Source organism: Tinamus guttatus, unplaced genomic scaffold, assembly GCF_059628265.1.
Source record: "Tinamus guttatus ecotype Peru unplaced genomic scaffold, ASM5962826v1 Tinamus_guttatus_pri_ptg000455l, whole genome shotgun sequence".
Lineage (NCBI taxonomy): Eukaryota > Metazoa > Chordata > Aves > Tinamiformes > Tinamidae > Tinamus > Tinamus guttatus.
The window spans coordinates 1-71,657 of record NW_028288989.1 but is presented as its reverse complement, the minus strand read 5'-3'; the positions used below and the strand labels follow the sequence as shown (position 1 = coordinate 71,657).

Here is a 71,657-nt window from a genome sequence, read left to right as displayed (position 1 = left end):
GAATAGCGAAACTTTGTTTTTTTCTAGGGACTGAGAGATTAATATTAGCCACAGTGTGGGAATCAAGACTGTAAGGGGAATTACCCAGATTCACAACAGTATCCAGATGACTCTCAGAGAAGTAAGTGACACAACTGAGGAGTTCGCAGAAAACTGAAGGCTTGTAGGGACTTCTCCCATGTAGGCCTTTCTGCCAGACCCTATTTAATATTGTGCAGTTATGGACCTGGATGAGCCATTATATTTGGTATCTTTCTTCCCCATCATGGTCTTCCTCCTTCAGCAGTTTGTACTGAAATTTGCTTTATGAGCAAACAAAAATCCCTATAAAGCAAGGCGTGAGCTGTATTTTATCAGCAGCTACCCATGTAGTAACTATGGCATGAGGTAATCTATTAGTAACACAGGACAAGCAAACCTTCCCCTGAAAAAGTCCCTAGGGATATATGGCTAAAAACTAAGCTGCTAAATTGTGTTTCTGTGGCTCCAGGCTGGTAATCCATGCAGGCTCCGGAGAAATGAAACGGGTGGCTTTGAAGCCCTCTCAGACTCTGGAAAGAATTAGTCAATGGCAGGTTCTTGGCAAGTTGTCCAACCACTAAGCTATTATGCAAAAGCTGCATGGCCCAAGAGATGACTGTGGTCATGGTGGAGCTTGGTCCTGCCAGACATGATCAGCCAGCTTTCCAAGGCACTGCTGGTTGAACTGAGAGATGGGAGAACGTGCTGCTCAGGCCAGGCCAGCTCCACCAGTGTCCACGACATGAGGTAGCCAGAGAACTTCCACAGCCCGAGACGCAGAGAGCAGGAAGCGCAGCAGGTGCTGCAGGGGATCCAGTGCAGACACAGTTCTGCCCACGTCCTGCTGATGTTGCCCATCTATTTTACTGGCTCGTACCCTTAGGTGTTGCTTCTAATAATATATCCATTTATGTATTTCTATCTACACTATTAGAATTTTGAAAGCATAATCTATTTAAAAGAGGTTTCTGCAGCAGGATAACTGGTACAAGACTGACATCTACTGATTTATATTTCAGTAGTTGCCAGATCAGTGGACAAGACTGCAGAGTACCCCATACCCTGCTAAAGGACATACTCCAAACGTGTAGCCCGTACCCTGCCAACTGCTGCTACAAGGTGTGCTTCCTGGGTGGTTTCTTAAGCACAGGGTCATGTATTTAACTTTCACAAAAACAATCTGTTATTAAAATGAATTTTATTCTTAAGCTGGTAGTTCAAAAGTTATAGTTATCCCTGATGAACACTTCCATTCTCTTGCAGTTGCAGAAAGGGTCATTTCATCTAGCTGCACCTGTCATTGATCCAAGAAATTTTAATTCATGCTTTTTGAAAAAATGATTTTCCAAAAACAGGTATTTTACTTAGAAAGATCTCTGCAAAAATAGCGAGAGGTCCAATATGTCAGAACTGGTTCAGCACAAACACCTCTACAGTTAAACAAAAAAAAAAAAAAAAAAAAAAAAAAAAAAAAAAAAAAAACTAGAATCTTCTTTATGCCAGGTGGTGGTATTAAAATTCTTCTTCAGCTTGTTTGCAACGAGAGCGTTTCAGTTCCAGCAGCCTCTGCACTGTCTCAGTAATTGTACGCTCGCCATGCACCTTGTTATCTCTAGTGCGAATATTTACTGTTCCACTGGCCTTCTCCTTTTCACCAACAACTAAAAACAACCAAGATGCAAAGACATTAACTTAACATTTCTCAAGCATTTTTTCATTACCATAAAACAAAGATATTAAACAGAACTTCTAAAAAGCTTAACCACCAGCACAAATCCTTCTTTGTCCTCCTCCTCCCTCCCCAAGCTTAGATCTGTAGTAGCCAGCAGTCTTCTTATTTAATCCCATTTATTAATCAAATTAAATCACATTCCTTTAAAAGGTTTTAGTATATTACAAAAGCAACTTAGCCAAATATAAGGGGAAAAGTTAACTGAATAAACTCAGCTTGGCTTATTTCCTCCTACAGCCAGCCACAAAGCCAAAGTAAGTCTAGGAGTACTCTATGGGCAGAGGTTAGAAAGACAGTTTGATTGTAAAGAACCTAGTTTCTTTTTTTTATTATTATTTTATAAAGACAGCAAGGTCACTTACTGGAAAAGTTCAGAGTTATTTGTTTAAATATTGATACACACCCCAAGATAATACCTGTTTGTTTCACTACTAATATAAATTTTACAGGATAGAGTTGGAGGTAGCTACAGAAGAAGCCTGTATAACTAAGACAGTACTTCAAATCATATACTTAAAGGTAATTGTCCTGCATCACCCAGTCTTGCAAGAGTCTGCTCTTAAGATGTGCGTGCTTAGTTCCAAGATGCACCACAGCTGAATGCAATGAAAATATGGCACTTCTTTTGCCACACCTCAGATAAGAGAGCAAAATACTGAAAAAAAAGAAAATCACTTAATCTACTTGACAAATGAAAGGAGATTCCACATGTGCTTCCATACTAATGAGCGGAGGAGAGCAAAAATACTTTTCTCTGAAGCAGCAATCAAGTTTTGGGCCACTCTCTCTGCAAAGACCTTCACTAAGAGCAGTGCAAGCAAGGAATGCCATCATGCAGACAGTGGAGGCTGAGATGGAGAGCTTTAGGGAGCAAAGTGGTCTAAAACACTGACTACCGGCCTCTCTCTTGCTCAAAGAGGAAAAAGCTACATCAGATCCTAGTCCTGTTCAAGACAGTCAGCCAACACGAAATAGCATATGCCCTATACATTACCTAGAATGAAGTTATACTGTGCAAGCTGAGCGTTCCTGATCTTCTTGTTCAGTGTGCACCCAGGATCTACATCAACATCTGCCATTAATCCAGCATCGTGGAATTGCTGTCTGACCTAGAAGAAGCATTTAAACTGACATTGAAAAAGGATATATTTTTTCTGTGATGATGAACTATTTATGAATTGTAGGTTTAACAAGCCAGTCAAACTTGTCTAACTCCTAAACCAAAAACACCACTGGGTCATGCCCTGGAGATGAGGCTAGTTCAAGAATGTAAAAACACGTCAGCTAGCAGGAGTTCATACACACTAAATCACTAAGCATGCTGTGGGACCTGACACACTGGGCTGATTAGGGACTTGAATTTGGCACGGAGAAAGACAGCTCTCTGATGAAGATTTTATTTTGAAGACTTCTAAAAATATATATAATGTGCTTGAAAACTATAGAGAAGAATATCAGCTGGATGCTGAAAATGCCAAGATTCAGCTTCATTTTTCTTATTACTCTGCAAGAAACACAGGGCCAGGGGAAACTGGAACTTGAAGTGTAGGAGCTTTTCCTCTGGCTGAAAAGCTAAACTTTCCAATAAAAGCATCAACAGGATCAGCAGTTGTTGCTGAGATACCCAGTATTTGTTTCAGGTCCTTTCTACGATCCATCTACAATTTCAGCAGCTTAATTTGTTGTCATTTGTACTATACAAATGCTACAACATAATATGCAAAAATTTGTCATTAATAACTGAGTAGCTCATCTAAATACAGTATTTCTGGAACAGATACACACAAAAAAAACTACGCAACTTCACCTTTTGAGCATATTCATCACATGTTGGTCCCACTGGTACCACCATAACCTGCTGTGGGGAGAGCCAGAGCGGCCTTTGAAAACAAAAGAACACAAGTTTTACAGCTTTTAGTATTTTTCAATGTAACATAGCTTATCAATACTCCAATTTAAAATAGCCAGCAATAAATGAGACTAAAATGTACCCTACAGACTCATTAAGCCACTTTCCCAGGTTGTTTTCAGAGGTAATGGCAGCCCTGAACTCAAGTCACAGCTAATCTCCCCAAAACCTAAGTGTCTAAAGAAAAATTTTGATGTGGGCACAGGTACTTATTCACCTGAAGTTTCAAGTTGTGTTCTACAACAGAAAAGCTGAGGTGTTAGGCTTATTACTACTAATCATGAAAAAAAAGTTAACTTTTGAGCCTCTGTAGTATTCAGAGATCATCCCTACTAGATACAATACTGCAGCAGGCTAAGGATGTTACCTACATAGAGGACTCTAAGGCAGCCCAGCTGCATGGACAAGATGAGATGCATGGGTTGTAGAGCTCAGCTGCATGCTGCACCTGCAGGAGTGATATCATGTAGTGGCTACCATGTCTGGGATTACTCAACGCCTTGGGAATGCAGTTTAGGAAGAATCCTGTCATACAGCACAACTCTGAAGCAAGCGAGTAACTAATCCTTTTTACTCTTCCATACTTTGGGCCAATTTATCTCCTACTATATAAAATCTTTGCTCAAACTGGAATAATAAAGCTACTTTTCAACATTACCATTTGCCACCGTAGTTTTCCGTGAGAATGGCAATCATTCTTTCCACAGATCCCAAGATGGCCCGGTGAATGATAACTGGTCTGGTCTTGTCATTACCATCGTGGCTGTGAAGAAAGATTTTTGTTTTTAAGGTTAGGCTGATTCTCTTTTAAAACATATGCCTGTAGTTTCCAGGCAAACTAGATTATACAGCAACTAAAAATACCAATTACTTTACTCACCTGACAAAGGTAAGGTTAAATCTGACTGGCAGCTGGAAATCTAGCTGGATTGTAGCACACTGGTGGTAGCGACCAATGGCATCTTTGATCTGAATGTCAATCTTAGAAACAAAAGACAAACTTTTACTGGAGTTTAATATACATTTTCCTGTGAAGGCAAACGCATTAAGACAGAAACTTTAACTCAGAGTAGTACAGAAGAACTATATACGGCTTTAGACAACGTACTTTTACTTTGTCCTGCTTTGATAATTAAATGATTTGAAAACTCTGATGCATATACCCGTCAAAAAGAAAAATGAGGCAAGCAAGTGACTTTACTTCAGAGGGAATCACATTTAATACATCATGCTCAAGAGTTTCAATCTGCTTTGCCTGAGATTTTCACGGGCTTTTTTACTGAAGAAAATTCAGCAGCACATCAAGGAACAAGTACATTTGTATTGGATCAGAACTGAACATTTCTCATTGAAAATATGACTTCAATCTGAAACTGGGAAACTTACGTTAGTTTACTATACAATACTGGAAAATGTGGTAGCTTGTATGGTATATTCAGGGCATAGTCACAAGGATGAGAATCCTTGTGTTAAATAATCTCCTTTTTCATAAGGACTGCATTAATTAGTGACTGTCTATGTGTCTGTCTACACTCAAGCCTGTTGTTTCTGCTTCATCGTAACAACTTTAATTCTGACCACACCTGTAACAAAGTGGCACAAGCAGACAGCCAGCCAACAGCAGATTTACACTATCTGGACCTTACTTACTTGGCATATTACTTTCTTAGTCATCATTTTACCAGTATGGCTGTATGTAGGAGTTGTGCTCTTTATTTTGGCTTATAAATTAGATATATTTACAACCTTCTCTGAATTTCAAATCACCCAGTTACAGAGTATATATAAATAATAAAAAAAGACTTAATTACTTTAAAGGGACCCTAGATGTAGAGCTTCACTTAAGATATAACTTCAACCAATTCCCACTAAAACCAGTGCAACAAGCTACATGTGTGCTCACTTCACTTAAACTGGAGTGTGCTAGAACTAAATACAAGGTTAACTAAGGTAAGTGTTCCTGCAGATATTTGCCTCTTTTCAAATCTACTGAGGAAATTATTAAATCCTGTTTGCATTTCATATTGTGAAAGATTAGCTCCTGTAACACATTCTGCATACAACCTATAAAATGAAATTGATTCAATTAACCTACAAAGAAATCAGAATGAGTTTACTAAATGAATTAATGTAGACATAAATGTAGGTTATGTTTATTAGAGAAAGATCTACAAGTAATTTTGTAATGCTCTGTGTCCTTATGTTCAGAGACACAAGTGGATTTCTAGAGTCCTGCTTAACCTGTGCAGACTCAGACATATTTCAAAAATACAAAATCAATGCCAAGGTTTGTTTTCAAATACCAAAACCCAGTAGCAACAAAATTTACCCCCCCCCAAAAAAAAAACCCTCTGCCCGTAAAAGGAACTCTTCAGAAATGTATTTATTTAATCAATAAATCTGCTCATTTTTTTTCTCATTTCTTGTTTTACATATAAATCAAGACTTATTTATATACGTTATGATTCAGTGATTGCCAAAAAAAAATATTTCTGCTGTAGCTATTCCTCTGGTAGGTCAGATCTGAGACTGCCACCTTCTGTTCATTTCTCTCACTAAATTATTTGGCTGCTACTTGAGCAGAGCTGATTAGTTTGCAAAGTAGAATATTTACTAGATGAAGCCTTTATCTTGCTCAGGTATCTATTTGAAAATGCCTAACAAAATATCTGCACAGGCAGCTGCCTAACACTTTCTTTCCAGGGAATTCATACATTACAAACATTTTACAGAGAACCAAACAGAATTAAAAGCCAAACCCACCGAGTGGGTGATTGTAACATACTAACCTTAGGTCCATAGAAAGCTCCATCACCAGGGTTTAATTCCCACTTCTCACCAAATTCATTGAGGCTGTTTTCAAGTTGCTAGGGATAAAGGACACACACACACTCAGCCTTTCTCCCCATCATTTTCATTTACAGTGTTTCAGTGCTACAGCATCAGGTCAGCCTGCTGCTAGAGGCACCTAAAAACTACCAAATTACCTATGCTTTTCAGTTACTGCTGCAACTATTTAAAAAACAAGTAAACAAACAAACAAATTATATATTTTGGAAGAGGCCAGTCAAGCAATGTTGGCTTATATACTTATAAGCCAACATATAAGTAACAATCACCAACAATAGTAACAATAAGTAACAATAGCCAACACAAGCCAACAATGTAAGTAGTTTTTATGCTAGATTCAAATCCAAAATCCATTCCTGCTGCATCTTCTCCCTCCCAGTGCAGCTGAAAGGGCTAACCCTGTCCTTTGGATCATCAAAGCAAGCTGGCTCTAAGACTTATTACAGTGGATGGCACTATCAGTTTTCTTTCTCCTCCTCTCAAAGTATTTTTGGCCAAAAAGAGTAAAAGAGAGACAGATGTGTTTGTTTCTTCAAACAATTGTTTGTTTCTGATATGTAAATTGCACTGAGAATATAATCTCCATGCAGAAGGACAACATAAAACAAAAGCCATTTCTCGCAGGCAGACAGAATTAAAGAAATATGGAGTTATATTTCTTATGCCCAGCTGTTACTCTTCTTCCCAGAAGAGGATCTGTTCTTTCAGGTGTGCCAACTGCAGACTAGTTTTCATTTAAAAAAAAATATCATTTAAGTTACTGTTTACCTTCTCAGCTTGATTCCATACTTCAATATCTCCAAGATACTTTTCAGGACGAGTGGAAAGATTCAGTTTGAAGGAAAATCCAAAAACATCATAAACAGTACGCAAGAACTGCAGACAGCTCTTTATCTCCTCTTCAATCTTTATGAGAACGGAAATGAAGTGTCAGCTATGGGAAACTGAGTTATTTGGATTTTAATACACAATTCCATTTAACTGCAGCCCATACCTGCTCAATGGCACAGAATATGTGAGCATCATCCTGCTGGAAGCGGCGTACTCGAGTGAGGCCAGTAAGAGCTCCTGACAGTTCGTTACGATGCAGGACACCAAAATCTGCCAATCGCAACGGCAGCTCACGCCACGATCTCGGACGATGATCAAACATCAGGCTGAAAAAATATTTTGTAATTTGATACTCATCCAGAATCAAAGTTTAGCAAAGAACAGACAGTATATAAGCTGATGTCCCTAACTCCAACCATGAGATCTGAACGCAGTGAACATTCATATCTATTTTTTTAAAGGAAAACAAATTCAGATACTGCTAACAGCTAACAGACTTCCCTCCAAACATGCACAGAGGGTGAAATAGCTCCTAAAACTGAACACGAAGACCTGGACAGCCAAATAGCCATAAAAAGGATAATGCTCAGGGATCCATTTTGGATATTTGAGACTTGTGGTACTTGGATAAGTTAGTTCTGAAAATGTAGCCATTTTAACAAAGGAATAATGGCATTCCTCAGTGTTTCAATATACAGAGAACTCAAACACTCATAATTACATTGCTCCTGACAGCATACCAAATCAAGGTGCTTCCTTACAATTAAGCACAGAAAACAAACTGAGCATTTTTTAAAGCAGCAGCATTTTTGATGAACTGGGTTTATTATGCATTTACCAGTGTCCTGGGCAGTTCATAGGCTTCAGAGCAAAGACTTCTTTCTCCACTTCAAAGGAAAACATGTTGTCACTGTAATGCTGCCAGTGCCCTGATGTCATCCATAATTTGCTGTTGAAAATATTTGGAGTGACAACCTCCTGGAATCCACGTTTTCGATATTCACTCTAGAACAACAGACCAGAACGTAAAATTATTTATAAAACAAAAAATACATGCACAGCCATAGAATATGCAAATGTTGCCTTCCAAAAGTCCATGACTCAATAAAAATATAAAGAAAAGAAGAAAAATCTGACCTTTCTATTCCTTTTTATCTGTGAGGCAGTAGTGATTCAAGCTGGACAAGCCAGGTTACCTCCATTACACAAGCACCACCCTCCCCCAATCTTTTCATGTGTGCTAATAAGCAAGAAGAACAAGTTTATTCCTTGTAAGCATAGGAGGAGTCTCTAATTATACAATGACACTTGATAGTACCCTGCAACCCAAGTATATGACAATAAGACAGAAAGATTTTAAATATTACAGCAAGAAGGTCAGGATATTTTTCCTAAACAACATCTTATAATAGACAGTTCCACAATGCCAGATAAAGCAAATCACCACAGCTGTTCTACCACAGCGTATTTTAAGCTCAACTGTTCTACTGGATGTCAAAGAATCCATAACATCCATTAAACAGCTTTAAATGGAGGTAAAGTTCTGATAATAAAACCTTAATTTAGCAAAAATCACCACTTCAAAGAAACCAGGTTACTTTTGCTCATTGCTTGCAGAATTAGTACATTTTTAACATAGCACTTAAGTCTATATGGTTACATATTCTTCTAAAATTAAGAATTTCTGTAAGAAATTACTTACTCGAATGAATTCAATTAATGTGTTATAAATATAAGCTCCTTTTGGCAAGAAAAAACAGCTACCAGGGCTGAGCTCATGGAAGAAAAACAGTTCTTGGTCCTGCAGAAAAACAGTATTTGAAAAAAAAAATACATATATATATATGTGTGTGTGTGTGTGTATATATATATATATATATATGAACACCAGTACTTTCACTGACATTCACAGACAACTTACTACTGACAGAGCATCACTACTCAAAGGTAAAAAAAAAAAAAAAAAGCAAAAAAGTAAATAACAATAGGCAGGTGCATTTCCATTGGTATATATATATATATGTCTGTTAGTGTTGACTGTTGAAGTACATTGTTCAGTTTTCTATTTCAATACTGACGCTCCAAATTCTGTGTTATTCCTGTGTTTATGTGCAATTACTGTGCCTCCAAAGTTCATTTGTTCCATTGGCAAGTACCAACTAGTTCTGCTGCTGCAGCTCACTAGTAGTTTGCACTTGTATTAGAAGTGTGAACTGTATTAATCTAATTTTCGGGCAAACAGGATATGCTTCAGGACAGCACATAGTGAAATTCTGCTCTGTTTTACTGATGCCTAAGCAATAGACGTTGCACAGTGTGTCCAGGACTATCAATTAGCTGACGGAGGTTCCCATCAAAAACAAACAAACAAACCCCACAAGAACAACAAAATAAGCAGAAAGTATTCAAAGAGAAAAAGCTAGCAAGAGCATGGTCAGCAAAATGTATAATGCATGTCAGGACTAAGCAAGAAGGAAAATGCAGAAATGCACTATTGACTATAACATCACACGGAAAAAAAGAACTGTGAGTGAACAGGCTGCAGCAGCTTGTATAGGAATAAACTCTTCCTGCAGATTGATGTGTTCCTGTTTTGTTATGTTTAATCTGTGGAATAAGGATACTGTAGTGTTTTAAACAGCAAAATCTTTAAATAGTAGTTTCATTTGCTTTAGAATTTTTGATGCTCAGTTGCTACAGAAAATTGCCTGGCTTTGCAAAATTACTGAAAATGCAAACACATCTATATTGGTTGTTCCAGAAATACACGCCGTCTTTGAGATGCTTGTAGTTATGAGGGTACATTCACATGGTGTTTGTGAAATACATTACCAGCAAAGCTGTCTCACCCGCCCAATCTTTCTGTGATCTCTGTTCTTAGCCTCCTCCTGCAATTTCTCCCACTCCTTCAGCATTTTTGCATCTGGGAATGAAATTCCATAGATCCGCTGAAGGGATTCCATATCAGCCTTGCCTTCCCAATAGGTAGAAGAATTCTGCATGCAAAAATTAAATAATACAATAAGCACAAGAAGATACTCCATATTTTACTATCACCTGTAAGAACACATGAAATCAGCAGTATCTGTATTTAATGTAGAACATCATGGCACAAGGAGAGCTCTAATTTCAAAGTTGAAACACTGATGAAAACTAAATATATGTCAAAATTTTAACAGGGATCAATTTTCTGTAGAGACAAATCCACAAAGAATAGATGAACAGGTTTCAATAAGGGTTTTGAACTCTCCTTTCTCTTTTTTTAAATATCACTTACTCCCTCTGTAGCCATCTTCTTCCAACTGTTCTTGTTTTCACTCAGCTATAACCCTTAGATGATAAAATATATAAGCTCCAACTGATACAGATTGGCCATGTCCTTTTCTTAGGCCCTGCTCACTTTCCTATCCACTGCTGGCAGTGCAGGCTCTGGCCACCTAATTGGGCTTCATGCCACGTAAGATAATTTTCACAGCCCACAGTCCTCTCTCAATAGGTTAAACAGAGTTTAGGGCCAGGTTATCACAATTCGAATTTTACTCTTGGATTTCCCACAAACGTATTGTCTCAATACAGCAACACTTTTCTAGTGAACACATTTGTTTCATTCAGTTTCAGCACTTACCTTATGAATTTTTATGGTTTTTATCTTGCCAGTATGTCTGACATGAGGGCCCCTGCACAAATCTATCAAAGGGCCACACCTAAGAAAAGGAAACATTAATTCAGTGTATTGCATCCTAGAAAGTTTTGTCCAGTAGTATTATTTGTAGTGGCATTATTTGTAGTAGTATTATTTTGTCCAGTAATGCATTATTACCTGTACACTGTTGTAGTTGCAGTATTGACCTTCTCATTCAGAATCCGACATTTGAACTTATTATACTGAAAAGAAAAACAGCACACACAATTATTAATTACTTATTAAGCATAAGATCTAAACAGCAGTTTAAACTCTTCGCAAATCTTACGTTCTATTTCATCAAGAGAGAATTATGCAAACAGGAAAGACAGGGAGAGGGTAAGGGATGGGAGAGAGGCAGGAGAGGGAGATGCTCCACTCATGTAGCAAAGCAGGTTGCTCAGAGAGCAGGTTGTGCAGCCTCCAGCCTTACAGGTTTTCAAGACCCAACTGGACAAAAGCCTGAGAAAAATGGTTCAATTTCAGTGTTGACCCTACTCTGGGCAGGATGTTGGACTGGAGACGACCTGAGGCCCTCTTTAACTTCGAGGCCACTGTCATGCTCCTGAGACATACTTCCAGAATTCTAGAACTACAGAAAGTCTAATCTGCATTGCTAAAAAAACAGAATTATACCTTTGCTCATTTTTTTTACTGTTAATATCACAAATAATCTCATAAGAACACAAGATATTTGAAAGTTTAAATTAAGTGGACATTCCTTTCTCTATGGCTAATACAACCTGCAGCTCAAGCTACATCTACCTAACCGTGTGATGCTGAAAACAAACTTCTAAAACAGCCTACCTTAAACATTTCAAGCAGCGTTTCCTTCTTAACTTCCAGTCTTTCAAAGGCTTGTTTTTCCTTCATGATCTTCTTGCATAAGGTTTCCAAAGCAGAGAAGTCATTACTTGATACACCCCTAAAATAAACACACATGAAAAAGTAAAACATTCTTGTTTCGCTTTCTATTGCTGACCTGGAACTGGTTTTGCAATGCACTAACTTGCAGCCTGAACGTACTGCAAAGAACAAAGCAAGTCATATCTGTGATAGGAGTGATGACTTTGTCCCAGAAGGAAGCAAGTAACAAATTTTGCTGTATTTGCACTGCCCCCACTCATAGGAAAAAAATATAAATATATACCTACCCATCCTCAAGAAACATGTCATAGTAAAATCCATTTTCTATTGGTGGCCCGTAGCACAAACATCCACCATAGATTCGCTCCATGGCCTCACCCATGATGTGAGCACTCGAGTGCCAGTACACCTAAAGGAAGCCACAAAAGAGGGTTGAGTCTGAATATGCACAATGCATTTCCAAATATTTTATTTAAAATAATTTCTAAAAGCTTGCTTTTAAATATAAAGATGCAAATCCCATATTAAAGCAGTCTGTAGAAGTGACAACCCGCTCATCCAAAGCACTGATATTTCCAGAAAACAACACTGCAAAGTTATTGAATTAGAATTATTTTCAACTACTGTTCAACTACTGTTTAAATAATTCAACTCTTGTCCTGAATTTTGGAAAATACTTCATCATTTCCATGAACTTCCGTCAACCAGCTCTGGTGATATGCAGCCTGACAACCTTAAGGTGTGCTTGCAACATAAAGCTGTGGTCTTTAAGGTATTTTATGTATGCATTGATGTGGAACAGTTCATAAAGTTAAAAATAACCCTTAATCTTGTACTGCACCTTAGGTTTTTATAAATTAAAATCAAATCTATATCAGAAAATGTAAATATAAATGCAAGTTTTAAAAGTTTGCATTTAGATCTCACTGGAAATCTACATTTTTGTACCTGAACGAACAGCCAAAATTAATTATATACTTTTAGTCCATACAAGTGCAGCTTAATCAATTTTCTTATGTTTGTAACTCTGTACTTTTTTATGCAACATTGCTTTTACAGTCACTGCTAAAGAGCTTGGTTCAGAAGAAACCTATCTTACATTAACATAAAAGCTGCAAATGTAAAATTTTAATGAGAACAGATTTGGCATAACCTACAGCAACTGTTAACAAGAGACTTGGCTGTGAATATATAGTAGAATGTATGGCATTGCTAGTGTCACATCTCCCTCCAAAGAAGCCAATACAAAATTTCAGATGTACATGGAAAAAAAATATTCTCTTACTTTCATCTTTGGAACATATTAGAAACATCAATAACTAAGTAGGTCGAGTTTAATGCAAACTCAAGAATAAACAAGTTTAAAGGAGATGATACTCACTGCTTGAGCTTCTTCATCTTCAAACTTGAGCAGCTCCAGAGTACAATCCTCCTCTAAAGGACGGTCTAGATCCCAAACCACGTTGTTCACTTTCGCGATAACAGTGTTGTCAGCTAAGCCCTGGCTACAAAATAAATAGGTGATACATAAGCTTTTGAAATCAGCAAGTAGAAGCTCCCCAACTTTGCCCTCCATGCCAAGCAGGATTTTCAGGAGTGCTCAAAGTGGGTATAATGCCACAAAAACAAAACAAAACAAAAGCTTAGCCAGTTATGAACATTTAAGAAAATCATACCCACATTTCCAAGAAATGTAGGAAAATAAAAACAAAAGCATAGTCTCCTGGATGTTCATATAGTCTCTAACACATGTGACCTAAAAGTGGCTATCTTAAAATACTGACCTGCCATCAAAATCCTATTGCAATAAAATACAGATCTCACATACCTAAGAGACAAATCTCAAATAGCAAAAACAAACCAAATACCAAATTCCATTTAAAAGATAATGTATTACCTTAAGCCTTTCTTATCCACTACTCAAAAACCCTTTTCTTGATCCCAAATCACAAAAGTAAAGAAGGCTTCAAAAATAAGGCACTTAAGCATCATAAAAATGACATTTCATCTCACCCATTTTTCAGGGTTTTAGCTCTTAAAGTGACCAGCATGCAGTGATCAAACCCTCCTCACAAAGTTCAAGTCATCTCAAACTCTGGAGAAAGGCTACGCTTTTTGATGGGAATCTCACATGTAAGTAAAAATGCAGTTAAGTGAAAGTTAATCATAGTGGTAACACTCCCTGAAATCCATTGAAACATCACCCATCAGCCTTTCCCAGGTCTATACAAGCCAGCATACTCAATCTGACCATTTGCTAAATTTCTTAGCAAATTAGTTCTTAAGACAACTGCAGTACTCACTAAGAAAGATATGAAGTTAGACGTCTAAGGGATGCCACCTATAGTCTGTATTTAATTTTAGAAACTGTATCTCCAAAATGCAAAACATCAGACATAGAAAACTGTGGGTTATTTCCAATTTATTATAGAAGACCCCTTGAAGTAAATTGAATCATAGAATCATAGAATCATAGAATGCTTAGGGTTGGAAGGGACCTCTAGAGATCATCTAGTCCAACCCCCCTGCATACGCAGGGACACCTAAAGCACGTGGCACAGGACTGCATCCAAGCGGGTTTTGAAGATCTCCAGAGAAGGAGACTCCACAACCTCTCTGGGCAGCCTGTTCCAGTGCTCTGTCACCCTCACTGTTAAGAAATTTTTCCTTAAGTTCCTATGGAATTTTTGATGTTTCAGTTTCCGGCCATTTCCTCTAGTCCTATCAGTGGCCACCACTGAAAAGAGACCATCCCCGTCCTCTGCACTCCCTCCCTTGAGGTATTTATATACACTGATTAGATCCCCTCTCAGCCTTCTCTTCTCCAGGCTGAACAGGCCCAGCTCCCTCAGCCTCTCCTCATAGGGCAGATGTTCCAGGCCCCTGATCATCCTTGTAGCCCTGCGCTGGACTCTCTCCAGCAGCTCCACATCCCTCTTGTACTGTGGGGCCCAGAACTGGACACAATACTCCAGATGCGGCCTCACCAGGGCTGAGTAGAGGGGCAGGATCACCTCCCTCGACCTGCTAGAGACGCTCTTCTTAATGCAGCCCAGGATCCCATTGGCCTTCTTGGCCACGAGGGCACACTGCTGCCTCATGGTCAACTTGTCGTCCACCATGACACCCAGGTCTTTCTCCGCAGAGCTGCTCTCCACAAGCTCGGTCCCCAGCCTGTACTGGTGTCTGGGGTTATTCCTCCCCAGGTGCAGGACCTTGCACTTGGCCTTGTTGAATTGCATGAGGTTTTTCACCGCCCAGTTGTCCAGTCTGTCCAGGTCCCTCTGGATGGCAGCACAGCCCTCTGGGGTATCGGCTACTCCTCCCAGTTTGGTATCATCAGCAAACTTGCTGAGGGAGCACTCTGTGCCTTCATCCAGGTCATTGATGAATAAATTGAACAGGACTGGACCAAGGACTGACCCCTGGGGGACCCCACTAGCCACAGGCCTCCAACTAGACTCTGCACCGCTGATCACCACTCTCTGGGCCCTGCCATCCAGCCAGTTCCTAATCCATCTCACTGTCCACTCATCTATCCCACACTTCCGGAGCTTGCCCAGGAGGATGTTGTGAGGGACGGTGTCAAAAGCCTTGGTGAAGTCGAGATAGACGACATCCACCGCTCTCCCCTCGTCTATCCAGCCAGTCATTTCATCATAGAAGGCTATCAGGTTAGTCAGGCAAGATTTCCCCTTGGTGAATCCATGCTGACTACTCTTGAGCACCTTCTTGTCCTCCATGTGCCTGGAGAGGTAAACAACTGGAGAGGTAAACAACTGGAGAGGTAAACAACAAGAGGTAAATTGAGGTAAACAACTAAGATCCTAGCATTAATGATAACAGCCACAACCTGCAGATATAAACCTATCTGAAAATTGTTGCTTAAATCACAGAACAGTATCATACCTAATTCCACAAGCGATTTGGTAAGGAGTGGTTTTCCAGGACTCGGCATCAACCTGCTTGCCATCAGGCAGTGTAACTTTAATGGGTTTGCTCTCACTGGCGGCTCTTTCTGCGAGAAGTGCATCATGTTCAGCTTTGAGTTTATTGTACATCTCTAAACGCTCATTGATAAATGCAGGCCAGGGGTTCAGCTATATATATACACAGAATAAAGAGAAAGAAGAAATAATCAGATTATTGGAGTAATCTAATATCAATTCATGTCCAGAATGCAAATATGAGGGATAAACTTTTCACAAGGAACTAAGTGATTCAGGAATCTCAGTCCTTTCAATTTTGGAAGCTGTATGCAATAACTCCTCCAAAAAGGGAGTGTGGATACTGATGGTTTCTTTTAAAAAGAAGGAATATGGAAACATTTTAAGCAATGCAATTAGAAGTTAAGGAGAAAGACCATCCCAGGGACAACTCAAGATAACAGAAAATGGACAATCTGACACTTTAAAATAGTACTGAAAACACTTTTTCGATTATAAACAAACAAAAAAATCTTTTAAGTATTTCCACATACTTCACTGAGCCTTGGAATATAGCATTGAATTACTAAAATGAATTTGTGTTACACATGCCAGCTAATCAGCATTTATCTTTTTATCTACCACATCTTCCCCTCCATGTTTTCATCTGTCACTCTGTCTCTTGTGTTTTAGTCTTTACTCCTTCAACCTCTCTCAGGCAGTAAGGCGATTTAAATTACGTATCTAATAAGCAATACGCATGATTACAATTTAAGTATATATTAAATTTATAAAAGTTTAGCTTACTGAAAATTAAGGCCTGGCTTTAAGGTCACCACCACCTGTTTAATAAACTACACAAAATTCTAGCACAGGCAGAAATCAATTTAAAATGATCAAAGTTCACAAAAAAAAGTGCCTCTATGACTGGGTCAGAAAATTTAGAGAACATCTCTACCCCAAGCCACCAAAACAGAAAGCAGCTCTAGTCTGCATGTCATATAACAATGTTAGGGCTGTCAGCTCGGTTATGATCAGGGTTAATAGGGCTACGTGGATGGTTTCGATCAGCACTGGCTGGTGTCTGGCTATCTCAGCGCATGGCTGAAGGGAGCTGCTTGCTTGTACCCACCACGGGGACCGCAAAGACGGAGCATCTCACACAGGTCTTCATCATCCCAGGCCACAGGGGCACCTCTGTAAATAGCAGCTAACTCGCTGCCAAACAAGGTCATTTCCGCACAGATTTTACAGAAATTAGAAACAGCAGAACAAGGAATGGAATAAACACAATACTACATAAAATACTCTGGAGGGATGAGCTGCGGCAAGACCACCAGTACACAAGGCAACAGCCAGGAAACTACAGGAAATGGCACCTTTAATGTAGTTTAAATGTGCGCATACGTGTGCGGCATAAGGCCGCCGGGAAGCTCACCTCCGTGCGCCCTTCATCGCCTGCCCCTTCCTTCGTTTTCTTCTTTCCGCAGTCTCCCTTTTTTCCTTCCTCGGCGTTTCCCTAGGGCGAGCGAACACCCCCCTTCTCACTCTCCGGACACGCTCGCACTTTCCACCCCGTCCAGCCCCTCAACACAACACGAAGGAGTCCCGAGCGTCAGGGAAAACACCCCCACCGGGGCACCGGCCGCCCCACCGGGGCACCGGCCGCCCCAACGGGGCAGGGGCGCCCCACCGCCTCCCCGTACCCCGATCGCCCTCCCGGCCGAACCGGGCCGAACCGGGCCGGCCCCGGCCCACCTGGCCGCCGCCACCCGCCATGGCGCCGCCGCGGAGCGAGGGAGGAAGCGGCGGGGCGGCCCGGCGCAGGCGCCCTGCGCCCCGCGCAGCTGATGCAACCAGGGGCGGGAAGGGGCCGCGCGAGGGCGGCTCGGCGAGGCCGGGGCCCGCCGGGCTGGGGGGGAAGCCGCTTTACCGCCCTCCCGGCGGTACCTCCCGGGCGGTAAAGCGGCTTCCCCCCCCCAGCCCGGCGGGTCCCGGCCTCGCCTAAGCGGCCCCTTCTAAAATAAAACGCCGCCCCGAGCTCGTCGCCGCGCTGGGGGCGGGAAGCGGGGGCGTTTCCCCTGTTTGAGCAGTTTTTGCCCCGTGAAAAAGCCCTCCTCGCTGCCCTTGCCCAGAGGCAAGGCTGGACGGACGACCCTGGAGGACACCCTGCAAAGGCGGCGTGAAGTGGGGCTGGCCGAGGGCTGAGTTCTCAGCAAGAATAATCAATAGATAAGGAAATAAGGATTGGGGGGGGAATCTGTCTAGTAAATGGCACAGGAAGATGCTGATGGGAGAGTCAGGCTTGGACAGTGGGCATCTAGGCTGGTTCCCCTTGGTCCATGCAGAGGGGAAAGGGGATGAGAGGGTCCTGGTGTCTGTAAAAAAAAGGCTACAATATTCACAGTTTTTTGACGTTGTAACCTTTCTTCACCTTTCCTCCTGGTGTTGCTTTCATGGGGAAAAAAAAAAAAAAAACACCTACTTAGGAAAATAGCGTTTTGGTACATGCTTGTAGCAGTCGTGGCTCTGTGAGGGGAAGGTTCTTGCAAGACCTTGGGAGCCCCCCCTAGGCTCATTCAGCAGCCAAGCAGCCCAGCCAAGGAAAGGTGTTTATTACAAAATTCACATTTGAAAGAAATACCGGCAGAGTCCTGGGTTGGAAAGAGCCTTTGAGGAGGCTATAGCCGAGGAGAGGGATGCAGCTCCGCTTGGACCCCAGCTATCTACGTGACGCCACTGCTGTCTTGCTTGCAGTCTTCTTGAATAGCTGCCTCCTGCCCGTCTACAAAAACATGCAATTTTGGAGTGTTTTGTCCAGTCAAAGTGCTCTTAGGTGAACGTCAGAGCGTCTTAGGCTCCACAGACTTGGATGCTGCAAGACATAATTCTGGAAAGATGTGCAGTTCAATACAGCTTTCTAATATTGGTTATGTAGATGTAAGAAAACATTACCATTACCAACTCACTTGGCCACAAAAAAAAAAAAAAAGCAAATATTTGTGTATTTAAAAATACTACAATTGGAGGATGTAGCAAATATGGATTTAAATATTTTTATACAGCATAGACTTAAAGACAGTGTTTGTTGTCTCAAAACAAAAATAGCGAATATATGGAAACATATGCATTTAATAATGTATGATGCTGTCTGGTAATGCAAAGGAAAATTGTTTTAAAATATGTCTTTATACATTATCAATATCTTCTAAAAAACCTTTTCAGTGTGAAGGAATTACAGCTAGATAAGAGGCAGCATGTTGCAAATGTTATGAATAAATTGTTTTGCCCCAAGATGACCAAAAAAAAGGTACTGATACTGTTAAAGAGAAAACAAAAGATGATTCAGTATTTCCAAAGCAATTAAAAGTGTAGCAGAACTGTCTGCTTTTCCAGAAGATGGCAGCAATGATACATGCTGTGTTGCTGAAGAAGTAATTTCACTGGACGTCCCATACACAACTTTCTGATTTAGACCATGGGACTTATGGCATAATCTTGTGCCGGGACTGCAAGACAGAAGTTTGGATGTCCTGGATCGCAATTGATTTATTTGGTTAAACAGATATTGTTCTCACTTTTAATAGATAATATGTCTCTCCTTGAACCTGCGGTAGAGCATTTCCATTGAATCGCTCCTTCGTTTTAAATGTGTCAATTTGCTGTGGCAGTGACCTTTGTCACCCAACAGTAGAATATTAAATAACTGGAATAGTCTCATACAGAACATGCATAAGGTGTTAAAGAGGAAGCATGCTCAAACCCTGAGGGGAGATTATGAGAAATTCTCCAATTTAAGGATCTTATAACCTTCAACGTTGTAAGGACAGCTCTACAGTGCTGTTACTCAACTATAGCCAACTCTGTTTTTTTATCTAGGAAACAGTGCATTGCGTTGGACATCAGAAGAAAATTGATCTTCAGACATGTTTCTGTTTGTTAAAAGTACCCTACTATGTATGTGTGGCCTGTATATGTTTCATATAGTTTATGTCTACCACAATGTAATAACCGCAATAAGATATTATCCCCACAAAATCACAGAATCATAGACTCACAGAATCACAGAATGGTTAAGGTTGGAAGGGAGCTCTAGAAATCATCTAGCCCAACGCCCCTGCTCCAGCAGGGTCACCTAGAGCACAGGGTGACATCCAGGTGGGTTTGGAAGATCTCCAGAGGAGACTCCACAACCTCTTTAGGCAGCCTGTTCCAGGGCTCTGTCACCCTCACAGTAAAGAAGTTCTTCCTCCTATGGAGGTGGAACTTCCTGTGTTCCAACTTAACACTCGTTAACCCTCGTCCTGTCACTGGCCGCCGCAGAGCCTGGCCCCATCCTCCCTACAGTCACCCCTCAGCTACTTGAACATGTTCATCAAATCTCCTCTCAGTCTTCTCTTTTCCAGGCTAAACAGGCCCAGCTCGCTTAGGTCTTTCCTCGTAAAAGAGGTGCTCCAGTCTCGTAATCATCTTTGTCACTCTATGCTGCACCCTCTCTAGAAACTCAGTGTCCCTCTTGTACTGAGGAGCCCAGAACTGCACGCAATACTCCAGGTGCGGCCTCACCAGGGCTGAGTAGAGGGGCAGGATCCCCTCCCTTGACCTCATGGCAATGCTCATCCTGATGCAGGCCAGGATCCCATTAGCCTTCTTGGCCACGAGGGCACGTTGCTGACTCATGGTTAACTTGTTGTCAAGTAACCATGTAACCATGTCCCTCGTACTGTTACCAGAAAAAAAAAAGCACTAGTTCACATGTTATGGACACCAAACTGTTGCTTATCTTCTTCCTGAGCAAGGCCCTCCTCGTCGTGGCTGAGGTCTGATGATGCGGCGGTCTGGTGGTCTGAATTGCCTACCTAATGCAACAAACAAGAAATGCCTTTCCAAAGCCATGCATTTGGTACACTTCGTAAGCATTAATTTTCCAAATTCAGTTTCCTTGACATACTGCATAATAGCAGAAATGCTCTCCAAATACGCACAAATTCTTGCTCTAGCTTTTCATGCACGTGCTCTCTCAGAGATTTTTCAGAGGAAATGGAAGTTAAAGCAGGAAAGTTTTAGCTGTGACTCAAGTCTGTGTTCTTCTGAAAAATCCCTTTTTAATGAAGTTTCATGGACACAATCCAATGACATTGTTTCAAATACAGAAATACAGGAAAGCTAAAGCAACGCTTCTGTTAATGTATCAGCATCACACTCTTCACGTCTTCAGTTTTTTAGCTCTTTAGGACAGCCAGATTCTCCTCTGCAGTGCTGCTGCTTTTGTACTTACGCTTTCCTGAAGGCCAAAGCACTATACGTTATTATTAAATTGACTGCTTGATTTTAAACTACCTCTCCTATTTGTTAAGATAATTTGCAATTTTTCAAAGTATTTCCCAGTCCTTTTTCATCTTGACAAGCTCACAGATTTTAAACTTGTATCCTTTCCTCCCTTGCACAAGCTAATGAATTTTTGGACTGGAACCAGACAGAGAGAAGCTACTTAAAATATCCTTCCAATGTAATTGAGAGTGACTGATTGGCTGCTCTCTAAGCACTTTTTTTTTTTTTTTTCAAAACCTATGCCAGTTTCAGGCAATCATGCAAGCATTCAGTAAGCTAATGCAGACTGTACTGCAGATGTCTTTTAGTTTCAAAAAAGCAACTGCTGTCAGGGCTATCTACACTTCCGATGGCTCTCAGGTCCTGCTGATGTGTCCCTGTTTCTCTGGACTCCAAGTCTGTCTGCCCGTGGCTCTCCTGTACTCAAAGCTGTGCCTGGTGAGCCAGACCTTATTCACTATACCTAGCGCATGCCACCCCAGCCCATGCTGCTAAGATCTGTACTTGAAGCTTTCCTTTCACAAACATTGTAAATGTACAGGGTCAATCTCCCCTTTTAAACAATACTACAATTAAATGTTGGCCATATGGGTGAACCACAATAGAATGAAACTTTTTTTTTCTTTTTTTTTTTAAGATAGTGCCTACATACGTATTTATTTTTATCTTCCAGATCACCTGAGCTGAATATGCCATCTTGGGTGCAGCTGCCTTGGGATACAAAATTTGTTACTGCAGCTCACCTACAACTGCGTACTTTGTTATACCAGAAATTATCATCCCCTTCAGTCTCTTGTCTTTTCTGTATATGGAGACACTCCCTAGTCTACTTCTGTCAAATGACCTAGTTTAACAGAAAACACCTTTTAAACTCAAGTCATATTGACAGAATGAGGGTAAGTAGCAATTACACTTGCAGTTGCCCTGACAGATGTGGTACAGCAACAAACAAAGACATTAGGAACATCCAGCCAGGTAGATGCTGGACACAAATCTCCAAAGCTCCTTTATCTTGGATCTGTTACTTTCAGATTTTTATTTTTGAATCATAGCGGTCTAGTTGATTTAAGTAGCACAGTCATGCACAAAAATAAATAAATAACAAAAAACAGTAATCCTGTCTACCTATTCACTATTTCCACATATTAACCCAGAATAGTTCCACTTCAGCTACAAGTTACATTATCTTTGCTTAACATCATTTTCAAATGCTGCCTATAATATGGTCAGAAGTTTTTGAGACTTGCCTTCGAAGAGGGTTGGCCTTTCCATAAGCTGCATCTTCTCTATCATCCCATCAAACCCTTCTAGTACCTGCCTAAAGTTACCATAGTCCTGACAGTGTTTAGTGTTTTACAGCACTCCCTACAGTGAAGAAAGTCCAGTACAGGCTTCTGATCATTTTTTAAGGATCAAGAACAAATAGACTCCACATTCAGTTTTGGTTCTACATATACAACCTAATCTTGATGCTGGCAACTTGGTGCTTTTCTGTGCAACACACAGTATTTACTACTGCATCTTCAGTACAGTAGTGACTGTGGCTGTCTGCTGATGCACTCCTCTGCTGCCCAGAGAGAATTAACCAACCTGATGTTGGCCAACTGCATCAGTCTGATGCTCTTGGTACAAAGGAAAGAAGTGGCAAACATCTCCTTTGGATATGGGAGAACCACAGAGCATCCAAACTATGTTAATCATGTTAAAATGATTAGTAATTCCACTGCAAAAAGACCACCACTCTCTGTGAAGCACATAAACTTCCCTCTGTTTATTTTTTTCCTTCATATTGCCAATCACCACTTTTTTCTTTCACTATATTTTTATTTCAATAAAAGTATTATTTATACTAAGTTTTTTAAAAATGCAAAACAAGCAGATGGTTACACACCTCATTCTTTCAAAGCAGGAGTTGCTAAACAATACTGGGGTCATGATCTTTGAGGCCTGATAGCCTGCATGTTTTTCAGGTCTCATAACCTGCACATTCTTCCAACTTATTACTAAGCAAAACAGAAGAAAACTAAAGATGTCAATGCTTTCCTGCTGTAGGTACAGCGACGTCTTTTGTGCTTGTAATTGGGGGCTTTGAACACAGTTTGGACACAGTTTTCTAAGTTTATGGAAAAATTGCTTCTGAGAGCATTGTGCATGCAGATGTATTTGCCAAATGATTATTTACTCACTGCTCTAACAATTCGGTTGCACTAGCAATTTGCACTTTGAAATATCCACTTCTGGGGAAAGAAGAGAGTAAAGACTACAAAACGGGGCACTCGTGAAATACCAATGAAATTAGTAGGGGGTATATTTGAGTACAGAGAGTACAAAGTAACTGTAGGGTCCTATTCCTGCACAGTTCCAATTCTCTTTTTTTTTTTTTTTTTTTTCCTTATTGTTAATGAGTGTAGTCCTCGGTTGTTGCAGTGTGGCCTAATCTTCTTCATCCAGTTCCCATTCAGGAATATTGAGATGAAAAGCTTTACAACAAAGTAGGCTGGTTTCTTTTGCTACATCCTTCTCTGCTGAAGTGAGTTCTCGGTAGAGCTAATGCTGTTCTGATCCCTCAGTTATGATATGACTACTGCTGATAGCAGAGAAAGATCTGATGGGCTTGGAGACCTTTTCCAATTCTGTGTTCCCCAAAAAAGACTTTGACTCACTCACTCACTCACTTGCCCTCTCTCCGCCTCTCTCATTTTGGGATGGAACAACATACAATGGTACTTTATAAGGTTATATTTTTAAAAATAATGCAATTTAATGTTTACTTTCTAAATACTTTTCTCATCTATGAAAGTACTTGAAAAATCAAAGGTAATGCAGGGATACTTTGCTTGAGTTGAAAAAATACAAAAAGCCTTTATTCTTAGAAATAAAAGGTATATCTGAGGTCATGTTGTCAACTTGTTATCAGTATCTCCTACCATAGAGCTCAGTGGAACCAGGCAGAGGCTGGAAAAGAAGAATGGGTAATGTAATATCTACTGTGCTTAAAGCTGCATTTCACCCCATATAATATGTTGTCTGGAATGGCAGGCAGAGGAAAAGAAATACTTTGCACTTTGAATTTCCTCCTTATCTTTGAACGGAGCTTGTATATGTTGAATTGCTTCTGAGTGCTTGTCCAGTGGACGCGGGCACCAGCTCAATGCTGTACAGTCTCTCCTGTAGCACAGCACCAGCACACAAGAACCACATGCCAAATTCTGTGTTGAGGATGCAGTGAGTCACATCTGAGGGGTGTTTCTGCCTTTATTGGCAGATAATTACCTTCCAAGTTGATGGTGACACCTGTAGCTCAGATGGTTCTTTTTTTCGGGCTCAGGTGGTCCATGTTTTCTAGCTGGCCTCTGAACTCGTATGCTCTGCTGTGTGCTGTTCTGAGCCTATAGTTCATAGGTGTTGGATTGTGATGATTCAACCTCAAAAATATACTTATTACCTTATAAAAAGACTAAATTCTCCCTGTTGCAATTTAAATACCATGCAAGTATTGCATACTTTCTTGTTATGAAACATATTAAAAAAAAAAAAGCTTCCCAATTAAGTGTTGTACAAGCTGAATATAAAATTGTAAGCGTTCATTTCTATGACCCAGGGTGTTTTTCCGTGAAGGAAGGGAAATGCTTTTTGAAACCCATGGTCAGGCGCGGACAAGAATCCCCATGCCCAGCTGACTGGAGCATGTCTAGGAGCACTGCCAGCAGCACGAAGCCTCAGGAAGAGGCAGAAGAACCATCCAGCTTTCCTCCAGGCTGTGCAAAGAAAACAAAGGGATTAGACTTCCCTGTGTTATTTCTGGTGTCTTCAGCGCCCTATGGAGCTGGAGTTCTCCAAAGTCCAGGGCCAAAGCAAGCACCTTCACGTCTGTGAAACTGCGTGTGTGCAGCTGGGTCACAGCTAAGGTGGAGAGGGTCAGAGAGGAGATGAGGCTCCGTCGCTCTGGGTGGACAGTGCAGGTTCCAACTGATAAGCAAGTTGCAAGGGGAAGGCGCACACAAAGGGAGTACGGACCTGTTTTGTAGCAATGTCTTTTTTAATCTTCCTTCATTTTGGAGATGAAAAGCACAGGTGTGGCTGTGTTACTGCTGCAGCTGCAGACATGCCTTGACTGCAGAAGCACGGGGCATTATTTTTCTCATGAATATTAGTCACAGGAGGGAAAAGAAGAATGTGCATTGCAATAATGCCTAAAGCAACAATTTCCATTTGGAACTACTGAAGAGAAATTAACTTCAAATAGAAAGAATTTCGTGCACACTGGTCTCTCATTTCCAAATGCTTGAAAAGATTACTTGGTCTATTCCTCTGTGAATTTGCAGAGTTTCTTCTTGCATTTAGTAGACTATAATCTTCCTGAGACTGGTGGTGACTTATGAGAACTGGAAAATGCTACCTACACTCCTCAGCAACTTTAGTAGCATCATAGAAACGTTTTCCCATATTTTAAAATTGATATGAATCTTTCTGAGGTAAGACTACAGTTTCTTCTCAAAGTATCACATATTTAAATATATTTAGGGACATACAGACCAGGATAGTGACTGGAGAGGCAACACAGAATAAAATTCAGATATGCCTTTATGTCTACTCTGATAACTTCAGCAATCACAATTCTGCATATTTCCAGAACTCTTTTATATGAAATATATCAGAGCTGATTTATCCTTACCATGATGTCAGATGGCTTGAGGTGAAAAAAAGGGGGATAGAAATGAGGAGACTGAAAGTGTTTCAGGGAAGTGCTAAGGAGGTGTCTCTAGTTTAAGGTCATTGTTCCTGCATGCAGCAAAGGGCAGTACCTCAGGGTGCCTCCAACGTCTTGGATGGAAATGAGGATGCGGATTCAGATCCTAATGTTGCAGCTGCCCAGGGCACAGAACTCAGTCTGGTGCAAGACATGCTCACAGATGGTGATTGATAGCCAAGATTAGTTCCAAGGGATTATTTAGGACCATCCTGAGGTTGTGCTAACTCATACTAGCTGCCAATAATTAGTTTTGATAAATTTGGACTTGCATATAAGAAATACAAAACCTTTCTCTGTAACAAGCCTTCTAAACCCAGAGTGGAGCCCCCTAAGACAATTCTGTGAGCAGGATTTTTCCCGAGGCCATGGCAGCTCTCCAGCATTTTGCCTCAAATGTCATGTCTCTGCAAAAATTTCCTGATTTATTCTTTTTCACCATATTGCCTCACATTCAGTATTACCCAGTAGGTGTGAGCAAACACAGCAAGTACTGATTTTTGGCTTTAACCCTCTAATTTTTGTGCTGTAGGAGAGTGCTCTTGAAATACTCCTCAGAAACATGGGAGAACTCCACTGGGAGAACATCAGCTAGACTAGCTGGGGGGCTCCAGCTATTAAGATAGAAAGCAAAATAAGTCCTGCAAACTTTCTGGGATCTGCAAAGTTATTATTACCATATGCTCATATTTTCCATGTGCAATTTTAATCTGTCATTTCCTGGTTCTTAGAAACATATCTCTACCAAAGTTTGTGTCAGTTAAAAACCAGGGCAAGTAAATAGATTTTATATGTGACTTGTTTTCATTCACTTTTTTAGGGATCAGATTTGTCTTGATTTTTCAAGCTGCTATAGTTTCACCTAAAAGCTGTGCAGCATTTTAATGGAGCATAATATAAACAAGATAAAAAGAGACACCAAAATGCAGCACGTAGCAATAACAGCTCTATTATTATGCTCTAGAAAAATACAGATTTCTTGAAACAAAAAAAAAAAGAATACATTTATCAAAAAACAAGGCCAGATTTTCAAAGTCTGAACAGCAGCACATATCTGCAGCACAGATGGTATTAAAATATTTCACTTTTTCATCCTCTAGGGGGGACTATGTTCTCAGCAAATCTGTCTGTGAAGAAATTTCTTACTCTACCGCAGGCAGCCCAGCCTGTTCATGCTGGTTGGAGCGAGTCAAGTGATTCTAGATTTGTGCATGATTATTTTGGAGGGGAAAATAGCCTATGTCCGATATAACCTTAGCCCTAAAGGGCTGGTCTGAGTGCTGTGCTCTTGCTGCAGTCATCAGTCAGTCTGCCTGCTACTGATACAGGGCTGCAGGATTTGCTCCTGTTAAAAAGTGTTTATGTAGCTGGGGAAAAAAAAAGTCTGTGGAGAAATGTGGGATTTATAAGAATGGAAAATCCTGCAACTGAGCTAATGATGAGGTGGATTAAGAGATATTTTGAATTGTGATTAACAAGTCCATTTTCACACATAATGTTTTTGGCTCAGCAAAAGAAATGAGTCACAGGTTGGAGTTAATTCTTTATAAAAATCTCCTTAAGATGAAGGAGAGCGACTGAGAAGCCTGTGATGCTTCAGGGCCTGCAGAGGCACACTTACCTCTGTAAGGCTGAAGGCAGTTGCAAGTAAGGACCATGTACTGTGGGCCAAATACATTCCTAAAACCATCAAAATTGGTCTTTACACCCCTACTGCTAAATAATAGCGTCCCGATGGCCTTTGCCTGTGTGCTGGTCCTTCTTCTCCCACTCCTGTTGAGTCCCCACGGTGTTTCCCCTTCCAAGGAGCAGCCGGTGTGAAGGGCAGCAGCCCCATGATTTACACACTTACTATCCCCGTGTTTATCTCCGAATGTTGCCCCAACCTGTGAGCTAGGACAGTATGGGGCTCACGTGTAACATGTAAGTAGATATTCTGGAGGGGGAAGGAGGGAATCAAAAGGGCTGTTTCCAGATTTCAATGCTATAAACACATCTGTAGGGTCACCATAAAGCAGTAACTACAAAGGTCAGCATTTCAAAATGTGCCTTAAGAAAATGTTTTTGCAAGCTCTGTGGTGGAGATGGCTGACCTGTTGTATATTGTAACTTTCTGCCTCATCCCAGCTATGGTATATGTAGTCATTTGCAACAAAAAAAAAAAAAAAAAGAAAAAAAATGCCTGACATAACTTACAATGCAGGAACATACAAAATGAGCTTCACAAGGGTGGATGTTTATGTGAGCTTCAAGAACACTCTGAAGCTCAATTCCGTGAGCAAATAGAACTACTTTCAAGGCACATTTAGAGCAGCTTCCCACCTATGAATTTCGCAGCTTTATTATTTTACTGAGCTGTATTATATATACGATCACCCAAGAAGACTTGGTTTGATGCTGCTTTTTGTACACAATGTTATCCGGTGTTTGCATTCCACCTCGCAGCTGCACCCGCACTTCCAGCTTCCTTCTCTTCTCCATCAAGGAATTGCCAAGGTGAGCAGATGGGTCACGCCAGGAGCCCACGTTTCCCTTGCAGAGGTTGTGCGGTGAAAGTGGCAACAAATCAAGTTAACTCATAAGCTCCCTGACAAGGAGTCCGGTGCTGAAGGAAACAAGCCCCTTCGGCAAAGCAAGGAGCAGCTCCCTCTTCTCGCTAGGGCAAACCCAGCACTCAGGACATGGAGTCGAGTCACGCTGCCAAGTGTGCAGACGCATCCCATGCGGGATACGGAGGCATTCTCGGAGTTACGGCCCTCAGGATTTCACCAGCAGAGCACAGGGAGCTCCCACTGGCGCTCTCACGAAATGTTTCACACATTTCACGCTGGTGAGTGTCCGTTTTAAATGGATGATGCCAAAAGCTAACTCGCAGGAGCTTAACAACCAGTGAACAGAGCTCATCAGCAATGTGCTTAGCACGCTGCTGTCCGATAATTTAAAAGTCATTTTATTTTTTTACCTTTATATCCCGCGAAAAACACTGAGCAGCACTGGTCCCCCCTCCGCTGGATGGGTCCTCACTCCTCGCAGCGGGGAGGGGAAGGGGCGGAAAGCGGCGCCCGGAGCCCTCGGGGGGCTGCGGACAGCGGGGGCGCTCGGGGGGCTCCGCGGCCGCTGCGATGACCCCAGCCCCGCGGAGCCCCCGGCCCCTTCCCCGCGCCGGGGGGCCTCTCTGCTCCACGCCGATCCCCCACCCCCTTAACGAAGATTTAGACAATTAAAATCAAGCGCAGTGGGCTCCTCCATTGCCGCTGGGGTCCCGCTCCGCGGCAAGGCAGCAGTCCGGCAGGGGCAAACCCCTATACACGCACCCGCGCACGTACATTACAACGCACATCCACGCGTTATACATACACGCACATACATCCGTTGGATGGATGCACACGCGTCGTTACACATAGACGCACACGCTATCCGTACATACGTGCACACACATGTGCACGCACATGCAGATACATCCTCGGCAGCCGGCGGGGTCCCGGCGGCGGCGCGGGGGGTGCGCGGGGGCCGGGCCGGGCCGGGCCGTGCCGGGGGGGCGGCGGCTCCGCCCTGCGCGCAGGCCGGGCCTCGCCGCGCTATTTAAACGGGCGGGCGGCAGCCGCGCAGCGACACGGGGCACCCCGCGGGGGCCGGCGCGGCGTGGGGAGGGGGACGGGGGACGGGGGGTGGGGGGCCGGGCGATGCTCCGTCCCTAACGGCAGCGGGGGCAGGGTCATTTATTCTTTTTTATTTGATTTGATTTTTTGCAAAGCACCTGAGCAATAAAATAAAAAGCAAAGCAAAGCACGGAGGGACAGCTGGAGAAGGCGGGCGGGCGGGCGGGGGGCGCCGCGATGCCGCCCTGGCTGCTCGGCGGCCTCTGGTGCGTGTTGGCGGCGCTGGGCGGCCCGGCGGGCGCGGAGCCGGCGGCGGCCGAGGAGGAGGAGAAGCTGATCCGGGTGCTGGTGCTGCTGCCGCGGGACGACGCCTACCTCTTCTCGCTGGCCCGCGTGCGCCCGGCCATCGAGTACGCGGTGCGGAGCTTGCGGGAGAGCGGCGCGGGGCTGCCGCCCGGCTACGCCTTCGAGCTCACCTACGAGGACTCGGCGTGCGGCAACCGGGCGCTCTTCAGCCTCGTCGACATGGTGGCCCTGCAGCGCCGGCGGCCCGACCTGCTGCTGGGCCCCGTGTGCGAGTACGCGGCGGCACCCGTGGCGCGCCTTGCCGCCCACTGGGACGTGCCCATGCTGTCGGCGGGCGCCCTGGCCGCCGGCTTTGGCGCCAAGGGCGGCGAGTACTCGCACCTGACCCGCGTGGCGCCTGCCTACGCCAAGATGGGCGAGATGCTGCTGGCCCTCTTCCGGCACCACCAGTGGAGCCGCGCCACGCTGCTCTACAGCGACAGCAACCCCGAGCGCAGCTGCTACTTTGCCATGGAGGGCGTCCATGTGGTCTTCCAGGAGGAGGCCTTCCACATGGCTGTGCACAGCTTCGACGAGACCAGCCGCCACCTCGACCTCGACGATGTGGTGCGAGCCCTGCAGGCCAGCGAGCGGGGTGAGTGCGCGGAAGCGCCGCCTGGGGAGGGCCATGTTGGTGGTTGGGTTTTGCCATTACCCATCCTGGGTTGTGTTGGATTGTGCTCCTGTGCTTCTTCCACCTGTAGGTCTCCTGGGGCTATACCAGGGTGTCACGATGCACCAAGCTTGGCTTCATGCCTCCAAAATAGTCCTGCTGCCGTTTGGGATCGGTGCTGGGACTTGGACTCAAAAGAGAGTTTGGGGCTCTCCCGAAGGGGTGTCACTTCTCCACCTGTTGGGGCAGGTGGCCACTGGAGCAGTACCAGCTATGCGCCAGTGCGACCATGAGGAATTGGGGAGGGGGGCTTTACTAGGGTGGTTTTATGGCATAGCAAGAAATCAGCTTTTCCCCATGATAGCAGCAAGACTGAAACCACACGCGGCTATTCGCAGATCCTGGGCAGCAAATCTGTTACTCACCCTGGGAGATTTTTCTTAAGTGACTCTGTGGAAGTGCAAAGCCATGTTTTCCCCTCAACTTGCTGTGTCTTTCACAGCAATCTTCTGCCCCTCTCCTGCCATGAGGATCCCCACTGAGTGCTTCATAAATAACAAATGAGCTCGGTGGAAGGGATCGTATCAGGGTGTGTGTGTGCTCCGGCACTCCTCGCGTGCGTGCCATAATTTTGCCACCAACTGTGAGCAAAACACTGTGGAGATAAATGGCTTGTAAAGCACGTTGGAAAATAACCCCTGGGCTGCACGAATAAAGTAGTAAAATGCTTGAAGGGCTTTGGAACATTTCGAGTACATTTAATTACAAATTGAAATGCGATCTTGCCAAGTGATGCACAAGCGCGGGAGCGTGTCAAAAAGGTATTTTTCAGTCAGAGGCTTTACCAGCCCTTGGTTTTTTTAATAAATTGTTTCCAAAAAACATTTGTTTGTTTCAAAAGTCCATTTGAGTAATGGACTTTTAGAGATCAAATACGAGACAGTTCTTAGCTGTGTTCCAGCAGAGACCTAAATGCTAAGAATATTTTAGTCTCTTTCTACATCCCTCGTTGTAGAATCTTACACTGTGATGAGACCTGAGCAGATATAAATCATGCTGTTTGTGAGCGACGCAGCTTGTGTCTCCTTGCTGGAAGCTGGGATGCTTCAATGGTCCAGGTTTGCACTAGTGATGTAGTTATGCAGGTGTGAGGTTCCTTAATATGTATAGGACCATATTTGTCTAATAACAGATGAATCTTTAGCCCTCTCTGTGCAAATACGTAAGCAGGTTCTTGAAATGGAGCTTTCCTGCAAATACAGCTTGGGACAATGTAGTGAATGAAAAGAAGGAAACTTCAGTGCTAGAGGAAACTGCTAAGTATGGAAGATTTCTTTTCTTTTTTCTTTTTTTTTTTTTTTTTTTAATCAAGCAAACTTTTGTGCATATTTGTGTTTCCTTGTGCTAAGAGCATAAAAATAGATTATGGCAAGGAAAGTGTTAACCCTCAGTCAAAAGGTGCTCTGGTTGTGCTGCTGGATCATGAGTGATGGCTGAAGACCCGGGTAGAGATGTTTGCTTCTTACTAAAGTTAAATGCTTTGCTGAACTGGCACCTTGTTGAGCTCTGTCTTGCATTTCAATATCATTCTTTTAACTTGCTATTACTGGAGTAAAGTAGCACTCTATTACTTCTTTCTCCCTTTGTACATGGGGGATCTTCTCCCTTCATCTCACCTGTGCTTATTTGTGCTTTGGTTCATGCTGCTACTGCTAAATGCAGTAAATGAGACTCTTCCATCTCCAGCTGTGCGCTTACTGACTTTATGGGCTGCCTGCATGGCTTGCCTTGCACATGCCTTTTGACCTGCCTCCCATTGTCAAAATAAGACTGTCAAAATACCTGGTCAGTCATTCATCATGACAAGGATTCACCCCACACCTTAGCTTACCAGCTCATTTCTCCTTGGGGCTCCCCAGAGGTCCCACTACCTGATGAGATAATGTTGCTGCTAGGGAAGGTATTTGGGTGGTGCTGTCCAAATCACTTCACAAGTTTTACAAATGTTCAGGCAAGATGTCACCTTGGATCTCTGCTGGTGGACATCCCACACTGACCTTTCCTTCAGCAGCAAGACGTGGGAACAGGCTTTGAGAGAGATATGGCATGAGAAAGAAGTTGCCCCATCGAGTGAGAATCATGAGCTTTGCTAGGCACTTCTAGTGACTCTGACTGGAGGAGTGTTAAGGTGTTATGTGCTCTGTGTGACCTGCCATCACCCCTGGCTGGAGCTGCAGGCCTGTGAGTGGCCGGGGTTGGCCCAGGAGGCCAAATCCCCACCGTATGGGGCCTTGCACTGAGCTGTTTGGGCTGGAACATGGGATCAGGAGCCAGGGACGCATTTGCCCGCATGAAGTGTTTGCCAGCAGATGCCTGTCCAGGTCCTGGAGCCGTTTCAAAAGCCTTTAGCCTTTCCACAACAAAATTATGATGGAAAATATGGTGATGGAAGTTAACCACCTCTTTTTAATGAGTGTCATTGGTAGCTGCAGGTCCCTTTTGAAGGCTCAGGGAGAAAAGGCAGCACTTGCTCTTTTCTTTCTGGAGTTAACACTAAGTATTTGCAATATGAGTTAATAATTGTCTTCAATTAATTCAAAATATTAGCGTTAGACTTACTTTATGTGTGTAGTGTACCAGAGGGAAAACATTTCGCGTATATGAATGTGTACATTTGTGTGTATACAGTAGTAATGTTTACATGTTAGGTAAACATAATATGTATTTGTGAAAGGCTTCAAGAGATCTGCTCATAGCTAATTTGCCTCAGAATCTTGAAATATGTAGTCTTCTGGACTTAAAAAAAAAAAAAAAAAAGAAAAGAAAACACATCCAATAGTTAATATCAGTTGCCTTACATTCTTTTAGAGACTTACAAGATAGGGCTTAATGTATTTTAAAGTAGATTGTTTTTCCTCCACTTTTTCTTTATCCCTCCTTGCTCAAGATATTTTACTGGTGTTATGGGAATTGCTTTGATTTCCATCCACAGATTATAATTTTATGGCAGGTATGAATTTTAAAGGCAAAGTCAAGGGAGAATTGAGAGGATAGCAAGGCAACACTTCCCAAGGAAATCTCTCACCTATACTGAAAGTAGCAACAGGGAGACAAATCCATTCCTGATGCAAGTCTGGAAAAAATTTGATCCAAATTTTATTCTAAGATTTGTTTTTTCTTTTCCTTCATGTTGATACCTCACAATAGTCATGAAATATGTCTTGCTCTGTTCCTCTGGAAATTATTGTTACTACTCTGCAGTAATCTGTTGGGCAGAGGTATGCATGGTATAACTTCCCTGAAGTGTGTGGATTTAACAGAATGTGATTTACACCAGGGCTGCATCTGAAACTTTATGCCTATAATGGCATAAACCCAGGAAAGTGATGGGAGAAGATTCATTGTGTGAGAAAAGTTTTGGCCTGTTTGGCCTTTTCTTTTCTTTCTTTGTTTTCTCTCTCTCCCTCTCTCTCTCTCTTTTTTTTCCCCCATAATAACAAACACCAGAGAAGCTGAATGTGGTTTTGATTCAGTTTTATTATTTGGGTAAAAGTATTTGCGTACATTATTGTAGTTTTTAAGTCCTGCCATGCATGACAACATTCTTGGAAATGTGTGTGCAGTTGAATCGTAACTCTAACCGGATCTCTTACGACTCCTCTATAGGATGTAGCCTCATGCATTGATACATGATGGTAGTAGCTTCATACCTATAGCCCTGTGGATGCACACAAAAGTTTATGATGTAGAGTGTTCAGTGCTCAGTGCGAGAGGTATCTTCCCACTGCTGAAGGTCCAGCTTGAGACTATGCTTTTTCTTGGCAGGGAGTAGGGAGACAAGAGGCTTTCAGCTGGGTTGCCTGGAGCTCTTTGCACCCTTGAGAATCACCGGTGGTTGTCCAAGCACCTGTTTAACAGTATGCAGAGCTACAATTGCCTTGCTTCCCCTTCCCTGCCAGGCAGAAAGTGAGATGGGTGGCTGTGCTAGAGATCTGCAGGGATGTGGAGGCTGCTCGGGGGTGCTTGGAGGCTCTGTCACCTGAGCTTTGAGTTGTCCCTGTGTGGATTGCATTTGCAGGCTTGTAGATCCCATTGCAAGACCAAAGCTTAGTGTTCAGTCCACAACAAAAAAGGCCTTGTGGCATTTAATCTTGTAACAACTTTTCATCTTCGTGCACAAAATGTGACACTCATTTTTTTTGCCTGTTTGTATCTACCTGACAAATAAGCTTCCAGTCAAAGGCAGTTGCCTAAGCTCATTGCATTCAACACAGTCATCTGCCAGAGACATTTGTGTCATTGACTCTAGACAGTTGCCTTAGGATGGAGTAAATCAACTACAGAGATGCTGCTCTCCACTGACTGCGGGGATTTCCTGGACAAGAAATTTAACACGAAATGTCTATAGTTTAGGCAGCTAAGGTATAGGTGAGATGAATCAACACCAAACTTTCCAGTGCACTGAAAATTACAGTGGTAATATCACTGTATCATATTCATACTTCACCTTCAGATTGTCTTATCTTCACTATGAAGCCACCATTATGAAACTTTTTGTTACAGTTAACTTTGTGAATATATGCAGTTGAGCAAATGCAAAGTCAGAACTTCACTGCATATTGCACTAGTAAAATATCTCTCCCCTTTTTTTCTCCCCCCCCTTTTTTTTTAAAGAAAAGTCTTTTTCAGAGGAGGTAAAGGAACATAAAGTTGTTCTGTGCTTGGTACCTGTCTTCTGTGGACTCTTTGTGAAATCAGCTTTATTTGCTAGCTGAGTTGTCATGTTTGTTGCAACATTAGGAGGACAGTTTGGGTTACTGTCTCTGGCAACGTTCAGACTTAACAGACTGTTCTCAAAAGTTCTTGAACTGCTTCTTATCTGTGTTCCATTTTTCTCCACCAGTTGTAATCATGTGTGCCAGCGGTGACACAATCAGGAACATCATGTTAGCTGCTCATCGACAAGGAATGACCAATGGGGACTACGCTTTCTTCAATATTGAACTCTTCAACAGCTCATCATTTGGTAATGTTTTTCCTCCTCAAGTATGTTGCAAGGTCTTCTATAAATCTGGTAATATTTTTAGATCTGCTGGCCTCAAAATATGCCCCCTGGAATCTCAGAATATACTGTCATCTCTCCCTGTTACTGTAATTCCCTTTCGCCTGGGTTATGATACTGCAGGAAGGAAAATAGACATTAGTTTTTATATAGTCATAGGTACCACTGAGTGAATCAGAAGATGTAGCATGACTGTAGTATGGACATTAGTTAGCTTTACTTTGTGCTGGGGATCCACTTGCTTCATTTCTTTTGGCTTTTGATCCCTAACTGTTTCTGCAAAAATATTCATCACTGAAGGGAAATACTAGATGGGACACAGTCGAAATATCATAGAGTAGGATAGATAGATAAAGTGGCTTTTTTTTCCTAAGGAAAAATTATCAGATTTGCGAAGTAAAAGCAGGACTTTAAAAATATAAATTAAATTCATTTGCTTTTTGACTCTACCCACATTTGATAGTATGGCAGTGTGTGACAGAGACCAAACCTTCTGTCAGCTGTTACCAGCTGCCTCGGTTAAATTAAAGTTAATGCTTGAGCAATGTGTTTGCTATCTGTTTTAAACAACGTCAGACTGCTGAAACCGAGGGAAGTGCCTGCCCAAGAACTACATTTTATTGAAGTGCCAAAATGGCTTTTGGAAGCGCAGTTTCTTTTGCAGGTGCAGGGAAAATAATTTCCCCCCCGCAGGCTGCCTTAACTAATCCAGTACAAAAACAATTTAATTTAAAAATGAAGACCAAGTGGGAGATGAAAAAGAAGAACAAACACAAAGGATGTGTTTTATCTAATAAATAAGTTGTTGTTAGGGGAAAATCTTTTAAATAAGCTTCTAATTACCCATTTCAAGCCTCTGAAATCACTTTCTAATAGCGCTATCTATTGAAAAACTCTGTGATATGCATATGTTCTTTAAGTTCAGATCATGATTTTGTGTTTGCTGATTTAAATTTGCATCAATTTCATCTCTCTTGAGTTAAAGGAAACCAATTGGCATTGTAACCTTAATCATGACCAGGGTGAAAACTGAAAGTTTTACCCTTACCAGCCACAGAATCATGAAGTTTGAGCCCTTCTGTAGACCATGGACATTTGTCAGACTTGGTTTTTACCTGTGCCTAGACACCACTGATCAAATAACTGTTTCAGGTAGTGTCTCATTGCAGCTGAGATACTGCTGCATTTCTTCTCACAATGAAAATGTCAGATGTGGTTAATCTGACCTTAGATGCAAGTCTGCCTCAGCCAGGCTGCCTTTTGAATCACAGGAGTGTGCTCGCACAGTGCTTCAGCTCCATCTTGGATGTCTGAAGTGGCTGGGATGAATCATTCCCTAGAGTTCATTGTTTCCTTGCCTTGGCTGTAAGCAGAGGCCAGGGTGACTAGCTCAGCCCTGGAGATCTACCAGGGAAGCATCAAAACTGGCTGGGATAGATGTTTCCCAAAGCTGTCTTTGAGCATGGATGTGCTCATTGAGTTCGGCAGCTCCAGGAGGTGGGACACAACATTTTTCAGTTGGTTCACACTGCAGGAGACATCCACTGGGATAGGTACCTCCAGTGATGTAGCCAACGGTAGACTGCACTTGTAGACTGCACACAGACATTTAGTGGGCAGCACTGTGCTGTCCTGCCCTGATGGGGACCTCTACATGCTGCTGTGCTGGGTGCTGGTACCTACTTGGTCTGTGGTTGTGCATGGATCTCAGCATTTTCCTCCTTGAGTCATAGGAAGTCCAGTCTATTTATAGTTTTTCAAAGTAAATAGTTAGAAGTGTTTACCCTGTCATGTTAAATTGTGGCATTTCCTAACACCAAGTTCTTCAGAAACAGTCTGTTTCTTTCTTGATGTGTTTTCCATGAAGAGCAAAATGCAGTTTTGTCAGAAACTGACTTCTATGCAGATGGTCATCCCAGCAAACCTACAGAGAAATGCAGAGAAATTTGCCCCAAAATTTCCTCTTCACAGTGCCTTGAGGTATTGAAGTTACAGAGGCTACAGAATCCAAAACTGGATGCAGTTGGCAAATCAACCTTTCCCCAAGACAAGTTCATATGACTGTATTCTGTTATTGCCCTCTGTTCTGAATGTTTTTAATGCTTCAGAAAGACAAACTTATAAAAAGTCAAGGCTGCAACAATTGCAGTTAAGCACTGGAGCAGGACTACATCCTGTAAAATTATCCATGGAGGAATTTAAATATGTCAATTATTTTAGGAACTCTGTTATAAAAATTTAGCTTCCCTGTTCCCAATTCAGCTGGTTTAGAAAAAGAAGTAAGTATAATAAGTACAGGACAGAAATGTATTCATGTTCTGAGCTTCAGTGCTCTGGAAAAGCTTGTGTCCCATTGAAAGGGAGCCACCCATAGTTACACTGCTGGCTCCATGGCTTTCCTTCTGCTTCCATGTACAGGCTGAGCTCCTTAGGTGTTAGCTTCAACGCTTGAGCTGGGATATTGTTGCTGGACATGGATGACCTTCCTTTGGAAAGCAAGAACAAGGACAGAGTGTGTGTATCAAAAGGAAAAGTGCTACCACTGCTTGCGGTCGTGTTAATAGCAGGGTACGCTGCAGGATGTTGGTTGTTGCTGAGTGTCAGGCCTGATGAATGGAGTCCCAGCATAAATTATCTTGACCAGTTTGTCTTTGAATTGGGAAATAAATCCCTAGGCTAAGGTGGAGGTATCTAGAAGTTTGTCATCAGAGAGCAAAAGAGCTTCAAAAAAAAAACCTATCAAAAAAATTTACTAAGATCACGTATGAATTTTGTAGAGATTTCATTCCTTGCCAGTGCTGACCTATGGTAAAAAGGTTTTATGGGGTAGAAGAACACAGAACAGAGTTTCCATTTAATGTGAATCTTTCTCAGGGCTTAATTGGGACTTGCCCCCTGTGTTGAGAATGACAGGAGTTGCCACAGAGGCAAAAGCAGCATGATAAAAGAGTTTTTTCCCTTGAAGAGAACAGCTCCTGTATTTCCTCCTTGCTTTCTGAGGAAGGATAACAATTGCCTAATTGCCTTCAATGCTAAGAAAAGAGAAGTCTTGTCAGCAGTGTGTGGATGCCAGAGAGGGTGAAACACATGCTCCATATTCACCTGCTTGAGAAGGACTTGGGACTTGGACCATGAAGTCTTGCTCCCACAGCTGCTCAGGTGCAGTCTGGATCACAGTACAAGGAGCACTAAAGCTTTGGCTCCTGGACTCTGTCTCCAGTAGGATCTCCTCTCCCAAACCATTTACTTTTCTTAGGCCAAACAACACAACAATTAAAGTCCTTTAACCAAGGAGGATAGCCACATCGTCATCTCATGGCCCTAAAGGTTTCCCTTCAGAGTTGAGCATGTTCCACAGTTTTCACTTCTGCACTTAGCCATGAGTTTTTGTTGTTACTGTTCCAAAAATAGAATGATTGTCTAGCATTTATTTGTTTGTAAGTATTTAAAGGCGCACTGTTCAAAGCTACTACTGCTCTACTCCTACTCTAGGTCCCTCTGTTTGTCACTCACATAGAATAGGACGAAACCTGATCTGGGCCAGTGTGAATTTTTCCACAGATGTCATGAGTAATTGCATCAAGGTCTCTGGGCCAGTTGGGGTCAGGCCCCATTAGGCAGAAGGGCTTCTTCTAACAATTAACAACCTGTCTTTATATTTTTGTCTTGACTGTTCTGCTTTTTAAAAATCTAGTTACTCTGCTGTGACGCAGAATGCATGTAAATACTTCATAGGAACACATGTAAATACAGCATAGGCAGAACTCCATTTATTTGTTTCTTTCCTATTAGGAGCAGGCCTTGCCTGGCAGGTCCTAGGTAGCTTTCTACTTGACTGCTGTGGGAGAATTAGCTGCACCACCTGCCTCCCACGCAAGGTGATGATCATTCTGCTGTATTTTCTGGAGCCCTTCTGACTGTTCAAGACTGAAAATAGTGTCACTGATGGGGTGATATGGAGTAAAAACTTGGGGTCAGACCCCCTTCCCTCACTTGTTCCAAGTGAGTAAATATTCCTGTGTTTGAGATGTGCCTTGTTTTTTGCTGAGAGATGTCTTCTCTTGCTTAGTCTTGAATCCAGCCCTTAAAAGTAAGTGAGCACAGCATGGGAGTAATGTTGTCTTTCTGTTTGCACATTTATTCTGCAGCAGTCACATTAGCTGTTCCTTCCTGCCCTGCTTCCTGCACTTCCTCAAGTGGATTCAGTTCACCCTCATACTTTGCAGTCTCCCGTAGGGAAAAGAGGGAGGACTTTTTGATGGAAAAAGGAAGAGGGCCCTTTAATGATGCCTGATTTGGTGTTAGAATTATGCTTATTTTCCCCCCAGGAAATGGCTCTTGGAAAAGAGGAGACAAACATGACCATGAAGCCAAGAAGGCGTACTCATACCTCCAGACTGTCACTCTGCTAAGGACAGTGAAACCTGAGTTTGAGAAGTTTTCCTTGGAGGTGAAAAGTTCTGTTCAGAAGCAAGGGCTGCACGAGGATGATTACGTAAGTACTTGTTTACAGGCTTCAGGTTTTAGCATCTTAAAAAACACTCTCCTAATTAAAGCAAAAGCTGCACTCAGCTCTTCTCAGGTCAGAAACACCTGGTTTCATTTACGAAAACTCAGTATTGCCCATGTCTTCTCCTTTTGCTTTGTTTGGCAATGTGTGGTGCTTTTTTTGGTTTTGTTTTTCTGTGGGTACAGCAAATACCAGCTAGAATAGACCTACGCACAGTTATCCATGACCAGTTGTCCTGTGTTCAGGACAACTTATTTTATCTTCTCCTAGGACTTTTATTCATTAAAGAGAGATCTCAGAAAATACACGGGCACAATGTATTGCATCTGATGATTAAATTTTTCTTAAAGATAGTGAGAAATATGGTCTTCTTTCCCTAGTATACATATTTAAATTCTTACTGATATTTATTTTCAACTGTCCAATTATATCACTATAGTCCTTGCAAGTGCTTTTAAACCTAAGGGAATTCCAATGTCTTCCAGAGTTGGATGAGGGATAGCATATGTCTTTATATTTTTGTCTTTCCAAATGTAGGAGGAGGATGCCTCTGACAATTGCTTTTGAGCTACAGTAAAGCTAGTTCTCCAGTCATGTTCTTAGGAAAATCTTCTGTGAAAGCAAGTATTTATAGCACATACCTGTAGGGATTTCTGCATGCTGATACAAGTCCTTCCCTGATAGTCAGCCCTTCCCATAATGGAGAGTAAACTTTCCAAATGTGCTTAAAGAAAAGAGCCTTGAATGGGGCTTGGTCCCTGCATAGCTGTAGGAAACATGAGCTGCAATACAAACAATTCTATAAGAAAAATGACTGCTGGGGAAAACTTGAATTTGTTGCAGCTAAGTGCGTGGCACAAAACTTCTTTCACTATCATACAAGCCTATCAATAGAGGAACTGGAAAAGACAAGACATTTTGGCTTCTTAGAAAGAGGTAGTAAACTATGCTGTGTTTTTTCAGGCTAACTCAAAAGTTGCTGTGAAAGGTATTCTGTGAAAATGTTGCAACAAAGATAGAGTTGCTTTGAAAGCTGGCTCTTGGGTGAAACAAGCTGAGGCATCCAGAGCACCCACTTCAGCACCTAAAGTGAGATTTGAGGGGAATTTAGGTCCTAACCTCAAAAAAAACAACAACAACAAAAAACAACCTGAATCCCTCACTCCCAGCTCCTACTTATGCACCTAAAATTCTTTGCTTTAAGCATTGAGTCCCCCCCAGTGGAGGCATCACCTTTGATTCAAAATGAAAGCTGATAATTTGAAGGCTGTTCTGGTACGTGACCTTTCCTGTAGTTAATTGCATAACCTCAACTCTCTTCAGAACACCTGTGCGAATTAGCACTTTTATATGTTTTTGTTTAAAATGTAATGTTGAATCACATTAGTGGCTTACATTTTTACTATAAAGCTTCCAGACTCTAATCTTTTGCTGGCATGTTTGCCTCTGGCAAACAAAGACACCCAAAGTGACAAGTTCAAGGTGTTGCTCTCTGAAGAACCCGCTGTAATAAGTTCTGAACAAGACAAGGGACTGTGATTTGTGCTGGTTTTCCATTTTCCCTCTGCGTGCCCCTATGCAGATGTTACTTGGCAGGACATACACCTTGAAAACCTGCCACCTGCTCTTGGTTGTGGTTGCTGAAAAACACAATTCTGAATATTAAAAGATCCGGTCACCACCAAAGACTTCCAGCTGTTCTGGTTCGGGCACCTCTGGCGGTTCTGGTCAGTGCAGTGTCAAATTTTCCCCAAAGAAAAGAGCTCAGCTGTGTGAAGAGCATAGCAGAACTGGCGGAGAGCTCAGGATCCTGGTGCCCACCTCATGGGTGAGCATCCATGTTAGGGATGGCAGTTTGAAGCAGGGATTCCTTGGCCTTCTGTACGTGTAGACCCTGCAGATCACACACCAACTCAACACTGGTGCACTCTGACATACAGCAGTGGGCGAATATGAGCCCTGCTATGCTCAAGCAGAACTGGATCTGTGGGAGATCACATCCCCCAGTGCGGCCAGGGGAAGGTTTTGCACTTGCTGACATGTCTGCTGGGGACATTCCTCGTGAGTCTGCGCACCTGCTGCCAGGAGTTCTCTGTTCCCTTTCCTTCAGGCCCCACTTGCTTGTGCAGTCGGATCTCCGTGCTGGCTGCGCTCCCAGCCGTCCCTGAGCGCCTGCATGGGCACCTGCTCCCTGCCGCCTTCCCTTCCTCCTGCCTGCGGACGCCTCATCCTTTCCCTGCCTCCGCGGGCTGCTTCCCCTCATTTCTCTTGCTCCAGAGCTTCATGCCTTGCTCCAAGCCCTGCCTCCACCCAGAATGTCAGCCCTTCTTTTTACGGCCAGGCTGAATGGGTGCTGACATTGCTACTGACTCCTACACCTCTCCCTGCTCTTCCTTTCCCCTCTAGCCTTCTTCACCCTTCCTGCTCTGTTCTCATTGCCTTGGGGCAGAGCAACAATATGTAATATGTATCTGCCTTGCCCTTCGAAATGTGATCTTGAATAACTCGTGATCGAGGCCTCTGGGATTTGGGGTTCCCCACTTGGGATCTATGCGGGAAAAGGGGTTTGGTTTCAAATACAGAATCTCCTGTTTTTACACTGATGCTTAACACACAGACTTCAGTAGACCCTGAAATATCTGCTTTCTTACATATATATGCAAAGTATATGAAAGGTGTATATATATTTGATTTGAATCAAAGGAATATAAAACCTTTCTTTAGAAGGGACTTTGGAGGGTTGAGTATAGAAAAATAATTATTCATTAACAATGTGTGAATTTAAATAACGTGGTCTGTGGTACAGTCTATCTGAAATCCTATCTGTGGGTGTTGAAATAATACTCATCCTTTTCTGCAAGCTATGTCCCTGGAGGACAGATTGAGAGAAATTTGGATTTGAAGCATTTAGTGTTTCTGCTCTTCTGTGTGGATTTTTCCACTGTTACAGGAAAATGAGGCCCTGGATGTATGGCCTAAATTATCTCACAGTGACCCTAACGAAAACAATAGCAGTCAGTGCTGCCATTTTGTCCTGCCCTCTTGCCAACATTAATCCTAAAGGCATTATTATCTACCAAGAAAGAACATCATAAAAATGGAAAATAACCAGATGACAGAAGGAAAGATAAGAAAAACAGAAAGGGCAAAGTCCTAAAAGAGCAGTTGTCAAATTGCTGGACTGAAGAGCACATATGGCCCTTGGAGAAATAATGGGACAAAAAAGTGTTGGCCATCTTCATTTCCAGCTGTGAAATTATGTAGAAAGAAGTGAAATTCAGGGAACATGTTCCGGATACTTCCCAGGTCAGAACTTGCTGTTGTTTTGGTAGGGATTGTACAATGTGGTGATGGGGAAGGGAGAAGACCCTGCCCCTCAAGAGCAGGTAGGGAAGTGTTGGAGATGCAATTTCTCTGATTTATCAAAATGTTTTTGTTCTGAAGGAATGAACTTTCTTTAACACCTTTTACCTCACCACCAGTGAGTATAAGGGTGTAAAGAGATTCAGAAGTGCTCCAGGAAGCCATCTTAGAACTATTTGGGTACATAGTAACTGCACAAGATGGGGCTAAAAAGGATTATCTCTGCCACATCCCACTAAAACAGTTGCTTGACAGTCAGCAGTGCCTCTTAGTAAATGTTATCTAGTTATGCTTTGTTATCACTTTCTGAGTCTGAAAGCAGTTACTGTCATGTTAATACAAGCCAAAGAACTGTGCTGAAGCATCAGATCTGCCCAGCTCTCACTTCAGCATTTAATAGTGACCTGATTACTGTTTCAGTAAACATCATGATGTTCTCTAGAAGCTCTTGCCATTTTTTGTACCTTCCTGGGGGCTGACCTGTTTGATAAAATGTGTAATTCCTTCCAGAAATCCCTTTGGATTGGGTGTTCAGGCCCAGGGGCAGTAGAATCACTTTAATGTTGTTGCAGAGATTACACCATTTTCTTTCTAATACAATACTGAGATATTAACAGCAATGCATCCTAGAATTTATAAAGAAATCGAGCTTAATAGCAATTGATTTTAATAGCAACATACAGGACAAACTCTCCTCGCAGACCTATAGCAGAGGTGAAGCAGACAGCAGTGGGAATTGCATGTGTTTGCTTGAAGGAAGCATTTGAAACTATCTCTGAATTGGTGTGTGAGTAGGTCCCAACAGATGCTATTTATTCATAAACATTTCTAACTAGAGCATTTCAGTTAAAGTATATGCATAACCCATTTTTATTAAATAATGCCGAACACTAGATGAATTGGTGGTAGCCTGCAGTTTGAAAGTTCTTAATGCACCTTCTGTTCCTGACTCAGGTCTAGAATTCAATAAATGCTTTTTTATGTCTGACCCAGTATTCTGAGCAGCGATGATTTTACAGCCCAGGATATTTGCTCTTCTGAGGTTACAGACCACCCATGGCTTGTGTTTTATTTATTTATTTTTTATATTTTTTTTCTTCTAATTTAAAAGCAGAAAATTTAGCTAATTAAACAAACCTCTCTGCTGTGTTAACTACATGGCAGCATTGTTCGCTAGGTAGAGGTGTGGGTTTTATCCTTTCCACAGCCGTTTTCACAACACTGAGAATGAACAGGAGGAAAAGGGAACTGGAGCCTGATTTGCCTCTGAAGTTATCTCAGTGAAAGAATGTGTGGAGAGTCACAGCTACATAGATTAATCAGATAGCGAGATGCTATTGCTTATTAAAAAGGGCAAGTCTGTTACTTTTAACATTTTCAGCCCTTCTAAATGAGAAATGACCAGCATAAGAGCAACCGTTTGCCAGCCAACAGTTAACTACAAAAGCTACGTGGGAGGTAGCTGTGCTCATAAAGTTTATCATCTCATCCATAACATCCGTGCCAGACTCTTCCCTATGAGTATTCCTTACGTCAGCTTTTTAATTAGGGTTGTACACCAGCTAAGATAAGAGTTAGGAGAAGCAACCAATTCAGCAATGTCACTGAGAGAGACTTTAAAAGTGCAACACATTCAGCAGCCTATGTCCCACTTGTCTTTTTCAGGCAAGATTAATCACAGTCAGGCTTTTGTGTCTCTTCTAACTACACCAGAATGCAGGAGTTTGGGGGAGCTTTTCTTTTTCCTTTTTTTTTTTTTCTTTTTTTTTTTAACTTTGCCAGGGAATAATTTGTTCAAATGAATAGCTCTATTCAGCTGCTGGAGTGCTTTGCTAATTGTGTTGGAAAGAATAAAAGCAAACCACAAGCTGCTTTCAGCAGCAGGGAAAAATGGGTTCACATGCCAGCTTATTAATAAGATGAATTCTATTAGTAAAACATATTTAGGATTTTTGAACCCAGCTCTTCACCCTCTGGAATTAATGAGATTTTATTTAATTTCCATAAGAGCAAAGTTGAACTCTGAATTGGGTGAATATAGCAGACATTTCTTTATTTATTTGTTTGCTAAAGTTAATGCTTTCTCAGTGATATGAAAGACCAGTGTCTTCCACGATGGGTGTAAGGCAAAAATATGGAGTAATAGTATGTTGTTTGCAGTTAACAGATGTCATAAAAGATGGGTAAAGAAAGAAATTACTCTCTGTCTTCCAGTGTGTTTCTATTTAGATCTCCTACCATATTCTAAGCATATTCTTGAAGTTGTCTTAAACCATGAACCAGACAGCATAAACCTGTACGTATATATGAAAATAGTAACATCTGAACTCCTTGGGAATGTAAAAGTTTAGAATCGATCTTCGTGTTGTATATTTTCCATAGCTCTGTGTTTTTACTCTGGTTTCACAGATATTCACATTCCACTTTACAAAACTGACATGCAAACATTTATGGGGAAGGTTCTCTTCCTTTGAAGTTCTCTCTAGAAATACATCTTATTTTCCACTAGAAAGTGTGAAAAAATGTGTTCCAGCAAAATTCATTATATGTTTCTGTTTTTAATGTCTCTCAAGGCTATTTGTATTGATAAGCTAATGAGCATAAAGCTAATGTGTCCAGCTGAGGTCTTGTTTTTGTTTAAATTCATAGGAATTTTGCTGTGGATTTTAAGTGCTCATTCTGCAGAAAGTTACATTCAAAAGATAGAAGATGTTTGCCGACTGCCTTTCCAGCAGCTAATATCTTTCTCTACAAACCACGTTCTCTTGTGGAAATAGCAATCAGTTGGAAGTTTCTTTTTAAACTGAAAAACATTCCAAGCGAAGCAAGGCCTAAAGTGGAAGGTTAGAGTGAGAGCGGCCTGTGCCAGGAGGCTGGTAGTGAGCAGCAGAGCACAAGCAGAGTCCTAGGCCGGCAGCTGGAAACCTTTCCCTGGGGCTGCCTCGGTCTTGCTTGGCTGCTCCAGCCTCAGCATTTAAGTCACTGCAAAGGATTAGCTCTCCTGGTGGCCTAAAGCTCTGGTAAAACATACTGGGTTAAATTTTCAATATTTTCCATTTGCTGGAGCTGAAGAATTTAATCAGTTTGATCAGGAGGGTGACAGGCATTGGAAGATTGCTTTCTCATCTCGCTTCTTCAAGGATATGGATGAAGGAACAGGTGATATCTGAAGGCTAGAACTGCATATACATCCCTTTGAGAACTCACAGGGAGAGACATGTTGCCTCCACAAGTTCTGGCTAGTTCCCACATGGAGATTTTTCCAGGAAAGCTTTCCTGTACTTGTTTAAGCTATAATTTTGGTGAAGGTTATCCTAAATGGCAGCAGGGGAAAGTCTGACGTTGTGACATGCAGGTGCCACATAGGGTTCCTGAAAGAGCAATACAGGTGGAAATCAAGTCTGTGATCTCCTGCCACACGGGGACATTCATGTCTTAGTGCTGAGTGCCAGGAGGTTAAACAACCTAAATATATCCCTGACAAAAACCCACTCTCCAGAGCTGCAGATCAAATATGAGGACACATTAGGCCCTGTGGGTGTGTGAGTGAAGTTACCCAGGTGTATGTACTTTGCAGAGAAGGCAGCAGAACTTGGATCTAGTCAGCCTGGCTTGTGAAATAAGACTAGCATACAGCTCTGCTGGCTTTGATTTTTTTTTTCTTCCTGGTAGATATTTAGCCAGTCCTCTAATGTGGAGGGGTTAATATGTAAGGATGGACTGTGTGAATGAAAGCAGTGGTGTCCTTATGTACAGACGGAGCCATAGGAATCCACTTGAGGAAACTCCCAACTTTCCTTCTCCGTTCAGTAGAATTTCTTTTTACCAGGAAGAGAAGTCTGAAACAAAATCAAAAGGTTTAGTCCATTCCAAGAGGGTCAAATATATCAAGGCAGATTGGAAAGACAAGAATTGTCTGTGTCCCAGAGCAAGCGAGTGAGAGGGGGCATGAGACAGGCACGTGGGACAGTGGCACGAGGGCAGGTGAGAACCTCGCGTCGCCCTTTGCTCAGAATGCAGGAACAAGGAGACATTCAGTAGGCAGGATATTTGCATTTGGTGGGACAAGCGTTTTCACAATGTGTCCTGTTAGCCCACCAGACTCCAGACCACAGGATACCTCGGAAGTAAAATCTAGTGGGAGCTCAAGGATTGAGCAATTAATAGGGAAACAAGAATTCTGAGAGGTGTAAAAGGAGAGCTAAAGCAGAGTGGGGGTTTTGTAAGCCTTTTGGTAGGCTTTTAAATCCTCACGTTTTGAGGCATAAACATCTTGCTGCTGGAGATAGGAAGGACATGTTCCAGGTGCCTGCTGGCCAGCAGACATGAACAACTTCTGAGGTAGCTGCTGCACCTTTCATTTTGCATGCTGGACAATTCCTTGCAGGTTTTCCTGCAGAGAGGTGGTTAAGCAGCCAGCTAAACACCTTCCATCAGGTATCCAGTATCTGAAAGAAAATAACAAAAAACAAGTCATCAGTTTTTTGAATATTTGGAATAGAAGCATGATTAACAGCAGCCTGAGGGTTTGCATTAGTTCCCTGCAATTAAAGTTTACAAGGTAGAATGCCCATTTACTCTGGTATTTAATAAAAGGATCATTTGTCATAGCAACATCAGCCTCAGGTAGGCTCTTCTGGCAAATGATTTACTTGTAGCAGTGAGGTACCCACGGGGTCCCCAAATCCTCCTGCTCCACCGCGGGGCCCATGCGCCCCGCAGGGCCCTGCAGCCGGGGAGCTGGTGCGCGCAAGGCGAGGGTGGAGTTCACGTTCTCCTTACCAAGATGAGATTTCATGTTGAATTTCCCTCACCCTGGCGCAACAGTCACAGCCCTGGGGATTTAAGATTAAAGGGGGCAGGTGGTGGCGCCTCCTTTCAGGGGATTTGAAAAGATTGGCCTCCTGCGGGGGTTTTATACCAAATAAAAAATAAAAGAAGAAGAAGAAGGAAAAAAACGTGTCTCCATCCAGCAATGTAGTTCATTATCCGAGTGTATGAGTAACAGAGCAAAATCAGTCCCTCATTCCCCACCTTCTCTGCTGGCAAGGGTGAGGCAACATGTTGGTGCTTTTGAATCCTGTTTTTATGTGCCTAAATTTCTCCCATTATTCAATAAAAAGCTTAGATGACTAATGCCAGCTTTAGAGCTAAGCACCATGCTTGGCAGTGCCTAAATCATCTGTGTTTATCCAGTCCTTAAGACTGTGCTTAAAACGAATGCTCTGCTGGATGGCTTTTGCTCACCTATTGCAAAGCAAACCTGCTCCTGTCCTTTTATAGATGCTTGTGATAACTCTGTGTGGCTTTTTATTCTACAGGCTGAGGTTTTCACCAGTCTGCACTCGTAGTATTTATTTGAAAGCTAGCACAGCATAGTTAAATTCAGTTTGTGGGCATGATTTTCCACAACAATAATCCCAAGTGTTGCATGAGAACTGGTATCATCTTGAGAGTTTTCAGGAGGAAAATAAAGTATATCCATGTTGTTTGTTGTGTGATGATAAAGTTAGAACTCCGAACTCCCAAACAATCATGCACGAATGTCCTTCCTGTTTATCCCAACTCTGCATTTATTTACACCAGTTAGCTTATTTTAGCAAGTGGAACCGATTTTTTCAGATGAGTGACTCTGTCATCCTACAAAACTGAAATATGTGCCTATTGCAAAACAAACTTGCTTGCTGACATTGTAAACTTAATGTTTAATGAAAGTACTGTTTTTGGTTGCAAGATACTAATCTACAATTAAAATGTTCTAACTGTTGTGTAATGCTAACTTTAAAGTGCAAACGTTTGTTCCAGCAGTAGCATAGGTTATCACTGCATTACTATTGCATCCTTAGAAATATCTGTAAAACAGAAATACTTAATATTTTGTGTATGTTCAGCTTATTATTCAGATAAATTACTGAATATTCCTCCTCTGTTGCCGTAGGAAATAAAGGTATGACTTCTAAGTATAGTTTTGTAACTTATCACAAGCATACCTAAGCATTAGTCACAAGATATGAAAACGTAAGTGTAGAATGCATAGCTTCTAGTTGGCTGCTCTTATGTTTTTTTGGTTAAAATCCCTTCAGTGGTCAAGCTGTGATGATAAAATAGCATTTACTGGAGACCCTTTGCATTGGCCATTTATTTAGAGTTGGAGATTTATTATAAATGTAGTAAAGCATTTTGTACCCTAGCTGCAGGACAATATGAATGCATTCTCTGAATCTGTCCTTGATATCTGGTCTGAGGTCCTTAAAGCCCAAGTACAGGTGTGAGTATTATGTATGCAAAGTTTGTACTCAGGAGAAATTCCCCTAAACAGTTATTCTGTGGGTAGTTCAGTTGTGTGTCAAAACAATGTTGACCAGTAGCTACACTGATTGCAGTCCTTTGAGACCAGTGTTAAATATGTTCTATATATGTATAGGTATTGATACTGGTTTAATATATATTCTATTGAATATATTATTATAGAATAATGCAGAAACCAAAGCACGGAGAAATCAGTGAGTGGATTTGACAGAGCTTGGAGTTAAACCCATGTGGGTTTGCAGAAGGGAAATCTGGATCCAGTAAATTCCCAGTCCCTGGAAGGGCGGTTTCCCTCTCCCTGCGCCTCGTGCACATAGTCGGAGGTCCAAGGGGAGTTCAAGCCCTGGTAATGTCAAGCTGTGAGTCTGGTCCAAAGTTCAGGCAAATCACCAGCAATAAGATCCCCTTGATGTGAACTGACTGTGGATTAGGCTCTAACCCTGCTGAGGTTGAGTTTCCCATTCCTATGTTTATTGGAAGGAGCAGTTTTTGACTATATCTAGAAGGCTTTTTGCATGGCTCGTTGACAGCAGACTCTAGAGCTTTAAGGCTGTTTTCTGGATAATCCCACAATAAGGCTGCAAGCAGTAAATAAGTCAGCAATGGGGGGCCCTCGCGAGTGCTGCGCTGGAGTGGTTCTTCTGCAGGCTGGGATATCAGTTGTCCCCGTGCTCTTTTAGCTGGTATTTTACACTACATCTCCCCTGCAGCCTAGGACTGAATAGGTCTGGACTTCAATTCACAGCTGACACAAAAGAGCAACTTGTGTCTGCCACAGCTGAATGATTCTAAGCAAATCTACCAGTTTTTCAAGAAATGGGTATTAAAAAAACAAAGAAGAGGACATGAAGAATAGGTAGCAGATACAAGGCAGGGTGTGTGTGTGTGCAGGCTTTGCATTTGGTTTTCCTTCCGTAACAGGAAAATAACCTTCACTTAAAAAAATCCCAGACCTCTTTGAAATTGGCAGCCTTTTAAAAATAAATTCCAGACATTTGTTGTTAATTTCTTTTTATTTCAAAATAACTTTTTGTGGAACAAAGGGCCAGCTTCTGGCCCGCATCTGACTTTAAAGCAGATAAGGGCCTTGCTACAGTGCTTGTTGTGGGCCACATTTCAGTCCTGTTGGGTTAAGGATCCTTTTGTATAGCTGTAACCAGACTAGCGATGGCTTGGTGTGCCTGGGGCAGCAGCTTCACCAGATGCACAGGGAACAGGGCAGGCAAAGGCATGGTCACATCCTGAAGGAAAAAGGCTAAGCCCCAGAGAGTATCTTTGGAATCCACGGAAAAGCAGTGCTGGAAAAGTTGCTCTCCTGGTTTTCCTGGCTACGTACCTCCCGTAGTTCGTGCCATCAACTTATACAGTGTGACACAGTATGGCTAAAATTCACAAGGGTTCATTTGCAGTGTTCCTAGTTCTGAAGTTTATGTGATTATAGCATCAAACCTCCAAACTTGCTTGCTTTTAAAGAACTGAGAATTAGCTCACCTGAGCGTTGCCATGTCAGATATGTAACTTTGCAAAAAATTGAGGTATACCCATTGCAGTCCCTCAGAGTCCCCAGGATTTGGACCTGAACCTGAAAGTCTCTGCAGATAAAAAAGCAAAGATTTCCCCTGTACTAGTACTGGAGTGGTTTGGATTGCTGTAATTGCCGTGATGCAGAGCTGGGCAGCCCCAGCTGGAAGAGAGAAACGTCACTTAACAGTCAGTGAGCAGGATACGGAAAATTATGGGTCTTGTGTAGCTGCAGCTTGGCTGTCTTCCACGCCGGTAGTGTTTTGCATTGCTGTGTATGCTGTTAACACCTTGGTGTATATGAATAGTGTGGTCACACTATAGCTGGCTGGGGAACTATAACTTTGAACTGCGTAAAATTTATTCATGCGATTTCCACAGAGAGGGTTTTTCTCTAATGGATGATGGTTAATTAGAGTAACAAATATATGTTCATCTCCTTCAGTTTTCCAGCTATGTAGTTAGCTTATGTGCTTCTAATTACACTGTAGCTTGAGTGGGAAGTGAGTGTGTTGTGGAACATACGGCAGTTCTACATATTTGTATTGCAGCTCCAAAGAGCTGCAGCAAAGTGGCAGCTTCTCTGCTGCTACTCACGCTGCTCATGGCACATGGTGGTGGGTGGCTGTGCTGTGCAGCAGCACCGTTTTAACAGACCTGACTTGTTGATGGTAGTCACAGCATTTGCAAGTAACTTCTCACTTGTAGTTTAAAAATCAGCACTAAAGAAAAGGGGAAATACCATCATTGAAAATGTCTGCCTTTATTAGAGCTCAACAAAAAGAATTATTAATTACCTACAAGATTAGGGATCTTTCTTTAAAATCTTAAGGTGTGCAATTTCTTTCTGAGGACTACCTGAGGTTGAGCTACTCATTATGAGCTACTGTGCAGACCTCTGAGCAATCTGTACAGACATCTTCACAGTTATCCTGGTCCCCACACATGCAACATCCACTTCTTAAGCCTCTCATTCCCATAGTAGTATAATTCCCAAAGCAAGGGTAGAATATATTATTTTTACAGGTGTGATCTGCTTTTATTAACAGATAGTCTAAAGCCCTATTCTTTATTTCATACACATGCTCACACGCACATGCACTCACAGATTTTGTGTTTAAATACCGTGTTGTAGACAAAAATTATGTGAAAGTTCTCAAGTACAAGGTCTGAAAACTGGCACAAAAATGTTTTGAATTGACTGTAAAACAGAAGAAATGTTTAGAGAAAAAGGAAGCAGGAGAAAAATAAAGAAAAGTCTTCTTACCTGTAAGATACATGAGATACAGTAATATTCAGAGCTAATCTTGTCCAAAAGGGAATTCCTGGGGATTCCTGTTCTAGTAAGCCAGGAGTGATATCAGATGCACCATCTGACACAAATTTTGCACTCATTTTATTTGCCAGGTTTGTTGTAGATGATCTTACTCACAGAAACAGGCCTATAAAATGAACCTGAATAAGCTTTAGGCAAGTAGAAAACAAAACACAGAAATAGAAAGAAAATTATTGGAAGTTGTTAAATAGGTTTTTAATATTTAATATTCCTCCTGTCTTGGAGGTTGTCTCCTCCCCAGCTGAGGTCATCCTGAGCTCTGCTGATTACATGTCATGCAACTCAACCACTGAGTAGGATCTTGCAACTTCTGAATGGCCCAGCAAGATGATAGGCAGGAAAACTTTAGGCCCTTCAAGGGCCTATATCCCCCTTCAAAAACTGCTGGAGAAATCTGAAAATCAGCCAGTGTTCCCAACACGTGATTGCATGAAGAGTGGTTTCCACCTGCAATGAGTAAATACTACTCTCTTACAAAAAGATTTGAAATGGTCCAAACTACCTGTAGTTTCACCTTGCCTGATTTTGTGCTGGAGGAGCAGCGAGGTGGCACAGATGGTTTCGGGTGATTTGCCCAGGCAGTGTTAGGACTCCCGGCCAAGTGCAAGGCAGGAGGCCGCAGCAGCGGCCTCCCAAGCTGTCAGGTGAATTTTGCCAAGACGACCTGGCAAATCCTCCGTAGCGTTTTCATGCTGGCTACAAGGGTAGATTTCAGACTGAGCAAGTTAGCTGACAAAACGGATTTTGGTGGTTGCTGTGTTACACCAAGAGGTCTTTGCTGTGGACAAAGGAAGCGACAAACAGCTCTCCTTGAAACTCCTGCCAAGCCCATGCTGTAAATCAGGCAGGAGGCAACCAGAGCGACTCCATCCCTCTCCTCCTGAGAGAAAGTGTGTCACATTGTGAAAGCCCCTGTTTGGGCATCCACAGGCTGCCTGAACTCAAGGCTGGCACATAAAGTGGTAGTTCAGCTTTCAGAATTGCTTTTTTTGCCTGTTTGTTTGTTTTTTTGGCTTGAAAAATGAAATCCCCCACTGGCAAAGCTTGTCCTAGCATGCACCCTCTACAACAGCTCTTACTATTCCACCAGAAGATTGACTTTCACCTTCTCTTTTGTGCCTCTCTTCAGGTCAAAATAACTGCAGCTCCTGTTAGTCTTTGCCTGTCATACTGAATTGCTTCTGCTGTTACACTGGCTTCTGTTTCCCTAAATTTGTGGTGCATTTTCTTAAAGAAATGTAGGTCTCAGTTATCTAAACGTTCGATTTTAAATGTCAGAGAAATGTAAACATTCATATTATCAGTGAGCGGGTTTAATTCTCCTTACTGTTGGCAACCAGTCTAAAAGTGAAAGAATGTCTTGTATGTAATTACATAACCGGGAGCTCGGTTAGTTCAGCTTGGCCAATCAACTATGTAATGCTTTTTATCTATGGAGCAGTTATTTACTTAACTGGCTACATCTTTTAGCTCTTCTGATGTCCAGCTAAAACTGTGGGAGTTTGAGTAGTGCTTTATTTGCTAACATTTTTTTTAGCTGTTTAGATACACAGAAATTGAAGGTAAATTAAATATTGCTCCTAATCAGGAGAGTATTTATAGAAGGGTGTTGTTCAGTGAAAATGGCAATAAGAGGCCACATGATTTGCTAAAACCTTTGCTTACACCTTTGCTAGCTCCAGCACATCAGGCATTTTTCCAGCATAACTGAACAGTAAGTGAATGGGAACATTCTTCTTTCAGCTGGAAAGATAATTAGTTCTGAATTATCATGCATCAAGCCCGTGTGTGCATTGAGTCGGATGGGACTTATTGCTTAGAGGAGAGGAATACCTGTGCTCTTCAAGGCACTTGTGTGTCTGCATCTTGGTGATGGGCCCATACTTGAATTCAGCTCCTAATATTCTTTGCTTCACCACTGAGTACACTTGGCTTGGGGAAACAAGCCCTAATGTTTGTGTTGCCTTCTGCTTTTCACTGTTACTGATATTCAGAGTGATGCAGGACCAAAGCTGCAGGTTATCTGTGTTTGCTCCTGGAAGACGACACTAATTTGCAGCAGTCTCCTTATATTAGTGCTAGAAACCAAGATTTTGTTTAGTTCATGTCATTTAATAATAATTTTAAAAAATATAAAAGATAGAAAACTGTTTCCTGGCTGTCCCAGAGCTCTATTCAGGGTAACCGTTTACTCTGTTGCTCATTCACGAGTGGAGAGATGCTCAGCTGAGCAAGGGCCACAGGTGGAAGTGGTAATTATTAAACAAGCAAATCCACTGCTCAGAAAGACTTGGGCTCTCCGAAACAAAATTATGGCAAGACATATTTCCCAAACCTGCCAGGGGCTGGGTCCTTTGTGCAGAAGTGGGAGGACGTTCTTGGTGCTGCGGGGCGAGAGTGCTCAGCACCTTGCAGAGTTTCACACTATCAGCAGCAGAATTTGTGCAGCTTGGCATGGAAACTGTGATCAGCAAATTTCTCCCCTATCTGCAGAACTATTCAGACACAACATTAGAGTGCGATTTGAATGTTCAGAATAACAGATAGTAGTTAACTGCTTTTAAAAGTGGGTTAAAAGTTATCCTTTTCCTCTTGCTTTTTCTTTGAGACACATTCCTTTGTGTCTTAGTTGAGAAAATAACCTTCCAAATTGGTTATTTTGATTAATCTGGAGATTTTCTCCAATTAAGCAGTTCCATAGGGAAGGTAGATGTTTTTCATGTGTCAATTGCCATTGCCTTTTTTTTTTTTTTCTTTTTAGGTGAACATGTTTGTGGAAGGATTCCATGATGCTATTCTTCTTTATGCTCTAGCTTTGCAGGAAGTCCTGAAGTATGGTTTCAGTAAGAAAGACGGGGAAAAAATTGTTCAGCAAACACGGAACAGAACATACGAAGGTAAGAGCTAATGTGGAATTCCAGCTTTCAGAGTCAGAAAATAATTCAGGTCTTTTCTGTGTGCAGAATAAGGACCAGTGCCTATCCAGCTGTTATATGAAAAGCAAATATCCATATGAGATCAAATACATCTTTAAGGCTGCCTCACATACCAGTCAGAAATTTTCCATCATCTCCCGAGGTGCTATTGAGTTCAATGAACTAACAATTTAATGACCCTCACCAATGATCTAAAGAAACAGCAATAATTTTTTCAGACTCCTTTGTTTCTGAAAAGCTTACAGCTGCTCACTTTACTCAAGAGTAAAGTGTCCCAAAAGTAGACAGTCATCTATTAGCTCTCAGACTGCCTCATTCTTTCCATCTGACTCTTTTATCTTAAAAGGCTGGGAATGGATCGAAGCAAGCAGGTGCCAGTTTTTTTTGTTTGTTTCTGGACAGGCTCTTTTGGGCCCTGTAAGGATTTCCTCCCAGCCTCTTTCAGGACTTCTGCGTGTTGTCTCAGAGGCAGCAGCTGGGACACAGAGTGCTGTGACTTTCTGTGCCTAATCCTGAGGGCTGTGATTCTGAGTGCAACTGGCACGTGTTTGTCACCTTACTGATGTAAAGCTGTGTGAGTGCTTTTTCCAGGAAGGGATATCAATATTAGTAGAGAAACTGAATTCTGACTCCATGGGTTTGTCTGTCATCTCTGATAATATTCCAGTCTTTTGGAGTACAGTTGACAAGACTTCCAAAAGAAATGCCTAAGAGAAAGAAATATTTTGCCTTGATAAAAAGCCAGTAGTTAATTTTAAAATGTAAGGAAAACTCAGTGGACAGATTCTCTGCTCTGAGAACAAACACTGGACATAGTGGAGGAAGGCAAGGAACAAAGTGGCTGAAAACCTGAAAAGAGTTAAAAGTTTAAAGATTTCCTATTTGACCCTCCTGTGTATGAACAGGTGTTCTAGCACAGCATGGGTTTTCTTGACTGATTTTCTGGTCGCCAGTTGCTGTGCCCATGCAAGTCTTGTGTAGCGCCACGTGCCCCATGCAGAGGAGACCACAGGCTACACGATGGGTTCTCACATCTTGCTTGTAAAACCAGCCAGGATAAAAAAAAATGTTCCCTTTCCACACTTGTGAAAAGCAGCTTGTTGCTGCTGGGTGACTTGTCACAGCTATTCTGGAAATGGCCAGGTTGAGCCATGAGGGCACAGCTTGCAAGATCAAAATGCCACATCAGTTATGGGCCATCTCCCCTCTCCTCCCCAGGTCAGAACTCTGCTGGGTTTAATTTCGCAAGGATAGTCCTGGTTTAAAGAGAAGCCTTCAACCTGGCTTCTTACAGTCCAGTCCTTTAAGGAAAAATCATTTCTCTTTATCCTGTTTGCAACACTCTAAAATAAATAGAGCACCACAGCATCCATACAGCTACAAGGTCTGTTGCAGGACTGAGGTCTTGGAATTCACTTAAACTTTTGCAGGCCTCAATCATCAGAAATATAATTGCTGCCATTCGTTGTAATTACTGACACATACATCTCTAATTGCCTGTGCACAGCTGGCTCTGAGAAGGTGACACATCTGGATGTGACAGGCACTTCATGCAGCATTCACAGACCATCCAAACCTTCACCCACAACTGCATAAAAAACATGTACTTCATAAAAGAAGGCTGGCTTGATACCAAATCACAAGTGATATACCAAACACAGGAAATACCAATATTTCTGGGTTGTTAGAGACACCTCGATATGACTGAAGTGAACATTTTGTAGGTAAAATTTTTATTTAATTAAAGTTTCCTCTGAAACAGCAGTGACATTTTCGGTGTGTAAATTCTAACATAATATACCAAAAAGCCAGTCCAGATAAAATTCTTCTAAATTCATCCAAATATTGTACTTCCAAGAGGTTATTGTAAAATTTCCTAAGTATTCAGGAGGAATATTTTAGGAAGTATTTAAATTTCAATTCTTTGTTTTGATTCATATCTCAAGTCAAAAAATAGTGTTTATCATTAAAGAAATCACGTAGGAAATCTGAGTTTTAGCGAGTTCAAGTACCTACTTCCAGTAATTTGGTTTTGGCTTTCTTAGACCGGGAAAATGTCTGTTCCGTATAAAGCCTCCTGCTAGGCCCTGATGGCAATGTAGGCAAGGACATTGCAGCTCTTTATAGTGGCCTCTTTCAGTGCCTTTGTAGCCAGCTGGTTATGCCTACTCCACCCTTCTGCCATAGTGGAATTTGCATTTGTTTCCTTATTGTGCTGTTATACTTAAAAGAAGATGTTTGACAGTAAATATTTTGATTAACAGTGCATATAGTGAAAGTCACAGGAGGCTTAAACATTCCTGGTAGTGCTGTGTTAAAGTGGAACAGCGAGCAAATGAATGTAGGTGTGTTAATCCATTGAGGGTTTGCTGTTCCTTGATAATGTTGAGGAGAATTTGCACTGTCTGACAAGCCAACCTCCCTTTTCTGGTTTACAGTCCCTTGCAGCCTGATTCTCTGCTACTTTGTGCCTGGTATAATCGCGTAATCTGTGTAAAGTAGATATAAAATGATGCTTGTTTGACCTGCACTGGCTTTGCAGGGGTGTAAATTGCTACTTTTGGTGCCATTTGGAAGATCACATTTCAGCACATTTCAGCAGCCTCTCGGTGTGAGGGTAGCTAAGCATTGCAGGAGAGGTTGCCCAGTGCCCCAGCTTTGAGGTTCCCAGGAACATACAGATCCCTCAGCAGCCTATTCTGCCCTCCTGGATGACCCTGCTTTAGCAGAGGTCGAACTGGAGACCTCCTGGTGTCTCTGCCCACTTGAATTATGCTGTGATTATAGGTTTTCCCAAAGAATATTATTAGTAGCTGTATAGATATAGTAGCTGTATAGTATCTGTGTAGATAGAGACAGTGCCTAAGACATGCACCATATCTTTAATTTATTCCTCATTATTAAAAACAAATTCTGAAATAATCAAGAATTTTAATGTGACTTCCATCATGTAAAGGGCTCCTAAAATGATGCTATAATCTGTCAGTTAGAATGGTCTTTAGAAGGCTCAATTTTGTTAAAGCATGTGAAACAAGACCTGCAGCTGGCTCAGATTCTACTCCCAAACTTGTAAAGGAAGGAAGTGAACTAGGGTCAAAAATATAAAATGAACAGCAACATATTATGCAGTTAATCATATGTAAAAGAATGTGGGATTTAATGTACATTTTGTGTACCTAGCTCCTCTTTTCTCCCCTATGCCCTCCTCCAAGATCCCACCAGATAGGACACAGTGCTGTGCTAGCTGCATGGGAACCCCAAGCTCCATCAGGCTCTGGGCCTGCTGCCAGTGCCCTCGAGGTCTCTGCAGCACCTGAACTGGACTCTTTTACTGAGGCATCTTTAGCAATTTTGGGGCTGAGCTCTCTGTAAATAATTTGTATTTGCGTTTTTGTTTTATTCTGGCCCACTGGTTTTCTGGATAAGATTTTTCTCACATATTCCCTAGTCTCACACATTTGATATTTAAAAAGGAGAAATGTTAAGAATTCAGGAATGCAGACACCGAGCTGAAATTACAATTTCTTTTGGAATGTCAACAAAAATGCTGGGAGACTGATGAGATTTCCTGTCATATCGGTCTGTAAAACCTGTCCACTGTTTTCTTGTTTTCCTTGGAAAGGCTCAATATTTTAACTAATTAATTTTCTAATTCTTTACATGCCATTCTTTAGGCATTGCAGGGCAGGTGTCCATTGATGCCAATGGAGACAGATATGGGGATTTCTCTGTGATTGCAATGACGGACCCAGAGACAGGCACACAGGAGGTAAGGAGTCATTAACGGTAACCGTTATTACTTAAATTTAGTAGGACAAATTAATTGGGATACGTTTGATAGGAACGGAGTACATCTTTTTGCTCAGTGTGTTTACTTTACATCGTGTTTATCAATTGAGTCTAATTCTTTCAGCCTTTCCTCCTTTGTTTTCCTTCACTTTCAATCCAGACTGTCTTTCATTTCTTTGATGTTGCATTCCTCCTAGCGTACTTTTTATCTTAATTTCTCTCTGCTTTATGATGATACTTATAAATATACATAACAAGTGACTTACTCGGTATGCAATTATTTATTACTTGCTTCCGCTACATTCATTTCTGCCCTCATGCTTCACTCTGACTAATAACATGGTTTCTTTGATGTCTTTGTTTTATTCATTCTGCCGATTCTCTCCATGTCAGCATGAAAACTTTTGTTTCTCATTGGAACTGAGCCAAATGAGTCTGTGTTTGGTCAGAGCTGTCTTCCTAAATCCATTCATAGAGTTTAAAGCTAGAGGAAAACATCGGATCACCTAGTCTGACCTCGGCTGCAGCACAGGCAGGCACAGTCTCTAACCTTGTATGGAGCCTGGCACTTTGCATGAGACTGAAGCTCCCTAAGAGTCATTCATTTTTCATTCAAAGACACTGAGAAAACAGGGACTGTCTCACTGGCTCCTTCAGTGTTTAATCACTCTTGCTCTTTAAAAATGTGTATGCTATTTCTGCTCTGAATCAGTTTAATTGCTGCCTCCTATTTGCTCTTGTTAAGCTGGTGTCTGGATCCTTTTGTATTTAGTAAGTCCTCTTGGTAGGGGAGAGCTGTAATAAGGACATCTCTTCCACTCCTCTTTGATAATGAAACAGTATGAGTGAATTGTGTGCTGCCTGTAAATGGTCTCATTTTTCTTTTTTTCTGTACTGTCCAGTTTACTGAATTTGCCTATTTTTTTGAGGTCTTTGTTTTATAAATAAAGTCTATAAAAGTCTTTCTTTTAAGGTCTTAACTTACAATTGCAGTACTGAGAGAGAAAACTGCTTCCTTATTTAGTGTGAATTCTACCTTTGTAGAGGTACCTAACCAGGGTAAATGTTATGTGCTTTCTAAATCTTTCTCTTCAGAATGGAGCTCAGGAGTAAGATTTGAACTGGCTGTCAGGAGTCTGAATAAAAGAAGTGTTACACTAGTATCTAAACCCAATGCATCTGTAGATATATTTTATCCACAATTGAAAACATAGACCTTTTGATGTATTTCTGCCATCCCTGTATCAGTGTCTGTGCATCATCTGTGGCCTTTTGCCTTCATTAGAGTACATAGATTTATGGGAACTACTTTCAGATGCTACTGTTATGTCAATTTAGTCCTGCAGTTTTGCAGTAGATCTAGTTCATCTTATCTTATATGTAATCCTAAAGCCTGGATTTACTCTTGAGGACAGGATGGAAGTTCTAAAGCATCTTGAGGAATTGCTCTGAAGTAATAGCACATGCTGCCAGAATGGTAAACCTCAAATGTCTTTTGATGTAAATAGAAGCAACTGCAGAATTACAAGGTAGAGAATGACTGACTCTATGGTAATTCCACAGAAGATGTGAGGATTTTAGCTGAGCCTCAAGTACCTCCAGGTCTTTGGATAAAAAAAAAAAAAGAGAAGAAGAAAATCCTATCTGGGCTTGTGCACTGAGGAATGTCAGTACGTTGTCCACTTTCCCCCACTGCACTAGAACCAGTCCCCAGCACTCAGCCTGTGGTGCCACAATTGAAGAAAGTCCAGGGAGAGCAGCAGAGATCAGGGTTAAAACACTGTGTGAAGCAGGTTTGTGAGCCTGAAGGGTAGACATTATAGCAGTCTGTAAATGTGTAAACAGACGTTTCAGAAAGGAAAAGCCTCTGTGTCCACTGGCAACAGAATAAGTAGTGATGGATGATTACCACAAGGGAGACGCAGGTTGCCTGTTAGGGAAAACCACTAACAGTAAAGATAGCTACGCTCCAGAATAATTGCCTACAGAAGCTGTCAAGACTTTGTCTTTGGAGACTTGTAGGAGCAGGTTAGATAAGTATCTGCCAGGAATGCTCTCCTTCAGCAGGTCCTGCCTGGGGCAGAACATGGAGTGACCTCCCAGAGACCCCTTCAGCCCTATTCTCCCTCATTCAACATCCTGCCACAAGAGTTCTAGCGACACGATGCACCTCCTGCCTGTTTTCTGTAGTGCACAGGAAAATCTTTTCATTCATTCCTTTCTTTTTTGGCATAGGTGATTGGGGATTACTATGGAAAGCAGGGACGTTTTGAAATTCGATCAAATGTGAAATATCCTTGGAGTCACGGCAAGCTGAGGTTAGATGAAAGCCGTGTCTCAGAGCACACGAACAACACGCCATGTAAATCATGTAAGTTTGCTGATGAAATGCTTGCATCCACATGAGGAATCCATGTGGTGGTGTAGCATAAGGGGCAGTATTATTTTGCTTAGTGCAGTTGCCCAGTTGAGGTATCATGACTGTGTGTCTCTGCTGACCATTAGGAAGGTTAGAGGCCTGGGCAGTACGTGGTCTGAGTCACTCTGCTGAACTTAAAACGATAGGAGTCGTGATGCATGAGGCACTGGCCCAATGCCCTGGAGGCTCTGAGACCTTCCAGGTAAGGTAAAATCTTATTTAGTCAGAAAGAAGCAAAGAAGCAAACGAAGGACATAGCTGAACCTCTAATAGAGAATGATCATACTGATAATTAGCGTTTGCAGGAGCTCAGTCCAGCAAGAGGAGTGTTTGGTCTCCTGGTGCGGAATGATTTTTCCCTGCTCAGGAGGAACTGCAAAGAGTCCAGTAAGATGAGAAGAAATGAAGTGGTTGAATGGGCATGGAGAAGGAGCAGGCTGTACCCACCTGAAAACGGCACCGCCGTTGAGCTGCCTTGCACTTCTGAGAATAGTCCCTGCTAGGGCTCCCCCGTAGCCACCCTGTGGCTCTGCCCTTCTTCAGACTAGGGACAAGGCAAAATTCCTGTGGCTTTAAATTGAAACACTAGAGGTTCAGAAAAATCTGTGAAGCCGTTGAATAATCATATGGTAATTTTAGCAAGCCTAGCTGATAGTTGGTTGTGATGCTAAACCAGGTGAAATAAGATTTTTTAGGTGATATTCAGTGCTGATTCCTATTATATATTTTGCTATAATTGCAGTCCAGGTGTTGTGATTCAGACCAAACTGTCCAGACCAGTTTCTTAACAACATCCCTCTGTATCACATCTTTATGATTCTGACTTCATTTGGCACTGACCTTGGGGGCTTGTCTAACCTCAAGGAAAGCAGGGACAAAAAATAAACATGCAGGAACTGGAACTGAAAAAAAAGGTTCCCACGGAGTCCTGAACTCTGAATAGCTTTTGTTATTGTCTGATGCTGGTCATTCATTTCCTAGCCCTGTGTATTTTCGAATATGTGAATGCAAATAGTTCTCAATGTGAACCCTGATCATTTATTTTTCTCTTTTTCAAGCAGGTGGTCTCGGAGAATCTGCGGTTACAGGAATAGTTGTGGGCGCTTTGCTCGGAGCAGGATTGCTAATGGCTTTTTACTTTTTCAGGTCAGTCCAATTAATTGAAAGCGTCTTAAATTCTTTACTCTTTATCTAAACCTCTCAGCTCTTGGCAGCACATCCTTGATGTGAGGAAGATGTGAGACAGAGAGGCACCATAATCGTCTGTGGTAAAATTCCCACCAAAGACTGTGAACACACTTTGGCTGTCTTATCTTTTGTGCATATCCAAATCATTTTATGGATTCAGAGCCTTGTCCTGTAAAAACTTACATCTCTGAGTAACTTTACTCGAGGAAATAATTCCAGTGTGTTCCGTTCATTCACAACTCCCTTGACAAAATGTCTTGGCCTTGGAAGCTGCCTTTGTTTGGTATTCCTTGCCAGTTTAATTGTGCAGTCTGTGATCAGGCAAGAGATTTATATCACTTGCCTGGTGTCATGCTTAGTTTTGATTATTGAGTGCAATTCTCCTGGAAACTAGAAGGACTTTTCTGTTTTTGATTAAGAGAACATTTGGATTTCAAAGCTGTACATTTAACTTAATCAATCAGCATCAGTGCTGGGTGATTGATGTTTCATGCCTCTCAGAAAAATAATGTTTACACTGTTGGTCAGCAAATTTAAAGTGTTAAGAGTTGATCCTGCACCAACAGACCAAATTATTGTAACACCTGTTCAGCATCCTGTGTATGGACTTATCCTCTTATGGCATGGAAGAGAAAAGATAAGTAGGAGAATAGAATTAAGCTTTGCATATAGCAGTCAAATATTTTTTTTCAGTGAAAAGAACTACCTATTACCTATTCATCAGCCCACATGTCTCAAAGTCCAAGGTTATTCATCAAATACTTATAACTGAAATTCCATAGGATGACTGGTGTGAGTTGCATGGCCTATATTACTCATAGTACCATTATGAGAGGAGAGGACCTTTGCTATCCATGTTGTAAAAACTATGGCTAGGGAAAAAGGATTTTATGCATATGTTTAGTGCTTATGGAAGACCCAAATATACAGAAATTTGCCTAGAAGAAGGCAAAATTGTTGTCTTAAAAAAAAAAAAAGAAAAAGTACGTTTATCTATGTTGTATGTTATTTTAAGATCCTGCATTTTTTTTTATACCTTCCCAACCCAAGATAATAACTTTTAGTTGTTTTTTTTTTTTTTTTTTTTTTTGACATAGCTGATATAAAAGGGAGTTTGTTGGTGGGGACAGGAAAAGTGACAGAAAACTCATCCTTAGCTAGTATAAAACTATACAAAGCATTCAGTGTAGGAACTGTTTTTAAACTCTTAAGCATCTGGCACTAAGATTTGGGGTGGAAATTTAAGTGACCAAAGCTGGGTGTCTGTAAAAGTGGATAACCACACTTGAGCTTAACACCTAGTCTCTTATTTATGGTGAAAGAGGAGAAATAAGCACATGTTTGGTGCAGTAAAACAGGTCACGGGAATGTCTCCTAGAAAGGCCTATTTCTGTCTGCTGACTAGTAAGGTGAGTGCAGGTATCTCAGATGGATCTGCACACTGGAGACTTCTAAAACAGCACAGGTGAATGGAAAGCTGATTGCATCCTTTGAAAGGAGGAGTATGGTCAAGCTCCTAATTTATTTTTTAGAAGAGGTATATGTAACATGGTTTATCAGGATATATGGCTCAGATTTTCAGAAAATGTTGGTCTGGAAACTGTACGCTTGGAAGTGATTGCATGAGTAGTTGTATTTACTCCTTAGCTGTCCTCTACAGCTCACTTCTGAATTCAGGTTACAGCCTCCACTGACATTATAAAACTAGTGGCTTTCCTCGGGGAGATGGGAGAGTTAGTTATAATATAGTTTCAGTGAGAAATGCAGGGGAATAAAGACTCAGCTCCATTGTTTGAACTCTGCAGAAAGTGCCCCTGTATACAGGGAAGAAATCTGGCTTTGATCAGTGTAGAGCATTGATGTGACACGGTTCACATGCCACTTCACAAAAACTTCCTAATCACTTAGATCAGAAATTTTCAAAGAAACAAATGCCTGTGTCTTGGTGCTTTGAGACTGCTTGTAGAAATTAACAGGCATTCTTGGGCTTGGGTAACATTTTTCAAGGCAAACTACTTTAATCTTTGACCATGGTTTCACATTCTGTTGTATTTCATTTTTCAACTGGACCCCAGCTGTCCCCTACAGGCATTCTCTATAAGGGAAGTCCTGTTATCCTATAGCAGGAGCAGGATTTCTCACTCTGTTCTCCTTTTATGCAGAAAGAAATACAGAATAACTATTGAAAGACGAACTCGACAGGAGGACTGTAATATGGGGAAACATCGGCAGTTGCGTGAAGACTCCATTAGATCTCATTTTTCTGCTGCCTAAAGGAGAAGAAAAATAATCCCATTCCTCCTGGAAAAGAGAAATTAGGGAAATGGACACAACCAAAGACATCAGCGTATAAAGAAGAGGCTTTCAAAGAACTCACTCTTTTAAGCAGTAATTTTATCTTAATTTCTTTCAGAAGCTCAGGAATAATTTACTAATCACATTATGCCACATGGCCTTTCATCTCATGAAAAAAAAGAAAATGCCACAGTTTGATCTTATAAAATGTACTTAATATGTAAAGGCAATATTTCTTAAGGTATATGCTAACAGCAGCAGACTTGAGCTTGGTTGATGGGGATACCTTTTTCTCTTCCTTTTTTTTTTTAATCTTCTACTGCCTCCTCCCTTAAATACACCTCACTTATGGGTATTGAATGTGATTTCACAGACACAGGTGCTGATTTGCTGTCACAGTGAAAAGAGGGGTTAATCTGGGGTAGCATCCTGCATACCTGGATGACTGCAGTGGTTACAGGGGCTGCAGGGTTGGTCATGGGAGGGCACCAGCGCTCGGGTGTAATTAACCCTGCTGAGAGAGTCAGACAGTGGCAACACACACAGATCATCCCTTCCCGGTGTGCGCAACACCGCAGCCGAAAGCACCGGTTCTCCCTCGGACACACTGGGAGCCAGGAACAGCTCCAGTGAAGGCCATGGAGTTTCATTAGTGTAAAGTAGCATGGGAGCGGACAATCAAAGCCTCTGGAGAGGGCCTGCTAATTCTTCAGTCTTATATATGTTTTATCATTATATTTTCTCTCTCAGAGGGGCAAACAGTCCATGAAGAGCCTGCTCCTGTCCCCAGTGAAGTCAATGGCAAAGTCCCATTAACTTCAGTGAGTACAGGATCACAGCCAGAATGTGTAAATATGAAAGATACAGGAGTGTTTGTATAGCAGAGGCAATTCAAAAGAAGGTCTTTTAAAAATAACATTCCATGCTAACATTTTATCTTTAGGATATTTTTATCTTGTATTTTTCTATTAAAATATCTATTTTTTGCTTTGGTAGGATTAAAAAATAAGAGGAGTGAACATTTGAAGACGTATATTTTATGATTGCGGCAATATGCAGAGAAAATAAATAGATGTAAATACATTCTAAAATCAGTATGGTGAGGAGAAGGGAGTTTATGGATAATAACTAGCTTTCTGCCCTACTCTGTTCTCCAGGCACGTGAAACATGCAAATAGTTATTTAACCTATACAATGTACTTATACAATTGTCCATATGATTGCCCTGATCCTGAAAATGATTAATTTTTCCTGTGTTGGATAGGCTCACACTAATCAGTGAGACTAGTTATTCATGTATGTACAATTAAACACAGAAAGAACTACCTTCATGATTGGGATGGTAAAACACTACTCTAGGGCTGATTTTAATCTTACTGCCGTGAGCAGTCCTGGGAATTTTGCCATTAACTTTACTGGGAGCAAGACTGAATCTGTGATGAATTAGCTACTGATAGCTACTGATAGGTTCTTTTATACTAGACAGAGAAGAGCTCTGTACTTTCTAGACAACAAATGGAAGCAAAAAGTACATACTATAAATGTGATGAAGAAGAACCATAAAAATATTGTCTGAGAAAACCCAACTATGAATATTATTCTAAGGTGTGGAATCTGTTTATCTTACTCTGATTTCAAAAACTGAACTTTCGGGTCTCAGAGTTACACTGTATACAAATGTTATCCTCAAACCTGGCACTGAAGCCCCGTGTTCTACGAAACTCTTACACTCTGAGAAGCTAGAGGGCAAATTCATAGAAAACATTTCAGGGTAGCTGGAAGTCAGTGAACAGCAAAAGTTGTCTTTATATTCCCTGTGCTGCCTTTTATCTGGTCCCAGGGGTGTTTCCTTGGGCTGGTTTCACTGTTTCTTACACTGTGCTCTTTAGCATAGGTAGTGGTCCATTGCCTGCCTTCTGAAATACTCCTCCAGGGCAGGGCTTCCTGCATCCCAGGGCAGCTCCGGAGTAGGCAATGGCTGTAGAGCAGGTAGAGGTGACATCTTTAGGCCTCGCGGTTACAGAGCTGCCCTTCACGTGGCAGATTCACATCATCCCGTTTCCTTGGCTACGAACAGCCTGTGACTTCTACAAAGGTGCCCTGGCCCAAGAGCACTTAGTCCAGCGGACACGGTTTTCTGGAGCGGCCTCCTGAGCTCGTGGGCAGCTGAGAAGGACACAGTTTAAAGCAGTAGTCACACCACTGAAGTGCTAGAATAGAGAAATAAAAGACTTTCTAACTGTTTTGGTTCATTTTTATTTTATTTTTTTCAAGCAGTTGACTTGGGAGAGGGAGGGGCATGATTGTTTTTTATAGCTAACTTTAAAAAGTTTTATGTTTTGATTTGAAAATATGCCTTTCAGTGTTACTTTCTTTTATCCATTTGACTACCACTGAAAAAGGGAAATTTTTCAAAATGCAGAGAAAAGAGAGTATGATTTCAAGAATATTTTCAGAAATGTTTGCTTTGATTTACCTTGCACTTTCAACTCGTACTTCACCAGTCCCTAGTTAGGGAGCATTGCAGTAGTGTAGATTTGCTTCTTTTCCTGTTCCAAGTACTGTTAAATCAGAGTCGAAGATCTGGACCAGGATAGATCTGGCTGGGACAAAAAATTGTTAAGATAGGGTTTTTTTGTGCCACTCTTAATTAAGAATAAGAAATAAACAGAAAAAGCGTAATTAAAGGTCACTCTAAAATAAAATTCTAATAACTCTGATCTCCAGTTATATGAAATGTTTTTAATCATGACCTCAGGATTTGTTATGTTTGCTGGTGGAGTGCAGTCAGAGGTCTGGCCACAGGTTTGCATCCCAGCAACTCCCACCATCCTCCATAGGGGAACCACAGTTGCATATTTGAACATTTTAGATTAATGGGTTGTAATTTTCCTGAATTTGGAAATACCTGTACATTTTGCCCATGGAGGTGTAGAGATCATTTAAGACTTTTCATCTAAGTAGATTCCTGTATAGCCTAAATAAACTTGCTCTTCCTAGCTGCCTTTCTCAGGTCTCTTGCTAATAGTTCCCAGATCTTCCAGGAACTATAGATCACAAACTGCTTTAAGTTTACATCATTCAACAGGGAGATTCTTTACAATCTAACACACTTTTCCTTTCTGGCTCATCTGCATTAATTCAATGCCACAATGTTTAGGCTTCAGCTTCTGTAAGGGAATGTCTAATCAAAATAATAGTAATGGATTCCCCAAAGGATTTTCAAAACACACATTTTTGGCTGTGACAAATTGCCCATATTGCAAACATACATCTGTATTACAGAGCAGCACAAGGAGGGTCTTGACTCAACCCAGTACTTTAGAACACACTTAAAATACGCTCAACTTCAGCTTCTAAGTGCTTTGCTCCCATGGGGCCAAATGATCCTGATCCAGTTGAGCAGAAGGGAATTTCACCATGTATTTGAAGCAGAGAAAGATTGGCCCAGTACGTTTAATGCCAAGTCTTACAGTTGTGGCTGTTAATTAAAACTATACTTGTAGCTTTGTGGGTTTTTTGTTTGTCAAAGTGACATATTCTGCTAATTCAGATAATTCTTTAAATTGCTTAATACTGTTCAGTGTAATAGGGTCTCTTCTTGAGCATTTTAGAGCCAAGTTATCTGGTGTCCATCTCTGTATCCTTTATGTGCAGACGTCCATTGCAAGTTGGCTACTACAGACTGCTCTCCAAAGACAAAGATGAAGCAGAACTTTGAACAGTGCCCCTGGTTTAGTACGCTGAGACTCACAGCTTTAGAGTGGCATGTCCAGATGCCTTCATTTGGCCTTCATCCCGGTGTTTCTGGAAGTTCTGCTTATGGATTTTTTTTTTTTTTTTTGTCCTGAGTTTTCTCAGCAGTTTATAAGCAGTTTCTTCTGGAACTGAAGTCCAAATCCAGCTAAGTTCTGAGAACATTCAGCCACTGCTAAAAGTTAAATCGAAGGTGCTGTGCCCCTGACAGGATTGTGTCCAGAATTCAGTTTATTAAAAAGGTATATTCATTCACTTCCAAAAATAAAAGAAATATTAATGATCTATTTCAGGTTGTTTTTAAGAATTGCTTTACATTTTTGGAAGCCTTTTGTATTTTTTAGTTGAGAATTATTAAGATGGGGCTAATACTTCGAAAATCCTGGAAGGATGAAAGTTGTGCAGGATGGAATAAGAATGTTCTCTGACAGGATGCTTTATTAAGAGGTTAATTTCTAATTAATTTTTGGACTTGGAGATAGGAGTCATACTCCTATTAAGCCGATTTAAAAAAAAAAAAAAAAAAAAGCCCTCTCATCGGCATTGGCTTATGACTGAAGCACATGCGTCCTCATTAATGGAAGCATGTGCAGGCCCTTAGTGAAGTGTTTGCAGGCTTTAACTCAGCATCTTGTAGCAGTTCGGAGTGAATTCCTTAGCTTTGCAATAGAACAGGCTGCATCAGCCTTAGCTGACCTTGGCTCTGGAGTGATTTTCACCTCATGAATGTCATAATGCTCCTGGAAAGCCAAGAATAGACATCAAAGACAGGAAGCTAATAGTCCTGGTCATAAATTTCTTGGCAACTCAGGCCACCTTTTCCGGAGCTCAAGACAGTTCCATATCCTTCACTACCCTGCTTTACACTTCAGAGTAGCTGTGTAACCATTCTGTTTCTACAAATAATGCAGATGAGATTTTTCTCTCAATTTCTCCCAGAATAGAATGAAACCTGTTGAATTCCCTGTTTTTTCATGCTTTTTTTCTGTAGCTTCAGAGGTCCTCTGCAGAGAGACAACTATTTTCCATCAATTACTCAGAACTGCTCCCTCTTCACTGACTTGTAGCTTTTATATCACTTCAGCCCTCGATGGTGCCTGCCATGCTGTTGAGCTGCTGACGCAGCCTGCGTTGGCTCTCTTCCACACCAGCCATTTTCTGACATCTAGACCCAAAATTGCCAGGAGTTACCTGTCTTTGTAAATGACCAAGTAAGGGCAAAAAATTGGCTTGACCAAAAGCTTTCTGCACTTTGACCTGAAATTTGCAGCTAGTGACCTTTTAAGAACATCCAAGACTAGTGCTGCATATTGTGAGCATTGGAGCAGTCCCATTAAAGCCAGTGTGATTACGGGGCAGGACTGGGCTGTAGCTCAGCCATGGCAGTGATGTCAATCGATGTCTGTTGGTTTTGCCCTAACTGTTGATGCTGTCTAATGATACCAAATTTAGTGACCCTTAAAGCAGGGGTCACAAAGCACAGACAGCAACATCTCATTAAGTTCTAATGGTCATTACTTATTCTGCTGGTTGGGGTCATGTCCTAGTAACTCCTGTCACAGCAATGACCAATCAAGGGACAAATTTCAGCAAGGTGCATGTTTTGTAGGAGGTGACTTTTTTCTAGAAACAAAGACACATAAAGGTTACTTTTTGGAATCTATTTCTAAAGACATGCTGAAGAAAGTTTTGCTTTCAGGTATGTGCTGCACATACTCCCAATCCCTCCCTCCCTACTTTCTTGCTTGGAAAGCACAGGAAGGTTTGTGAGGATGTGAAATCTTTCAGATGGAAGAATGGAAGTTTTTTCACTGTACACATCCCTGCTTAGAAGCAGAAATGAGTTCAGATGGCAAAAGGCCTGTTTGTTTGTTTGTTTTTCCATTCACAGATTCCTTTTAACATTGTAACTCTGAGACTTATGGAAAATGATTGTTGAAATTAAAACAAATAGCTAATGTGAGAGACCTCAAGCTGGCTGTCTATAAGATCAACAAGCTGTGTAGGAGACTTTGATAGTGTCTTTTTCCTCTAGGGAATGACAGGAAGCCTAAAGCACTTTGGTTTGACCCACTGGAGCCTTAAATCCCTTCTAGATGCAGCTCTCTCTTTTTCTCATCCATAGAAAAAGAAAGGGTGATGGTTGTGGCTGCTCTTTTTACAAGGCTATTGATGTTTTTGATCAAGAAGATAATGTTGCCATGCTTTGAGGCTTTCTTGGACTGGTGTTCAATTATGTCCAGTGTATCATTACATAGTTGGGTTTTTTTTTTTTGTGCTATTACTTCTTACAGCATATACATTTCTGAGTGCCTCTTAACTGATGTACATCAGATTTATAGCATACAAAACTTGCTTTCAAAAGGTGAGGCTAGAGTTCATTCAAAATCTCTCACTAACCACTAAGTTAATTTTCTACATCAAAGCCAAAATATTCTAAATAATCTGACACTCTTAAAGTTTGTATATTAAGCTATAGTGCTTCTGAAATCTTATGTGGATTCATTAGGTGTTAAATCTTTGAAAGGTTAAAATCCACTCTCTGTGAACTGTTGTTTGGTGTTTTTGTCTTGTGAATGTTTCTAGAAGACACTTGAGCAAGCAAAGGAAACATACCAAAAAGCTTTTTCTTTTTCTTTCTTTTCTTTTCTTTTCTTTTCTTTTCTTTTCTTTTCTTTTCTTTTCTTTTCTTTTTCTTTTCTTTTCTTTTCTTCTCT

At 41.7% G+C, this 71,657-nt stretch overlaps 2 protein-coding genes across 2 annotated transcripts; one reads left to right on the top strand and one right to left on the bottom strand.

The window, feature by feature from the left end:
* Window positions 1–1,202: 1,202 nt before the first annotated feature.
* Window positions 1,203–17,620, bottom strand: TARS1 (threonyl-tRNA synthetase 1). Its single transcript, XM_088532100.1, has 19 exons — window positions 17,577–17,620; window positions 17,257–17,337; window positions 15,802–15,992; window positions 13,274–13,397; window positions 12,180–12,301; window positions 11,833–11,950; window positions 11,164–11,228; window positions 10,969–11,047; window positions 10,193–10,339; window positions 9,046–9,144; window positions 8,182–8,348; window positions 7,507–7,669; window positions 7,281–7,418; window positions 6,452–6,529; window positions 4,543–4,643; window positions 4,321–4,425; window positions 3,561–3,633; window positions 2,748–2,862; window positions 1,203–1,682 (listed from the first exon to the last, which is right to left on the bottom strand). The coding sequence occupies exons 1-19, from the start codon at window positions 17,595–17,597 to the stop codon at window positions 1,534–1,536; spliced, it is 2,136 nt and encodes a 711-aa protein (XP_088388226.1). The 5' UTR covers window positions 17,598–17,620; the 3' UTR covers window positions 1,203–1,533.
* A 12,115-nt stretch (window positions 17,621–29,735) lies between these two features.
* Window positions 29,736–65,297, top strand: NPR3 (natriuretic peptide receptor 3). Its single transcript, XM_088532091.1, has 8 exons — window positions 29,736–30,438; window positions 35,360–35,482; window positions 39,847–40,013; window positions 55,319–55,454; window positions 59,168–59,262; window positions 61,518–61,653; window positions 62,760–62,847; window positions 65,052–65,297. Exons 1-8 carry the CDS (start codon window positions 29,736–29,738, stop codon window positions 65,161–65,163), a joined length of 1,560 nt encoding a protein of 519 aa, XP_088388217.1. The 3' UTR covers window positions 65,164–65,297.
* Window positions 65,298–71,657: the final 6,360 nt, after the last annotated feature.

Bases quoted from the DNA above. Each gene is read 5' to 3' on its own strand.
- TARS1 (XM_088532100.1), bottom strand. From the start codon at position 17,597: ATGGCGGGTGGCGGCGGCCAG. The intron at 15,993-17,256 runs GTGAGCTTCCCG...GTATATATATAG, and splicing joins GCGATGAAGGGCGCACGGAG to CTGAACCCCTGGCCTGCATT. The intron at 11,951-12,179 runs GTAGGTATATAT...TGTTTATTTTAG, and splicing joins GACATGTTTCTTGAGGATGG to GGGTGTATCAAGTAATGACT.
- NPR3 (XM_088532091.1), top strand. From the start codon at position 29,736: ATGCCGCCCTGGCTGCTCGGCGGCCTCTGGTGCGTGTTGGCGGCGCTG. The intron at 40,014-55,318 runs GTAAGTACTTGT...TTTTCTTTTTAG, and splicing joins GGCTGCACGAGGATGATTAC to GTGAACATGTTTGTGGAAGG. The intron at 62,848-65,051 runs GTCAGTCCAATT...CCTTTTATGCAG, and splicing joins ATGGCTTTTTACTTTTTCAG to AAAGAAATACAGAATAACTA.